Source organism: Musca autumnalis, unplaced genomic scaffold (genome assembly GCF_047663935.1).
Source record: "Musca autumnalis isolate F117 unplaced genomic scaffold, ASM4766393v1 scaffold_4, whole genome shotgun sequence".
Classification (NCBI taxonomy): domain Eukaryota; kingdom Metazoa; phylum Arthropoda; class Insecta; order Diptera; family Muscidae; genus Musca; species Musca autumnalis.
Genome location: NW_027411977.1, coordinates 180,648,393 through 180,720,481, shown reverse-complemented (window position 1 = coordinate 180,720,481; position 72,089 = coordinate 180,648,393).

The window sequence follows — 72,089 nt, the reverse complement described above, 5'->3', positions numbered from 1 at the left end:
TGGCATCCCTTTCAATTGTTCATCCAAAATCGCAAAGGAAGACAAATCAAATGTAGTTTATAAGATAGGATGTAACGGTGACAAGTCCAACGTATGCCCGAAGGTATACGTTGGCACTACAAAGACGAAACTCAAAACCAGACTTAGTGGTCATAAGTCTGATTTAAAGCTCAAAAACAAACCTTTGGAACAAAAGACAGCTCTTGCTGCGCACTGCTATCAGACAGGCCATACTCCAAACCTAAAGGACGTAAAAATTATGGCACAAGAAACTAATTATAAGCGCAGATATATGTTGGAAATGCTTCATATTATTAACGTACCAAATGAAAGTCGCATGAATTACAAAACTGACACAGAACACTGTGCACAAATATATAGGAACATTGTCCAAAAGACCAAACAATTAAGAGAGTAAGAACATAAGTTTCAGTAGCAAATCACCTGTGCAATAGAAAGAAAGTGAAGTTGTTATAAAATGTAATTATTATTTAATGTAGTTTTGTTGACATTGATGTAATTTATGTTTTTATGTTCTATTTAAAATCAGAATTCCCTGATGATGATCGTCAAAGACGATCGAAATATCGGAAGTTAAATAAAATAATAAAGCAAAATTATCATTGTTTTATTAATGACCTCGAGCCAAACAAACTATTGAAGAATTACCAGATCAAAGGTCAACTATCAACATTAAAGTATTAAATCACACGGAAGGCACGCCGAGATAAAGAACTTTTAAACATGCATTTATACAAAACAATTAAACAAAAATACAGCGATGAAACTCAAAATATCATCAAACGATACACAAAATGTACCAGGCAATCAGGACGCCTAAAATCCACAACAACCTTTCTGATAAAATGCAGAGAAACAGGTATAATACCAAATTTTATTCATAATACAACAAAGAATTTAAACAGTGTATTCAATACCAACAAAACTTTGCCGCCAAAAATTAAGTCAACTTTAGACACACACCTGTACAATTTTCATATGAAAATTCTCAAACTTCTCCTAAAGCATAAACACCAACAACTACACAGCAAAACAGAAATCTTGAGAGTCATGAAAACTCAACTTTCTAACAGATTAGAAAGAGACGATTTTGCCACACTAATTGAGAGCGAAAATATCATTCTCGCAACACAAAACAGCAAACATAAAACAACCCATAAGAAGAAATTTAACAATTTAAAACAACAACAACTTACTGAGCTGAACTTACAACAAAATAAAGGGTGGTTTGTAAACACAACCAACACAGACATCCCTACTAATGTAGAATGGCTTCTTTCTCTTGGTCCGAAGTTCTCGCTACCAACAACAAGGACAACGTTTCCTTTATTTAACATCATTGCAGAAGGAGAGGATTGCATACAGACGATAGAGAATAGAGAACAACAAGAGAACGCTAGAATCAATTTAGTTTCTCTTATTGACGACTATATGAAGAAAACAAAATTGGGTAGGAGAGACCGGTTAACGTTAGACATAGTGGCTCAAACAACGAAATTTCTAAAAGAAAATAATGATATATTTGTATTGAATGCTGATAAACGGTCATGATATTGAAATCCGAATATGAGTCTAAAATGTACAAAATACTGAATGACATGTGCACCTATAGAAGATTGAGAAAGGATCCTACAACGGGATTACAAGATAAGAACAATAGAATGGTAACCAGATTATTTGACCTAAATTTGATTAATGACTTTGAGAAAAAGAAATTGACAAACAAAACGTCTATGGCTCCCAGGATTTATGGACTTCCCAAAATCCATAAGGAAGGAATACCCTTAAGACCAATATGCTCCTGCACAAATTCGCCAACATATGAGTTGTCAAAGCATATGGCATCTATTTTAAAAGCTCTTACCAAAGAATCAAAATATAATATAAAAGATGCGATTGAATTTAAATCAAGACTGAAAAACGAATATATTGACGACGATGAACTTCTGATTTCTTTCGATGTCATATCGCTATTTCCTAGTGTACCAGTAAACCTGGCAATCAACACTATAAAGGAAAAATGGTCTCTCATCAAGGAATATACGGACATCCCCATGAATTTATTTATAAAAATCGTCACTATATGTATAAAAGACTCAAGATACTTTGTCTATAATGATAAAATTTATGAACAATTGAAAGGGATGCCAATGGGGTCGCCAATTTCACCTATCATTGCTGATATTGTGATGGAAAAATTACTTGACGAATCGATGCAAAAATTAAGAGTAAAACCCAGAATTATAACAAAATATGTAGACGACATATTTTGTGTCATAAAGAAAAATGAAGTTGATAACACATTAGAGATATTGAACCAATTTAATAAACAGATAAAATTCACAATGGAATGTGAAAAAAAAATGGACAATTACCATATCTTGACGCTGTAATACATAGACAAGGCAATATTCTCCTCTTAGACTGGTATCAAAAAACCACTGCATCGGGAAGACTTATAAATTTTTACTCTAAACATCCTAGAAGGATTAAGATAAATACTGCGACCAATTTTATAAATAGAGTTCTCAATATCAGTGATATAAAATTTCACTCTGAAAATAAGAAGAAAATTCGTAAAATACTGAGGATGAATGATTTTCCTAATAAAACGATCACGGAGCTAATAAAATATGTTCAAGCACAAAAACCTGAAGTAAAAGAAAGAGAAGCCAAAATATATAAAAGATCGACGTATATTCCAGGATTCTCGGAGCGATTTTCCAGTTCTAGTTTATATAATAAGGACCAATTTCGACTGGCATTCAGGAGCAACAACACCAATAACAATTTTTTCGGCAAAACCAAATCCAAAATCGCAAAGGAAGACAAATCAAATGTAGTTTATAAGATAGGATGTAACGGTGACAAGTCCAACGTATGCCCGAAGGTATACATACGTTGGCACTACAAAGACGAAACTCAAAACCAGACTTAGTGGTCATAAGTCTGATTTAAAGCTCAAAAACAAACCTTTGGAACAAAAGACAGCTCTTGCTGCGCACTGCTATCAGACAGGCCATACTCCAAACCTAAAGGACGTAAAAATTATGGCACAAGAAACTAATTATAAGCGCAGATATATGTTGGAAATGCTTCATATTATTAACGTACCAAATGAAAGTCGCATGAATTACAAAACTGACACAGAACACTGTGCACAAATATATAGGAACATTGTCCAAAAGACCAAACAATTAAGAGAGTAAGAACATAAGTTTCAGTAGCAAATCACCTGTGCAATAGAAAGAAAGTGAAGTTGTTATAAAATGTAATTATTATTTAATGTATTTTTGTTGACATTGATGTAATTTATGTTTTTATGTTCTATTTAAAATCAGAATTCCCTGATGATGATCGTCAAAGACGATCGAAATATCGGAAGTTAAATAAAATAATAAAGCAAAATTATCATTGTTTTATTACTGACCTCGAGCCAAACAAACTATTGAAGAATTACCAGATCAAAGGTCAACTATCAACATTAAAGTATTATATTTTTTAAATATATTTAAACTTTATAAAAACTGTCCAAATATGTCCACCGCCAAATCGATTTTGGAAGCTAGCAGGGGATGTATGCTAATAAATTCAGAAGTAAATTCTTGCTCAAATTTGCCACAGCTAAAATAAAGTGGATTTTGGTATTTTAAGATGGGTGAATTTTTTATAAAAATCGTTTGTAACTGTATGAAGTATCCAATTGAAATATAACTGTAATACCCACATTTATCAACCGATTTTCCTTAAAATGCATATTACTGCGTTTGAGAGTGCAGAAAAAAATTCTGTGTAATTTTTTGAATGTAAGTCCGCATTTTGTCATAGCCCGCATACAACGGTACCGCTCAATTTACGATATTTTGGAGGTTTTAGCGACAATTTACAAACCGATTCGGCTATAATTTGGTATTTCGACGTTTTGGAAGGTAAGAATCCTTCGTACCAAAAATTATTAAAATATGTCAGTGTTTTGGTTTAGACCCCATACAACGGGACCACCCTATTTAACGAATTTTCACCATTTTTGGTAAGTGTGGGCGAAAAAACTTAAGAATTGCTGTTTTCAGACATTTATTATATATAACAAACTTTTCAATTCAAAATGGACGTTGAAATGGTTTTGGCCCGAAAATTTTGATTTGAGACCATAGTGCATTGTTAGCAAATTTTCACTACTAATTTTTTTGGCCTATTTGGAACTTTTTATAGATTAAAAAGCTATATAGTGCGTTTAATACGTTTACACTATTGATTAAGGCTGGCTAAACATTTTAACATTTAAAAAATGACAAAATCGCTTTCATCCTGATCATCACCTTTTTTATTTTTGGGCATAAGACTTGGTGCGACTTGTCTGCTATAAATATTTCTTCTTCTGCTGCAGTTAACGTTTTATCAGGCGATTCGCCTGAAAAGAATAAAAATGTATAAATAAACATAAATAAACAAAATATCCTTAAATGTGCTTACCTATTACAGCGGTATAAACATTGGAAAAATCTGGCAATAGATTTTTGCCAAATACCCCCATTATTACAAGTCTTCTTTTTGTTATATTTTGGATTTACCGAACAGATTTAGAGCGTTCCGCTTAACATAAAGTTAAAAGTGATGATTTAATTTCAATGAGGAGCTTCTTGGCATTAACTTTCAATGTAAAAATTATATTTTTAATGCCTCCAATTTGGTTTATTTTGCGTTTTCTAATCCATCAGATAGTAAAAGAACACATATAATAACGGCATATAATCTTTCAACGTTGTACTCATTATTATGCCGTGTCCAAATATCAGATGTAAGTTGCGTTCAGCATTTCCAGCGAGACGGGACAATATGTTTGTCAGGCTCCACAATTTTCTCTAAAGGTTCCACAAAATGTCTAATTGTCGAAGTTTCACTACAAATGTTGTCAGCCGCCTCAGAATTTCCATTTTGATATAGAATTACCTATTTTTAACTTGTCTTTCTAATTTCTTTTGCTTTTAAGATTACTCACTCGTTAAATTCAGGATATTTTATTGATTTTTCACAAAAACACTTTTTGCTCGAACCACCAAAATTATTTTAGTTTTATTATTTAATAGTACGGTTAAAACGGATTTTATTGTCTAATTTTCTTTTGTTATTTTTAATAAAATACCTATAAAATTTTTTGTTGCTTTGGTTTCTTTAAAGGCGGGCAAATTGTTCTGTTTTAGCAAACGGGCTGATTCCTTGCAAGTTTTGGCAGGGAGGGTGTATCTTTACTTTTTACATTTATCTTGCAAAATAGAATAAAAACTCCTTACTCACTGAGAAAGTTCTTGCTGGGCAATTCTTGCTAGGAAATGTAACCAGACAGAAACCCATCCACGACGAATAATAAGCAAAATGAAGAACAGCCAATGATTAGTGCGATATGACATCACTTAAAAACCACACAATAGCATGGTAAAAGTTAAAGTTAAAGATCTTGGAATAGTCTTCGTTGGGGGTACAAAACTTTCCCCCAGAATTTTTCGGTGTGGGTCCACGCCTTCATATAGCCCCCATAGAACGGTACCTCCCGATTTTCGGTATTTTGAAGGTTGCGGCCTCAATATTCCTCCGACATGGATGAAATTTTCGCATTTAGTCCTCATTTGGGATACAAAAATTTCCATATGAAATTTGTCTGTATAGGTTCACGCCTTCATATAGCCCCCATAGAACAATACCTCCCGTTTTCCGGTATTTTGCAAGTTGTGGCCGCAATATTCCTCTTAAATGACTGAAATTTGGTATTTAGTCTTCGTTGGGATTAAAAAACTTTCCCCCAGAAATTTTTCGGCACCAGTTTACGCCTTAATATAGCCTCCATAGAATTGTACCTCACGATTTTCGGTATTTTCATGTTTATGACCACAATAATCCATCGAAATGGCTGAAATTTGGTATTTAGTCACTAAATATGTCGGTATAGATCCATGCCTTCATATAGCCTCATAGAAAGGTACATTGCAATTTTCGATATTTTGAAGGTTGTGGCCTCAGTATTCTATCGAAAGGGCTGAAATTAGGTATTAAGTCTTCGTTGGGGGTACAAAATTTTCCACCTGAAATTTTTAGGTATAGGTCGACCCCTTCATAATGCCCTTATCGAACGGTACAACGCAATATTCGATATTTTGAAGGTTGCGGCTTAATATTCTACCGAAATTGCTGAAATTTCGTATTTAGTCTTCATTTTGGTATAAAACTTTCCATATGAAATTTGTCGGTATAGGTCCACGCCTTCATATAGCCCCTTATAGAACAATACCTCCCGATTTTCGTTGTGGCCACAATATTCCTCCGAAATGGCTAAAATTTTAGTCTTCCATGGTGTTATAAAATAATCCAGAAGATAATTATCAGTATAGGTCTACGTCTTCGTATATCCGCCATAGAAGTGTACCTCTTGATTTTCGGTATTTTGAAGGTTTTAACCACATTATCTTACCCAAATATCAGAAATTTGGTATTTAGCCTTCTTTGAGTCTGCAAAATTTTTGTCAGAAATTTGTCGTTATAGATCGACGTTTTGATATAGCTCCCATAGAACGGTACCTTCCGAATTTCAGTATTTTGAAGGTGGAGGGTATAACAAGTCCGGCCCGGCAGAACTTAACGCAGTTCTTACTTGTTATACATTATTAAGTTTGTCTGATTACTCTAAAATTTGTTACAATTTGTACCAATTGTTAACACAAAACTCCAGCAAAAGAGAGCGATTCGAGAGGGACTTTTTAACAGTTCGTTTACTGAGAGTTTGCAAATTCTTGCTGGACAAATTTCTTCTGGCAAACACTTGCAACTCTTCTTCTTCTTCCTCAAAACAATCAATCATCTGTTTTTAACTATTCGGTGATTTATGTTTTTGAAAATTGAAAACAATTTCGTTGTGGAAATAGCAAGCTAATTGTTTTGTTTTAATGGAAAACAAATTCAACGCTCACTGCGGGTACTTTTTGTTAAACAAAACAAAGAACAGTTGGTGGTGCACATGTAAGCAATTAAACAACCCTTACGCGTGGCCTAGTGTGTGGTGTGTTCAGACACAAATCAGAAGCTCGCAAGATCAAATCCAGCAGACAGTGGAGTAAAATATAATAAAAATATGAAGTGTGTTGAATTTTAAAACAAATTCCACCTCAAATATTCTAAAAATAGAACACGTGTTTTTTAGCTTATTTTTCCACATCTAGTGGCCATAGAATAACTAGTTATTCTAGTGGTCGTAGATTAAATACTCAGCAAACCAATCATACGGACATCGTAACGAAATCGGAACAAAATTCGGACGCTTCATACGATGTTGGATGCGAAATCGTAATTATATCTTAACCAAAGTTGTATGTAATTTCGGAACGAAATGTGTGATCGAAATCGGATTTCGGTCAGAATTCGGAACGAAATCGGAAGATAATCCTTGGGAATTGCGGAAGGCGAATTTTTCTTTCCATTTTTCGTACAGACTTCTGAACGATTTCTGAATAATGTCTTATGAAAATCGGAGGTACATTTCGAATCTTTATAAAGATTTCTGGGCTGTTTTGGAATAATGTTGTATGATTATTGCACCTCTTGTTTATTGTTCAATTTTTCTTTGTTATGGTTTTTATTGGATGATTGTAATTTCTAAAGCGGTATACACACGATCAGTTTTGACTGTCGATTTTTCGGAATTATCGATTACTGTCAAACAGTCCAGCACCCACAAAATATTTTGTGGTTGCCTGAAGACTGACAAAAGTGAAAGGCCACACTGGCAAGCAACCGATTATTTGAGCAAAACTGATCGTGTGTACCCCGCTTATTGATTTTCACTGTTGTTATCAGTTTGTAGTTATAGTAGAGCATTGCAAAATTTGTATACAAATATGTTGAGGCTAGTGCTGATTCAATTATTACATGCTGCATTTATATTTAAAAATTGTGTATGCGACTTTCATAACCAACCATTTTGGTTTTCGACAACAAACTAAAATGAAACCAACCTCTTGCTGTTAGATACATATATACAAAAGGTGGATGTTGTGTGAAGGGAAATTTGTTTTCGATATATCGGTCCGAATTCGTACCGAAATCGGAAGGAAAACATTGGTATATTCGAAGGGATATTTACTTTCGACAATCTTTCCGAAAACAGAACGAATTCCACCAAGAAAAATCGTATAAAAATTGGAACGAAATATGAACGAATTTGCTTCCGAAATTGTTCAGATGTGTCGGACATCCCACATTTGGTTTGCTGGGTAGTTATTTAGCGCGACATGCCCTTGTTAATATAATGGGTTAGTAGGGGGTTTTGTAAGTAGTTACGACTACAAAAAAGCGTTATAAAAACCCATTATTTTGGGAGGATTTTTTTGCTGGGGTGTGTCTTTTGGCCGTCAGTGTGGGACACAGACAGAGGTGGTGCTCGATTGTTTCAATTTCTTCCACATCCTCTCATTTACTTGTCAAAGGTCTAATGTTGCAATGACCAGTGATGACGCCTACAGCAATTCTGATCTCTGATTTGGGTAGTAAGAGAAGAGAAGCAGATCTACACCCTGAGATTGCATTACAACCAGTCACGTCTTGCTAGATCATTGCGGTTTTCTCTCGGTATTTTTAGTATTAGCCTCGAAGTGCAATCTGGTATTAAGTTTTCGTTGTGTTTATAAAACATTTCTGCACAATATCAGAAAGGTACCCCCGATTTTGGGAATTTGTATTAATTATACCCTCAGCATTTATGTTAACGAGGGCATATGACGAAAACCAAAAATGTTATACAATCGATGAATCCGAGTTTCACCCATTCAGAATTCGCGAACTGTTAACATATTTTATATGGTATGATTGAAGTTCTTTAAAATGAAGTGGTTTAGGAGGGATCCCATAATATCGAACATTAAAATTAATTTACGTGGAAGCTGTGTTGGCATCAATGTAGAAAAATAGGTAAAAATGGGTGGAAGCCAACAAGTTTTTTTATGCTCCCTTCCGATTTTTGGCTTATCCTTACATTTTACAGGCATATGCCCAAAGAAAGACTCAAAGAATACTTCATGGGCAATATGATACTAGTGTATCATTTTTCGATATATCCACTGCATCCACTTAAAATTGATGCAGACATTTTGAAACCTCATGAGTGTGCTCCTTACAGCATCCTATTAATTGGAGTCTAAAGGCCAATATTTGATGCGTGAATTTTTTTAAAAAACCTATTTTTTGCGTCAATTTCCTTTCTACCCCGCCTGAATTTAGTTTTTTTACGCGACGATTCTAATGAGTCCATCCGCGATCGAATCCATCCACTAAAACCGCGGATATAGATACCCTGAAAATAGGAAAATCAGCATTTTGACAAATCCGCGTACTAATCCTTTATACGCGATTATAATATTTGCGAAAAACGGGTGTCATAAATTACAGAGATTCGCGAGTAATATGGTTTTTTTTACCAAAAATAGAATGTGGAGGCACATCCGCGGTTCTTGAAGAATCTGTTTGAAATATGTGTATATAGACGTATTTTTGATGGGTGCTACTGAAACCGGATGCGCATCAAAATCGTATGCAAATTGCGCGATTTTTACCCACTTTAATGTTTTTTGTATTGTGTGATGCAACTGGCGGCACACTTTGACCGCTGAGTGAAACATCGAAATATGCATAAATATTGAAAGATATTGATTCGCTGTATCCAAAAACGGATGCGCATCAACTGATTTTAACTAATTCGCGAATAATAGGCTTTTTCATTTCCACATTTTTTGAATGATTGTAATTTCATTCTTACTCTTAATTTCCTATCCTTATAAGTTATCACAGTAAGCAGTTAAGCTTTCGCGATGGTAAACCATATTTCTTGATGAAGTTTTAGCAGTACACATTAATTATTGTATGGGATTTTAGCGAAATAGTTGGTGAACTCCCAAATATTTTTTCCAATTTTTCGAATCCAACCAAAAAATATATTTGCAACAATATTTTCCAACAACAAGTTTTTCTTTTTTGTTGTTGCTATAATATGGAATTTATGTACCCAATCTCTATAAATTTGGTATCATATTTTTCTACGCATTGCCTAGATTCCGCATATATTTTTTTAATTTATTTTTGAGGGTTTGTACGGACTCTGGGACAGGATAATTTGGATTTTCTTAAATTTTTTTTATTATTTGTTGATTTTCCGCGAAAATAATAATAAATTTAATAACTATTTAAACATCTACGAATAGATATGGAATGCTGTTAACGATGTATGCATACATTTGCTCATAACAACAAATAAGATATTTTTAAATATTTTTTCTTTATATGAGAATAAAAACCGCTATAACATTTGCGCGCATCGTCCAATTTTGTGAACGTGAATAGATTTGAAACCAGAATTTTTTTCTTAACCTCTATGCCAAAAATTGTAGATGTGCTCGCAAAAAATTTTTTTAATTTTTTTCAAATGGTATTGCAAAAGATTTTTGGTTTTCGCCATATCAAGCTTTTTGTAGAAAATTAACTTATGTTGAAACTGAGGTATGGGGTATTGCAACTCGCGATCAGTTTTACTATACCATAACTTTTGACCGCATTTCGGTAAAATAAACTGTTTTAGCCCGATTCACCGAGGGGTTTCTTTAAATAATAATTTGAGCGGAAGCTGTGGTCGTACTAATGTAAAAAAATCGGAAAAAATCGTTGAATTAAACGAGTTTCATTATGTTATTTTCAAATTAGTGGTTTTTGAACACAATATAGAGCTTAATGCTCAAAGGAGAAGTTAAAGAGTACACTTCAGAGTTGAAGTTTCTAATGTATGATTTTTTAATATATCCACTGTATCTACCTCAAACGGATGCTGACATTTTGAAACCTGAAAAATGGGGTTTTTTGAATTTTTGCTCTAATCGGGACGCGCAGCTGGATTTCCCTAAAAGATTATTATTCGATTGTAGTACTCGCGATTTCACATTTTTTAATGTATAACATGAGGGTGTAGCCCTCACACGATCACAGTAATTTGCGCCCAAAGACGAAATTTTTGTGCGTAAATTTTTCTCAAAAACCTATTGTTTTGGTTTAAAATTTACAAACGTCATTCGATTTCCGCCATATCCGCCACTAGATCGGCGGATATGATACCCCTCAAATTTCGAAAATTTGCAAAAAATTATTTTGAAAATATCGCATATTAAAACGCGTTTTGGATGTGTCAGTTCTACTTAAATAAATAGATCGATACGCATGTTTAAACTCTGCGAAAACAGATATTTAAAAACTCTCGTAAATCCAGAGATATACTAGATTTTTTCTAAAAATTGAGTGCGATGCTACATCCACGGTTCTTGATGGATCGCATTGTAACGGCATAGAACGATGTATTTTTTAATGCTGATTATTGAAATCGGATGCGCATAAAATGTAAATGAACTTCGCGGAAATTATGACCATTTTACAGTATTTTGCACCCTAAAATGCAACAGATGCTACATCGTGGCCGCCAAATAAAATTTACAATTTGTACATCAAATAAGAGGGATTGATTCGCTGTATTGGAAAATCGGATGCGCATCATGTCATTTCCATCATTACGCGGTTTATATGCGTCTCAAATGTTATAATATTCAATATAACATTATTTTAACGTTATGCCACAATTGGAATTCCTTGTGATTTAATATAAGGTTCTAATAATATTATCCAATAGGAAATCTATAAGCGAAAAATTTGTTACAACGGAATATCATCATTATTGCGTGAAATTTTGACGAAAATGCCGAAGAACTCAATCATTTTTTCTCCAGCTTTTCCTATAAAACCATAAAAAAATAAAATTAGAATAATATGATTTTAATTTTTTCGTAATATTTTCTTCGTATTTTTGCAAATAACATGAATACTATAGCTCCAACCTTCACAACTTAGGTTTCATTTTATTCCTCAAAATGTCTGGATGCTGTTATAATTTTTTATATATTTTTCGTAACTATGAGCGCTATTGTTTCAAAAATATGTTTGTAAATACGTGAAATTATTTAACAAATTTGATTTTTCGCGAATCCATTGAGACTTCGCGATTATTTTTTGCATCCTCGCAAAGGTTACGAATTCAGTTAACGATAATAGGATATAACAGCTAACTATATTAAGCCGCGATTTTTTTAGATTTTTTTCTAATTATCATAATTTAAAACGGTCATATCTTTTGCGCGCAACGATCAAAGTTAGTAACGAAAACAGATTTGGAATGCAGATTTTTTTCCTAATCTATGTACCAAAAATCATTGATGTAGTATCAAAAAATTTTTTTGATTTTGTTGAAATGGAAAAGACAATTTTAGACATTTTTCCTGATAAACACTTTCAAACGGGCAAAATGTGCCTCATCGAAATAATGGCTTTAGACCCCAAGTATGCTTGGACGAAATCCCTTACATTTTACAGGCATATGCCCAAAGAAAGACTCAAAGAATACTTCATGGGCAATATGATACTAGTGTATCATTTTTCGATATATCCACTGCATCCACTTAAAATTGATGCTGACATTTTGAAACCTCATGAGTGTGCTCCTTACAGCATCCTATTAATTGGAGTCTAAAGGCCAATATTTGATGCGTGAATTTTTTTAAAAAACCTATTTTTTGCGTCAATTTCCTTTGTACCCCGCCTGAATTTAGTTTTTTTACGCGACGATTCTAATGAGTCCATCCGCGATCGAATCCATCCACTAAAACCGCGGATATAGATACCCTGAAAATAGGAAAATCAGCATTTTGACAAATCCGCGTACTAATCCTTTATACGCGATTATAATATTTGCGAAAAACGGGTGTCATAAATTACAGAGATTCGCGAGTAATATGGTTTTTTTTACCAAAAATAGAATGTGGAGGCACATCCGCGGTTCTTGAAGAATCTATTTGAAATATGTGTATATAGACGTATTTTTGATGGGTGCTACTGAAACCGGATGCGCATCAAAATCGTATGCAAATTGCGCGATTTTTACCCACTTTAATGTTTTTTGTATTGTGTGATGCAACTGGCGGCACACTTTGACCGCTGAGTGAAACATCGAAATATGCATAAATATTGAAAGATATTGATTCGCTGTATCCAAAAACGCTGTATCCTAATATTTTCTTCGTGTTTTTGCAAATAACATGAATACTATAGCTCCAACCTTCACAACATAGGTTTCATTTTATTCCTCAAAATGTCTGGATGCTGTTATAATTTTTTTTATATATTTTTCGTAAGTATGAGCGCTTTTGTTTCAAAAATATGTTTGTAAATACGTAAAATTATTTAACAAATTTGATTCTTCGCGAATCCATTGAGACTTTGCGATTATTTTTTGCATCCTCGCAAAGGTTACGAATTCAGTTAACGATAATAGGATATAACAGCTAACTATATTAAGCCGCGATTTTTTTAGATTTTTTTCTAATTATCATAATTTAAAACGGTCATATCTTTTGCGCGCAACGATCAAAGTTAGTAACGAAAACAGATTTGGAATGCAGATTTTTTTCCTAATCTATGTACCAAAAATCATTGATGTAGTATCAAAAAATTTTTTTGATTTTGTTGAAATGGAAAAGACAATTTTAGACATTTTTCCTGATAAACACTTTCAAACGGGCAAAATGTGCCTCATCGAAATAATGGCTTTAGACCCCAAGTATGCTTGGACGAAATCCCTTTCAGACAATTTTGAGTTGATTTAGCCATGTCCGTCCGTCTGTCTTGCTGACTGGAGCGTACGATAACTCCCGAATGGATCAATCGATTCGGTCCAAAATTTGGCTTTCGTAATATTTTGTCCAAACTTAGTATAAGTTCTAAGATGGGCTATATCGGTCCACTCCTTCCGGTACCTCCCCCACAAAAGTTCGAAAATGTTCGGAAAATTTGAGCGCACGATAACTCTAGAAGGGAGTAACCGATTTGGTCCATACTTTGCACATCGTGAAATTTCAACAGACTTAGATGAAGCTCCAATATAAACTCAATCGATCCACTTCTTCGAGTACCTCCCACTTCGGAATTTCGGAAAAGTTCAGTTTAGGACCTGATATCGAATCTTTTTGTTTTTTGTTGCAACAACTTGTATTCACTGCCCCCATACGACGGTACAAGTTTCATCAGGGGCAGGTCAATACTTCCTGAGAAAATAGCCTGAAAGTTGCAAGAAACTCCTATGACACCGTGTTTAGTGGTTGGAATCGAACGGATCTGCCTATTCCGTCCAAACTATGGCCTTCGTAATATTTTGTCCAAACTTAGTTAAACTTCGGAGATAAGCCATGTCGGTCCACTACTTCAGGTACCTCTCCACGACCCACTGAAATGACTAGTGGGCGCCCAAAATAAGATCCACTTTCATAATGGACTATGTCGGTCCATTCCTTCGAGTACTTCCTCCAACATCTTTAAATTTCTTTAAATTTCAATTCTAATTTACATTTTTGTCGGCAAGTTCATATGTCCAAAAAGGGACACAAAATTCTTCAGAATACTGATGTGTTCATAAACCAACAAAGAATTGCTGTTGTTTCTAGTGCTAAAAACTTGGGCGTCATTTTTAACAGCTCGTTAAGTTGGACTGACCATGTCAATACTGTGGCTGGACTAACATTTGCAAAATTGCGTGCACTATGGGCGACACATCCATTTACGCCTTTTAAAGTTCGTTTACTACTGGCTAAAACTTATCTAGTGCCAGGTCTAATTTATGGGTGTGAACTTTTTGCCAACTGCGACTCGTTGAGTCAAGGTAAATTAAACGTTACGTTTAATGATATTACTCGTTATGTTTATGGCTTGAGAAGATCCCAACACATTTCTATCTTTGCAAAATCAATCTACGGCTGCACTTTTAACACATATCTGCGAATTCGAACCTTAATTTTCTTACATAAAATTGTAATAAAGCAAAACCCAAAAACCCTTTTCGATAAATTAAGTTTCTACCGTTCTTTAAGAGGTAGACGACTAACCCCCCACATACGGCAGAGCTTAGTTTCTGATTGGCATTTCTACATCTTTGCGATACGTCTTTGGAATACTCTTTCATATGACATTCAAAACATCAGCAACGCTTTCCTCTTTAAAAAACGGATTTTCAGTCTTTTATCATAATTAAATATTTCAAAAATGTTTTATTATATTTTTTAATCTTTTATTTCTCTAAATTTGTAATAATCTTTCATATTTATATTTGTAATTACATTTTTTTTATAATTTTCCTACGCCTAAATTTGGATACTGTAACTTTGGATATTGTATTCCTTAAATAATCCTGCACTGTAATTATAAGATTTTTATGTCTTGTTGTGTAGGTATTCAACAATAAATAAATAAAATAAATAAATAAAAAACCCCAAATACATTCGATCTATCCGTAGATGAATGTTTCAATTCATATAAGCTGAGGGTATATCTCCGGCGGCAAAGCCGACTGAGGGCAAATTATCTTTACATATCATTTTTCAAGTTTTTACTAAATAAATTAAATAGGTAGAAGAAGCGCCTTATTAACATTTTTCGACAAGGGTCTACGTTTCGGTATAGCCTCAAATATAAGGGTACTAACAGCCGTTGTAACCATGACAAAATGAAAGATGTAGCAACATAAATTCTGACTTCACTGTGTTAATTCACTATTCACTATTGAAAAATATGTTGTTGTCTAGCTGGGGTTTAGATCCCCCGACTTCTTGTATGTAATTTTATCATTGTCCCACTATAAGCAATCCAAAATTATATGTTTATAGCCCAGTTGTAAAGCTAAACTTCTCTTGCACATTAATGTCTTCACATAATCGCTCTTATACAATGACGACTAAAACACAACCTAGTACCGGACGGATGTTGTATGAAAAGCGGCGGATGTGTAGAATAAAAATTGCATAGAAAGCATAACTTAGCATGACACTTAAACAACTGTTTACAAAAGTAAAACGCTAGAAAATAATCATGAAAACATAGCGCCAAAAAAAAAACAAAATGTATAGAAATATACAACCGAAAGACCGCAAACAGGAAAAATAAATGGAATATGAAGAAAAAAATAAATCAAGGGTTGGATTAATGAACTGTCCAGGTTTGAAATAAAACGTTATTCACATTCATAAGAAAAGACGCCCCCATCATATTGCTTTAACCACAGAAACTGCGCATGGATTTATCTATACGTTTTGGCAAACTCCAGCCGTTTCGCTCTTTACGCATTCCAGTTTTCGGAAACTACCAAGGGTAGTATTCTAACTCCCGACTAGAAACTTTGGACCTCCAATAGGGAGTTAACTTCCCGGAATGAATGGATGCTGATGGTAATCTAAAATTTATGCGTCACAGTCTGCCTCCTACTGAGGAGGAGGAAAATCTGGTAGGTAGGGCACGTTGCAAGTCAATTGAAACTGGTCGGGTACATTGAGAGCTCAAACATTACTTTGACAGGTTTTTTTCTACCATCTTTGCCTGCCTTGATGTAGGGTGCTTTAGTATAACTATCTGGCTGGGCCCAAGACAATGATTTCGTAGTGGACGCTGTTTATTGGGGCTCTCTCTCTCTCTCTGGAAGGGTGACTCTCTCTGGAAGCTTGGAAAGAAACATTGAGATGTATGTGCCAAACTTCAAAAGTCTATCTATCTTGATTTTAAAACTACACTGACGCCGGTCCCAAGCCCGTTTGAGAAATGAGTACGGCTCGTGTCGCGAACCAACAAGATGTTCTGAATATCTTACGTGTATATCTTTGGGATGAGCGACATATATCTAGCAGCGATCTCCTACCTAAAAAAGAGGCCACTAACACCAGGGTTTTATGCGATCACATGTGTTTCAAGTTTACAGTTAGGGTACCGACTGTAATAGAATGCTTAGTTGTCGGCCCTAATCATGTTAGTGGAGGGTTATGCCACCATGATCGTCCTCAGTTCCCCCAGTGATAACTCTCTCTATGGATGATATTCGTATAAATACAAAAAAAAAAAACAACTCAATGAAAACAAAACACCCTGAATAAAGAACACTGCTACGACTGCGGATAATGTTGCAATTTTGGCGGGACGCCGTGACACTATAAAGACGCAGAGCAGAGAAATGCCAATCTCCTTAGTGCGTCTCTAGATCTGAGTGGGGAGAGTTCTCATATGTGCAGCTGGGAGAACAATCCTCTGTCGGATGATGAGATGGACACTTCGGTCATCCCATCTCAATCAAACAGAAAGGTGTCCTCCTCAGGTTGAAACTTTGAAGGTAGTACCCTCACGGCGAGAAGCTTTCGCTACCTGTCGAACAGATTCCGCTGGCCCAGAGGCAGTCCAAACACTCACTGCGCTGCCTACACTGGAGCCAATCAAGATAAAAAACCGGACATCGAAGATGTCTGCGGCAGGGCCAGCCATCTTGACTTCATCGGCCCCAACGAAAAGGTCGGACTCCACCAAGGTGGTTCCCCTCCCGAAGTCGGAGAAACCGAAGGTGTAAGCACAGACGAAGCAGCCATACAAGGCCCCAGCTAGTGTGGCAGCTCCGACTGTGAATGCTCTTAAAGTTGCCCCCCAGGAGCGGAAAGGGTTCCGTAGCATCGAATTTGCAGAAATGTGGCAAACAGTTATTTTTGAACCCGGTGGCAACATCGAACAACGGGAACACTAGTTCGGGCTTGAGGAGGAAGAACGGTGCTGTGGGAAGTAGGGTGATTTATCACGGTGTGCCTTAACCAAATTTAAATGGAAGGTGCTTACACCTGGGAAGTTTTTGCAGATTCTGAAACTACAATGTTCACTGATGAGAAATATCAAGAAAGAAAAAAAATCGCCGGAGTGATTTTCAAATAAATCGCGATTTAAGTTCACATTTTTAGGGGTTCTTTAGGTTTTCACGATTTTGCTTGGAAACCGCGAGTCCTATGTAAGTGGGCCTAAAGAAAATGTTTTAGCTGTGAAAACTCTCCACAAGATTGACCTTTATGATATTTTCGTAGGTTTTACCGTTTTTGAGATATATAAGTTCAAATCGACACAATGCACTAACTGTATCGCCTCCTTATAAAACAATATCATGCTCAGTGCGCCTTAACTAACTTTTGATGAAAACCGCTAACACATGGGAAGATTTCGCGGATTCTGAAAAAGCAATGTTCATAGATAAGAAAAATAAAAAAAAAACAGAAAAAATCGCCGGAGGAATTTTTAAATAAATCGCGATCAAAATTTACAATTTTAGGGTTTTTTTAGTTTTCACGATTTTGCTTGGAAACAGCAAGTCGTATCAAAATGAGTCTAAAGAAAATGTTGTAGCTGTGAAAATTCTCTACAAGGCTGATCTTTAGGTTTTTTCGTAGGTTTTACAATTTTCGAGATATAGAGGTTCAGTTCAAATTTTTAGGTTTTTATCTTAAGTCTTCAAGATTTTGCTCGGAAACCGCAAGTCATATTACTATGGGACTAAATAAAATGTTGAAGCTGTGAAAATTCTCTTCAAGATTGTATGATGATTTCCTAGGTCGTACCATTTTCAAGATATATAAGTTTAATTTGGGAAATTGCAGTAATGACATTGTTTTATAAGGATGCGATACAGTCAGTGCATTGTCTCAATTTGAACTTATATATCTCAAAAACGGTAAAACCTACGGAAATATCATAAAGGTCAATCTTGTGGAGAATTTTTACAGCTACAACATTTTCTTTAGGCCCATTTACATAGGACTCGCGGTTTCCAAGCAAAATCGTGAAAACCCTATGAGCATTGTAGTTTCAGAATCTGCAAAAACTTCCCAGGTGTAAGCACCTTCCATTTAAATTTGGTTAAGGCACACCGTGTTATACGACCTCAAACCTGGCTAGTGGTCGGAAGGCAACATCTTCGCAACAGACATGCGTGAATAAAGTAATGTCTTCTGATGGTCCACAGACAGGCGCTAATGGATGGTGGAACGCCATTCGAGTGGTCAACCGGATTCGTATGTTGCTGGTGGAACGTCGTCTAAAGAAGGTCATAACTTCTGACTAGGTGGACAGCTGTTTTCAAGGTCATTAATTGGCAGGATAATAAAACTAAGCAACGTTTATTTTTAATTATTAGAGGAGGGTGTAAATTATATTATATATATACATAGTTATATAGCAATAAATTTTCAAAAATTATTCTTTTTATTGTGTTTTTTTAGTGTAATATACTTTTGTTAAATGGAGCGTAACTACAAAAGTTCTGTAATGTCCAGTCCAACTCTTTTTCGATAAATTAAATTGGACTTCCTAGATTCCGAATAATCAACATTTGGCTGCAAATAGCCGCAAATCTTGATGATAAATGCATGGAAAATTTAGCTAAAATCCTCAAAATAACAAAAATTGGGTGGTACAGTTATATGGGGCTATATCAAAACGTTGACCTATATTCTCAATTTTGGTGGAGAAGATGTATAACCATAGAGAATCTCCAATGCCAAAATTCAGCTTATTTGGTCTGAAAATGTGGACAAAATCCTAAAAATACCAAATATTGGGGTAATATCAAAAAGTAGACCTTTGTCCACAACTTTTGGTGGAGGATGTTTGTGGTCACTGGGAACCCCAAATACCAAATTGCACCTAATTTGGGCGGAAAATGTAGCTTGAATCCCCCAAGATACTGAAATCGGGAGGTACCTAAAAAGGGGCCTATACACAAACGTGAACCTATGTCCACAATTTATGGTGGAAAAGTTCAGTGACCACTAGAAACCCTAAGTATCAAAATGCAACCCTAGGTAATGGAACCTGCTACGTTTGTGCAAAAACTTTTAGTTATTAATTTCGTGCCGCTAGATCAGTAATTTCGACCACTGTGCGGCAGTTAGAAGTTGGTGAACTCCATCCAGGGGGGGGGGGGGGGGGTATAGTCATGAAGTTCATGATGAATAGCGAGGGCCTCAACTGCATAAAAAAATGTTGCAGTTTGATAATGGGCTGAGATGGAAATGCTCATCACTTCCACTATTTTGACTACTAATCTAGTAAGTACGACGTTACCATCCTTCACTGTTACATGAGAAATATGGCAACCTTCCAGAATACGGTAAGCGAAGTAAAGAGGAAGGGTTGCTCGACTTGGAGATTAGTTTTGTTTCTTCTTTTTTTTTTTTGCTTCCAGTGGCGAATGGGATACTCAAGGAATTTGACAGACTAGGAACTAGGTTAGTCGCCTATACAAATGGCGTAATCATTCTAATAAGTGGGACATTTTTGTCAACGCTGTCTGAACTGATGTAAGATGCATTAGTGAAACCCTCTCGGGCTCTGGATTCACCATAATGACCTTGGTGGGAATCCAGCAAAGACGGAGTTGGTATTATTCGCCAGGAAAAGATATATTGCTGATTTTGTGCCGCCAAAATTGGATGGCGTGCAATTGAATCTCACTACGGAGGTTTAATACCTGGAAGTGGTCCTTGACCATCGGCTAAAATTGACCTTGAATACTGAGAATCGTACCAAGAGGGACCTAATTGCACAATATTTCTATAAGAACGTAGGCAAAAGTTATGGTCCCAGACCACATGTAATACAATAGGACAATGGTCCTCTCTATCCTGACCTACGGCTAAGTCGATCTAGCTATGTCCGTCTGTTGTAATCACTGTAGCGTCCGCAAAAACTGATCTAGAGCGCTAGATTTTTGCACCCAAGTATCTTTTTTCCATAGGCAGATCAAGTTCGAAGATGGGTTCTTAGGTGCAAAAACACTACTCCATTAACAACTGTCAACATAGGTCCATCTTTAGGTGTAGCCCCCATATAACAGTACCTCCAGATTTTTGGTATTTTGAGGGTTTTAGCTACAATTTTTAACCGAACTAGATATAATTTAACATACCCAGCAAAAATTCGGATCCATTAGTCATTACGTAACCCATTACAAAGTAAACAAGCTTCTTTTCCTATTACAAGTAATCTGAAAAGTAATGGGATACTTCTTAAAAAAATTACAAGGCAAACCTACTTACTTTGCTCCTCACTAAGTAATGGGGACGGTGGCACAGTGAGAGTGTGTCCGACTATAAATCGTAGGGTTGTGTGTTCAACGCTCACTGTCGGCACGCGAGTTTTTTTAATTAAAAAATAACAGTTCGTGGTGCACATGTGCACTGCACAATTAAGTTCTTAAGCAACCCTTAATGTTCGTGTGCGTGGCATAGTATGTAGTGTCTTTGGCTAGAAATCAGAGGGTTCGTGTGTTCAACTCCCACAGCGAGCGAAATAAAATATAGTAAAATAAAAGTTAGAAGTGTGATGAAATTAAAAAAAAATCTCTACATTAACTGTTCTAAATACAGATTTTTTTTCAACTTACTTTTCAACTTCTAGTGGCCACAGAATAACTAGTTACTCTAGTGGTCATAAAATAACAACAAACTGAGTGCGGCATGCCCTTGTAAAAATAATGGGGAAGAAAGGGGGTTTGCGAGTAGTTACTGATGCCGAAAATCCCTTACAAAACCCATGATTTTGGGAGGACTATTTTTGCTGGGATAAAAGTTTCTTAGGGGTCACAACAATACTCCACCAAAAACTGTCAACATAGGCCCATGTTTAGGTATAGCCCCCATATAATGGTAAGTTCCGATTTTCGGTATTTTAAGGATTTTAGCTATAATTTTTAACCGAAATTGCTGTTAATTCACATTTGAGGTACTCAGTGGTCATAAAAGTTCTTCACGAAAAATCGTCAATAGCCTCTATATAACGGTACGTTCCGATTTTCGGTAATTTGAGGATTTTAGCTACAATTTTGAACCTAACTTAGTGTAACTTGACAATTGAGGTTCTCAGTGGTCACGAAAGTTCTCCATCAAAAATCGCCAACATAGGTCATTGATTTAATATGGCATCCAAATAACGATTCCTCCCGATTTTCGGTATTTTGAGGGTTTTAGCTACATTGCACGACGGAACTACCCGTAATTAAACATTTGAGATTCACAGTAATCATAAAACGTTCTCGCTTAACATTTTGAATATAGTTCTTTTCGATTTTCGGTATGTTGAGAATTTTAGCTTTCTTTCTTGACCGAACTTGCTGTAATTTGACATTTGAAGCTTCTATTGCGCACAACATTTCTCTACCAAAAGTTATAAGTATAGGTCCACGTTTTGGTGTAGGACCTATATGGGGGTAACTCCAGATTTTCGGCATTTAATGGAGAACCATTATCTGCAAAAAACCGTTATTTAACAAAAAGCACACTTGGACACTTCAGTTACTTTCACCCACAAAACAGGATGTATTAGGTGACATATACATAAATGGGAACACACACATACACTCACAGCGTTATCCATATACCATTTTGAAGTACGCTGATGCTTATGTAACGAACACACCACTTTGCCGGTCCGTTTTATTTGTCGTTCATATTTACCCTGCATTTTTTGTTGCGTTTTTGTTTTTTTGGTATGTTTTGTTGTTGCCACTGTTGTTCTTCCGTTTCTTACACAAAGGACATTTTGCCGCTTAATAAAGGATTGTATAGTACCATTACTACCATAATCATCGTAGTCAGCACCATCGTCGTCATCATCATCATCGTCTTTCGACTGTGTGTTTATTCAAGGAGACTTGTGACCCACTTGGAACGTCATTGCCCAGATGATATTCTCGGATTTCTACCAGATTTAATTTCATATCTGCAGGATCAAGTCATCTTGTTGGTCCTCTTGTTTACTCAAAGGATAGGCTGATGCTGTTGTTAGGACAAAACAAAGGAGAGCAAGTGTCGTTGCATATTTTCCTTAGTCATCGATCCATCCACATTCACTTACATACAACCATTGTTACATATGTACATACAAACAGTATTTACCCAGATGTGACAACGACGTTACTGTCATCATAACATCAGCAGCAGCACCACCACCAAGACATCCCCTTCTGTGTGTATGGAGCCAAAGAGACCCAACGAAACAATATTTATGCATTGCAGGTGAGCATGAGTATGTTTTCTTAGCACTTGTGTCACCATCAAAATGTAAAGTATTTCATATCTTCATTTAAAGCAGAAAGGTAGAGCGAGCACTTACTACCACCATCACGTTGACACAGTATGCAGATTATCATCTACACCCCAGCTAGCATTTGGAAGTGACTTACTCACTTCCTCTACCAAAAGCAATCGCTTTCTGAACTTCCTTTCTATAAAAGAGCGATACTTTATCATTTTACAATAACAAATGTATTACTGTTCAAATTAGATCGATCTGCAAGAACTACCTAGTGTCACAGAAGAAGATGAAAATTCTGCATTTGATTGTTTACACAAACAATTTACATTGTTTTACTATTTCTTCTCGTGAGAGAGATAAGGTGAGAGTTTTACAGCTACTCCAAGTATTTGAAATATCAACAATAAGAAAAATATCAGTCAGTTTGATATTGTAAGTGCGAAAGGTTCGTGGAAAAGTGAAATTGAAAAAATTAAATTAATAATTTAATATTTAAACATTTATAAATTGAAATGCAAAAAAGTGCAGTGACTAAATAATTGTGAATGATAAAAAGCAGAAAAAATAATAATATGTATTGTGTATAATGTGAGTGATATTTAGATAAGAAAAAATAAATTTCATTTTCTTTATCATGGAGTGAATTTGAATATTAGAAAAAAAAACAAAAAATCGAAAAAATTCCAAAAAGTCAAAAGTGCCAACAGTACTTATTACACTCATTCGACAAAGAAAATTAAAACAAATAAGTTTGCAGAAATAATGATAATATAATTTGACTGTTAAAATGTACACATTTTCGATTTTAATTTTTGTTTTATTTATTTATTTATTTATTTATTTTTTTATTTATTTATTTATTTATTAATTAATTTATTTATTTATTTATTTATTTATTTATTTATTTATTTATTTATTTATTTATTTATTTATTTATTTATTTATTTATTTATTTATTTATTTATTTATTTAGTTATTTATTTATTCATTTATTTATTTATTTATTTATTTATTTATTTATTTATTTATTTATTTATTTATTTATTTATTTATTTATTTATTTATTTATTTATTTATTTATTTATTTATTTATTTATTTATTTATTTATTTATTTATTTATTTATTTATTTATTTATTTATTTATTTATTTATTTATTTATTTATTTATTTATTTATTTATTTATTTATTTATTTATTTATTTATTTATTTATTTATTTATTTATTTATTTATTTATTTATTTATTTATTTATTTATTTATTTATTTATTTATTTATTTATTTATTTATTTATTTATTTATTTATTTATTTATTTATTTATTTATTTATTTATTTATTTATTTATTTATTTATTTATTTATTTATTTATTTATTTATTTATTTATTTATTTATTTATTTATTTATTTATTTATTTATTTATTTATTTATTTATTTATTTATTTATTTATTTATTTATTTATTTATTTATTTATTTATTTATTTACTAGCAAAATGCCCGCTACTTCGTATGCGGAAAGGATATAAAAAAACAAATAAACAATATATAATATGGAAATTACAAACACTGAAAATTTGGTCGCTCTAATACAAATTTTAGTCAATATTTATTTTTATCTTAGTACTGTACGTACCCCTTAAGTTCGATTTTTAAAAAGCCGTATTTCACCCTTACACATTAACAGCGAGATCAACGTTGCACACCAATACACACCCTAACTCCAAAAAATAAAAATTCCAGCACTGTCCCTACACCCAAAAACAAATTGAGTACCATTAAGTAATTTTCGTATACTTATGGTACGTATTTCGACGACATATTTCAGCCATACACGGACATTAATAAAAAATAATTACAGTAAATTCCATAATAATTACAGTAATTCCAAATCTCAAGATTCCAGCTGTATCCGTTCGTCCAATTCCAAATTGTACCAAACTTAGTATCAATTCGAACTCTTCGTACCTTCCTTCACTTTAGTAGTAATCTCACTTCCAAATTTCATGATTCAAACTCTATCCGTTAAACCAAATTAAAATTGTACTAAATTTAGAATAATTTTGAATTTTCGTACCAATTTTCAAAACTTCCTCATCGGCTACAATAATCATACTTTCAAATTGCAGGATTCCACCGCTATCCGCTCACCTACATACAAATTGTACTAAATTTAGTACCATTTAGTGCTTTTCGTAACCAAAAGTTCGCTTTTTCAAAACAACCTGAATCCTACTCTTCCAAATTGTATAAAATTTACTACCATTTCTTTCCAAACAAAAATTTCAGGATTCCAGCTCTACCCGTTCACCCAAATCCAGCCAAATCCAGCTCTATTAATTCACCCGAATCCAAATTGTATCAAATTTAGTACCATTTCTTTCCAAACAAAAATTTCAGGATTCCAGCTCTACCCGTTCACCCAAATCCATATTGTACCATATGTAGTACCATTTAGTACTTCTCGTACCCATACGTACGACTTTTCAAAATTTCCTCAATACTACACTCCTACAGTAATCTTAATTCCTTAATTCCTAATTCCAACACTATCCGTTTACTAAAACTCAAATTGTACCAAATTTAGTGCTTTCTGTACCCATAAGTACGAATTTCCAAAACTACCTCGATTCTACTGTCCGGCAGTAATCTTAGTTCCAAATTTCAGAATTCCAGCTCTATCCGTTCATCCAACTCCAAATTGTACCAAATTTAGTACCATTTAGTACTTTTCGTACCCAAAGGTGCGAATTTCCTAAACTATCTCAATCCTACACCCCTACAGTAATCTTAATTCAAAACTTTAGGATTCCAGCTCTATCCGTTCACCCAAATCCAAATTTATTACTGCTCGTAATGATAAATACGAACTTCCAAAACCATTTCCTTATTTCAACGCCATTTCCCAACCTTGATTCCCATACCAAATTTGAAGATTCTAGCTTTATCCATTAAAAATATGCAATTTGTACCAAATTTAGAAACTTTTAGTACTTTTCGTACACTTATAGATCGAGTTTCTAAATACCCTTTGGTACATCTTCCTAACTCTCCATCAATGACCACTCGTTCAAAAATTTAGAATTCTAGCTCTTCGCGTTTGCCTAATAAAATGGATTCCATATTTAGTACACTTTAGCACTTTTCGTACCTTTCTACGACGAAGTTCCAAAAACCCCTTTACACAAAAACAAATTGTACCAAATTCTGTACAATTCGATTTTCCAAAACAACCTTAATCCTTCACTTCAACAGTAACCATAATTCCAAATAACAGGATTCCAGCGCTATCCGTGCACTCAAATCCAAGTTGTACAATTTGGTACATTTCGTACCCATAAGTACGAATTTCAAAAACTACTTCCATCTCAATCTTATACTCCAACAGCAGTCTGACCGAATTCCAGGATTCCAGCTCCGTTCCCCCAAATCCAAATTGTATCACAGGTAGTACCATACACTCCAATAGTTATCCAATAGTTATCCTAATTTCAAATTTCAGGACTTAAACACTATCCGTCACCCAAATCCAAATTCTACCTCTATAGCCTACCGCGAACGGGTTGCAAATTCTAACTCTTTCCGTTTACTAAAATTCATACTTTAAATTAAAATAAATAAAATTAAAATACTTAAAATTCAGGATTCCAGTTCCAGTTCACCCAAATCCAAATTGTAATAAATTTAGTACCATTTAGTACTATTCGTACACATAAATACGAATTTCCAAAATTTCCCCAATCCTATGCTCCAACAATAATCTCAATTTCAAATTTCAGGATTCCAGCTCTGTCCGTTCACTCGAATCCTTATTGTACCAAATTTAGTACTTTTCGAACACATAAGTACGAATTTCCAAACCCACCCTCATATCTCAGTCCTACACTTCACAGTAATCTTAATTCCAAATTTCAGGTTTCCAGCTACATACATACGTTCACCCAAATCCAAATTGCACTAAATTTAGTACCATTTAGTACTTTTCGTACCCATAAGTACGAATTTTCAAAACTACCTCAATTCTACACCCCACCAGTAATCTCAATTCCAAATTTCGAGATTCCAACTATATCCGTTCACCCAAATCCCCATTGTCCCAAATTTAGTACCATTTAGTACTTTTCATTCACATAAGTAAGAATTTCCAAAACTTCCCCAGTCCTACACTCCAACAGTAATATCAATTCCAAATTTCAGGAATCCAGCTCTATCCGTTCACCCAAATCCAAATTGTACTAAATTTAGTACCATTTAGTACTTTTCGTACACTCAAGTTTCCAAAAACCCTTTGGTGCATCTTTCTTACTCTTCATCAGTGATCCTCAGTCCAAATTTGAGGAATCAAACTCTATCCGTTCACCCAAATCGAAACTGTACCAAATTTAGTGCTATTTAGTATTTTTCGTACCCTATGTACGAATTTCCAAAACTTCCACAATACTAAACTCCACCAGTAATCTCAGTTCCAAATTTCGAGATTCCAGAGCTATCCGTTCACCCAAATACCCATTATACAAAATTTAGTTCCATTTAGTACTTTCCGTACACATAAGTACTAATTTCCAAAACCACCCTCATATCTCAATCCTACACTTCAACAGTAATATTAATTCCAAATTTCAGATTTCCAGCTCTTTCCGTTCATTCAAATCCAAATGGTACTAAATTTAGTACCATTTAGTGCTTTTCGTACGCATAAGTACGAATTTTCAAAACTACTTCAATCCTACACCCCACCAGTAATCTCAATTCCAAATTTCGAGATTCCAGCTTTTATCCGTTCACCCAAATCCCCATTGTATCAAATTTAGTACCATTTAGTACTTTTCATACACATAAGTACGAATTTCCAAAAGTTCTTCAATCCTACACTCCAACAGTAATCTCAATTCCAAATATCAGCATTCCAGCTCTATCTGTTCACCCAAATCCCTATTGTACCAAATTTAGTACTATTTAGTACTTTTCGTACACATAAGCACGAATTTCCAAAACTACCCTCATATCTCAATCCTACACTACAACAGTAACCTTAATTCCGAATTTCAGGTTTCCAGCTCTTTACGTTCACCCAAATCTAAATTGTAATAAATTTAGTACCATTTAGTACTTTTCGTATACATGATTGGTAATTTTCTAAACCATTTTCTTTTAGATGCACCACTTCCCAACCTTGATTTCCATACCAAATTCCTATATTCCTGGGGCCTATTATTGATTTCATTAATTATTTAGCGATTTCTTCAAATTACAGATTTTGAAATTGAATAGTTATGACTGTACATCTCCATATACGATAAAATTCTTAATTGCAAATAAATCGTGGTAATATGCACAATTTTATTGCACTTTCATTGATTTGCAAACATTTAGTTATTACCAAAAAGTGAGGTCCATACAGTTTTTAGTTGTTGTTATTTCTGGCCGATTTCTGAATTTATTACCCTAATGTTGTCTTCAAAAGCAACTCACTTATTTGTTCAACAAACCCAACATTATTTATTGAAAGAATTTTTGTTTTAATTTTAAATTGAAAATCAAAATTTGTACAAATGCATCCTTTGTAATCATTTTTCTAACTGGATTTTAACGAATGAAAATCTTCTGTGCGACACCTGTTATGTGAAAACAAAATCAATATCGGTTTGTATTTTTCGCGTAATTAATGTTTGTACCATTATCACCAACTGCGACATCTGTTGCAATGGAAGATAACAAATGTCTTGTCTTTCTATTATTTAGTGGTTTACGATAAAAATAAGTGCGCCTAGAAGTAAACTACAAAATTTGAAATTATGTGTGATCGTTTACGGTATCATGAAGTTATAGCATTGTAAATTCGACACATGTCATGCAGAGGGCCAACTAAATGAATAAGTACGTAATAGTAATGAAAAATAAGGATTTTTGTTGTTGTTATTTTTTGTGGTTCCAGGACGAATTTTCTAAAACCCGGCCTTATCTCGCACATTTGCATCAACAGTGACCCACTGGTAAAATTTCAAGCTCCTAGCTTTAGCCGTTTTGGCTGGGCGTTGATGATGAGTCAGTCAGTCAGTCAATCACTTATCACCAAGCTCATTTATATATATAGATTTATTTATTTATTTATTTATTTATTTATTTATTTATTTATTTATTTATTTATTTATTTATTTATTTATTTATTTATTTATTTATTTATTTATTTATTTATTTATTTATTTATTTATTTATTTATTTATTTATTTATTTATTTATTTATTTATTTATTTATTTATTTATTTATTTATTTATTTATTTATTTATTTATTTATTTATTTATTTATTTATTTATTTATTTATTTATTTATTTATTTATTTATTTATTTATTTATTTATTTATTTATTTATTTATTTATTTATTTATTTATTGGTCATTGCCACTATTTTATGGTAAAAAATGCAATATCTTTCAAACAATGTACTTATTTGTCGCCTAAAGGTACTATATCCAACAAGCATTTTCTATCGCCCATTACCCGAAGCAGTCACTCCCGGGCGATAGAAACACACATCCCCGATATCGCATTCTAATTGATGTAGGCACACTGTTCGGGAAGAAATGAACCACGCACTCGTTTCCTCATAAATGTGTCTCATGCGTTGTCTTTGAAAGAATCGCTTTAGTCCAGAGTCGAGAGTCACGATGGCGATATTTTTATGAGGAAACGAATGCGTGGTTCATTTCTTCCCGTACGGTGTGCCTAAATCAATTAGAATGCGATATCGCGGATGTGTGTTTCTATCGCCCGGGAGTGACTGCTTCGGGTAATGGGCGATAGAAAATGCTTGCTGGGACGTGTCTGTCCTCACTCTAAGCCTCATATCCATCCATAGATGTGAATGTTGTATGCATGTAGTAATGTATATGAAGATGAACATGTAAATAAAGGCCTCATGAAATATTGCGAAAAATATTTAAAATTTAAACAGAGAAATTTTACATATTTGAAATTGGTTACGATTTCATATAACTTGCCACCTGTCATTTAGAGGATTTTAGAGGTTTCAATTTTGGAGTTTCAATGACTTTGGCAATAAACTAGGGTTCAATATTTTCAAATCACCTACCAAAAATATAATTTATTAATTCCATCTAATGTTTTTCCATTTGAAGAACCTTAAATATTAAATAATTTGGCGATTGGTTAACCAAAACTCGTTATCGTTACGGGCACATGAACAATATTTATTTCTATAGTTTTTTTTTGTGGGTCCCATGGTAAATTTTCACAAAATTATTATGCAGCTCGCATTTATTGACCAATCCATTCCTACTAAAATGTGTGTCGGCTCCGACTTGATATACATATGTACAAAAAACCCAAAAAAATTTTTATTTTTTGGGTATACTTACCCCCTAAATATTTTCCATTTGATCCAAAAACCTTATATATGAAGTTTTATGGCGTACGTTTAACGTTAACCCGTGCCAACCTAACAATCTTTGTTTTCATAGTAATTTGTATGTGCACGCAGAAAAATGTATGTTAGAAATATGATTGGATCTAACCAAATTTATTTTCGGGAATGGTTGCAAACAAATATATGTTTGGATTCAAACATAATATGTTTGGGTCCAAACAAATATATGTTTGCAACATTTTGTAACATATCTAAATCTTATTTGATGGTGGGTGGAGAGAGGGTTTTTGTCAAAGAGAGTAACAACGGGGCTCTCGCGGCTGCGGAATGCCGCGTATTTTAAGGATTTTAGCTATAATTTTTAACCGAAATTGCTGTTAATTCACATTTGAGGTACTCAGTGGTCATAAAAGTTCTTCACGAAAAATCGTCAATAGCCTCTATATACCGGTACGTTCCGATTTTCGGTAATTTGAGGATTTTAGCTAGAATTTTGAACCTAACTTAGTGTAACTTGACAATTGAGGGTTTTTGTCAAAGAGAGTAACAACGGGGCTCTCGCGGCTGCGGAATGCCGTTTTATAATAAAGAGCTGTGTGTATGGTGTAATAGAAGACGCAGAAGCGAAGACGGGAGGGTAAAAAGTTTGTATTTGCTTTGGTGGTGGCGGCCAAACGCTTGTGTTTCGTGCTTTGTTTTTGCGATTTTGTCTTCCACAAGCTGCCATTTTTTTCTGTAACTCACAGTTAACGAACCTAGCAAGCGACGAGGAATAGAAAAAAAAGGTATGAATTATTTTTGTTCTTTTTCAGTTTCCCCAGGGCAGTCGTTGAGTAAAGACGGTAAAGTGTGTGAATAAATCAGTGTTTTGTGTTCCCTTAAAAAATAGTGTTTTATAGTAAATTAAATGCCCAACACATTTTATAATTGAAAGTTTTTTAATTGAATCAAAAAGGCGAATGAAAATATTTTATAGCACAAAGAAGAAATCGCTTTTAAAATTGGTAATAACAGTAATACAATTTGCATATACATACATGCATATATTTGAAATATGAATGTACCTATTTATTACATTATATAATAATTTGATTCCCGATGCAGATTTCCCGTTGATGATATCAATTTTGAGGAGAAGGTGTTTTAGTTTATTTCTATTACTTATATGTAGGTCTGTAGTTGATTTTGTGTTTGGTATTTCTAATAAAAGAAAAGCAACCACCATTTATAAATGTGTGTGTATTTTTTGTGGCTTTTGGGTTTGTATTTATATTTCATCAAAACAAATATTTGTTTGCACCCAAACAAATATTAGTTTGCAGGACCCAAACATATGTTATGTTTGGGACGGTTGCAAACATATATATGCTTGCTGCAAAATATGATTGGGACATATGTTAGACAGGCGGTTTTTTTCTTCCGTGTGGTCAAAGGTGCAATTCTTTAAAGGACGTAATTATGGTCCTATCGATGAAAAAAATTTACGAGTTCATTGTTTTCTTTTTTCAATTCATTTTATTTATTTAGTGATATATACAAATTGTTTCAATCTGTTATATAGATAATTACGAGTTTAAGGATATGGCCCTTTTTCAGCTTAAATATTAGACTTGATAATTTATATAATACAATGGAATATAATATTGAAATTGGAGGAAAAAAAATAACCAGTTCATTGTTGTGGCTAAAAACCGAATCCTAAAAAAAATTTATGTTGATCGGCTAACGATTACCCGTGCCCCCTACCGGTCTATTATTTCCAAAGGCGAATTTTCAGAAAATCGCTCTGCAGACCATAATTATTTTCTAATCGATGAAAAACAAATTGGCTAAAAACGAATCCGAGAAAAATTTATCAAAATCAGCTCTGATTTTAATATTAGGTATATTATAGGGCCTATAGTTGGCCATATGTACATACATACATATATGCATATTGGAGGAATATCAAAATCTAGCCCGATTTTCGTTTTTTAGCCACAACAAGGAACTTGTAATTTTTAATTGAGAAGTTCCAAATAGGAAACATTTTGTTGTTTGGGTCACCCTAATGTACATACTAACATACAAAGTTCAAAGTGGTCCCAACGGGATGGAAAGGTACAATATGAGATTTTATATATGTATGTACAGCCCATCAATCTGAATTCTTCAGCAGAGTAAACCTCTGGTGACATTCAACTAATGAAGGAATAAATTGTATAAATATAGAACAACATTTAGGTATGGTACCTATATAACTGTACCCAGCAAAATGTTCGATGCCAAAGATGCCATTCAATCATGAGTGCAAGTGATCTAGCATGTCATCTTTTTAGCATCTTCATCGATGAATTTTATATGAGCGTGGACCCCAAAAGATGCTATTCATTTTTGGATCCAAAGCACCAATGCTTTGACATGTCATTTTCACCAATGCTTTGGCATGTCATTTCCACCAATACTTTGGCATGTCATTTTCACCAACCCTATGCAATGACATTATCATTACGACGAGAGTTTTAACAACGTTGGTTGTGATTTCGAGTCTCTGAAAACATCAAGGATATAGTAAATAATTAATCTTATATATTTAGAAAAATGTGTATAAATAAAAACACTAAATTCATCTCTATTGGATCGATGGAATGGGTTCAAATTCTAATGAAAAAATCGGATTTTTCACGAGTTCCTTTGCATTGGTTAAAATGCTAATGAAAAGATCAGATCTTTCACGACTTCGTTTGAACCAATACAAAAGATGCCATGAAATCGCGTCATCGCATGGAAACCCTTCCTTCAAATTTTGCTGGGGTAACTCCGACTTGCAGGAATTTGAAGGTTCTAGGCCACACATCCTATGCTCATGGACATTGGTAAGACGAACGGAACGGTTGAAGTATTTGTTGTATTGCAAAAAAAATGTCATTCAGGATACACATTAGGATAAAGTCCCCCTCTTGGCCGTGCCAGTAAGTCCACAATTTTTGGGGGATCATTTTGATCACAACGAAGATATCGCAATAGTCGCTAATAGAACTCAACTTTTAATTTTTGCGATTTTAATAATAATGACAAATGTCACAGCTGTGGTTGGAGACTTTCAAAAAACAAAGCCTGGCTTTGAAAGTAGAAAATCCCGTCTTTACAATGGTGCAAAGTAGGTTAGCGTAGGCGGCCAAATAACGGAGACATGGCAATAGTCGGTAATACATCCCATTTTTCCACGTTTTAGGAAATCACGCAACAGATCGTAATTTTGATCGGATCGTCACGAAATTTTGGGGGTCCGGGAGAGGAAAGAGACTACTGATTTCCGACCATCACCAACATCAATAGGCTTCTTTCTCTGTTAGACCCCCAATTCCAACTTGTAGTGTGATTGCACAAAAAATGGAAAAGGGACGCACTGCCGACTATTACAACCTATGTTACATCGTTGTAAAGGTGATATTTTCTACTTTCATTAGCAGGTTTTGCTTTTGATATACCCCTTATAGAAGCGGAGATATTCGCTTTTAAATAAAACGTTGACTTTTCCTCCAAATAAGTTTTTTGCCCTTTCCGACCCCTGAGTATTATCCGACCATCACCAAAATCAATATGCTTCTACCCCTCCGTGACTCTCATCAACAGCCAAAATTTGGTGACGATCGGATTAAAATTGTGGCCTGCAGCGTGATTACAAGGTTTAGATGGGTCTACGACCAATATTTCGATGCTTTACAAACTTTTTGGCCAAAACCAACTTATAATACCCTCCCCACATAGTGGTCCTTCGTTTCGATGCAGCCCGAAATTTTTAATAACATTCTAATTTGGTATAGAAGTTTCTCTTACTCCTAGGATGTTCGGTATTGCAAATGGGCTATAACGGTCTACGTTTTGATATAGTCCCCATAGAACGGTACCATCCGATATTTTGAAGGTTTTAGCTTCATTATCACACCGAAATGGCTGAAATTTGGTAATTAGTCTTCTTTGGGGGTATAAAACTTTCCTCCAGAATTTTGTCGATATAGTTCCACGCCTTTATATATACTCCATTAAACGGTTCCTCAGGATTTCCGGCATTTTGAAGTTTGTGGAATCAATATTCCACCGAAATTGTTGAAATTTGGTATTTAGTCTTCATTTATGGTATAAAATTTTCCGTATGAACATAGAACAATACCTCCCGATTTTCTGTATGTTGAAGGTTGTGGCCACAATAATCCTCCGAAATGGCTGAAATTTGGTACCTAGTCTTCTTTGGGGGTATACAACTTTCCCCCAACGGTATAGGTCCACGCCTTCATATAGCCCTCATAGAACGGTACTTCCGGATTCCCGACATTTTAAGTTTGTGGCATCAATATTCCACCGAAATTGTTGAAATTTGGTATTTAGCCTTCATTTGGGTACAAAACGTTCCATTCCTTCATATAGCCGCTATAGAACAATACCTCCTGATTTTCGGTATTTTGCAGGTTGTGGCTGATATTTAGTCTTCGTTGGAGGTAAAAACCTTTCCGACTGAAATTAGTCGGTTTAGGTACACGTTTCGATATAGCCCCCATAGAACGGTGCCTTCCGATTTTCGTAATTCTGATGGATGTGACGTCAATATCCCACCGAAATGACTGAAATTTGTTATTTAGTCTTCCATGGGGTTATAAAATATTCCAGAAGAAAATTATCAGTATATGTCCACGTCTTCATATATCCCCCATAGGAGCGTACCTCTTGTCTTTCGATACTTTTGAAATTGCTGAAATTTGGTGTTTAATCATCTTCATAAACGAAAGGAAAACAAGTGTTCCATTGCACTTCAATGCAACTCGTGGTGGAGGGTGTAACAAGTTCGGCCCGGCCGAACATAACGGCGCGCCGTTCGTACTTGTTGTGCATAAAAATCGAAAAATTGTGAAATCGGATCAGATTTCGATATAGCCCAAAGTACCCAAAATCGGCTTATCGGAGCTATATCAAAATCCGATTCGATTTTCACAATTTTTTGTAGGATTCGTTTTTTAGCCACAACAATGAACTGTTCAAAAAATGTTTATCGATTGGGCCATAAATGCGGCTTTCAGAGAATTTTCGTGAAAATGTACCTTTGGCCCCATACAAATTGTGTACTATGGAAACAAAGATTGCCCTGGTGGACCGCCCGGACCTTAACCGATTGTCATAAAATTTCATAAATAAGGTTTTTGTGTCAAATGGAAAAATTTAGGGGGTAGGAGTTCCAACCAAAAACATTTTTCTGTTGTTTCGGTCTAATGCACACGTACATATTTCTATAGACGCTTTGTCCTACTTCTGTACCTACTTCACTATTTGTTAGAGTCACTATAAAATTATTCTTCTTTTGTTAATGTGGATTCATTTCAATTTTATTTATGTTTACTATTGAGGCAACTTCATTCGTATATAGTTACATATTTGTATTTGTTTAAGGGATTTGCATTTCTGCCTATTGAATCGTTCTTTTCAACGTACTTCGTTAAATCCCAATTATCTTCGTTTTGTTTCTTATTTTTAATACCTAAGTAATTGCAACAATATGGTGACAAATTATTGTGCCGAGCACTTTTATTCTTATTTCTATGAAAAGTTGTCAAATTTAATCTCAAATCCAAACAACAACTTCTGTCAATTACTTTCAAACAACTTGAGCGCTCGAGGCAACCAATGTTCGTTCCTCCACTTGGTCCATCTGTCTAACAAAAACACATCAAACTAATTCCTTTAGTATTCTCTAGACGCAAATAAACCAATTAACATTCACCGAAATCCAATTTCACAGTGTTGTGAGTACGCAGCAGGATGTCGCGTCGTTAGTAAAACACCTTTTGCCAACCAACCTGAACTCATCGTGCAACTCGAAGGCAACTACATTTTCTCTACCATTGAATTTTACTACCTACCTATGTTAGGTAGGTAGGTGACTTGTCCTTTGTTTCACCGCTTCGCCCTGCTTCCCTTTCCAACGTTTGTGTGCGACATCCAGTCTTTGGCATTAAGCATTGCATTATTATGCAAATTTCAGCACAAAAGAAGCCAATAAAAATAAAAGAAATGAACAAAATGATGTGAAATAGAATGGAAATGTCAATTCGTGTGATTAACTAAGACTACAGAAAAGAAACAACAAAAAACGATGACAAGGAAATGTTACAGCTACGCGTTGATGTGATGATGTCCTTGAATTATCTCTGAAACTAAGAAAAAGAAACGTTAACATTGTAACACAGCTTTCATTTAATTTTTCCATTTGAGTTCGGAGCATTAATGTTTAAGCCAAATTTAAAGTTTCACTTTGAAATTATGTATATAAAAATTGAAAAACAAGTATTAAAGTAAGTTTGTTCTGCAACTAAATTTTATAGTCCGCTGGATAAAGTAATTTTTAGAAAAGAAATTACATTAATCTGTGCCGAAGATTTCAACCTGCAACATCTTAAACATTGAAAATATGCCAAGCATAGTTATAAGTAGACATCGGACATGTTTTTTATTTCTTATCCGATTGGAATCAAATTTTGGTTCTAGGCGTTTTGGGGGTCAATTTTTCGATATTTGGGGTCATATCAAAAATATGCAAAATACTTGTTGTGTATTTATTTCAGCTATAGTCCATATTTTGTTGCTTCAAAATTTGAAGAAACAAAATGTTTAACAGTGGATAATGAAATTGATTACTACGAGCGGAGGCAGAGAATACTATAGTTTCGGAAGCAGCCAAACTTCCTCATCAGTTCTCTTAACCGCTGACTCGGTGTCGATAAACAGGTCAATAAGAGTGACCAGAAAATTAAACAGAACGAGAAATTTTCTGTATCCTCCTAAATCTGTTGACCGCACAATTGAGTCAGAATAATCAAAATCATATACCCACTACTGTTTTTTATGCTGTCTTTGCATCGCAAAGAAGACAAGCATAAGTAGTGTTGTTTGCAGTAAGCAGAGATCACAACAAAATGTTGTTTTTGCTTTATGCGTAGTCAACAAGTAAGGCCGTGCTGATTGCCTGTTATTGTTGTTGGCTTTGTATTGTTGGACTGCAAAATAATACTTGTTGTGTATTTATTTCAGCTATAGTCCATATTTTGTTGCTTCAAAATTTGAAGAAACAAAATGTTTAACAGTGGATAATGAAATTGATTACTACGAGCGGAGGCAGAGAATACTATAGTTTCGGAAGCAGCCAAACTTCCTCATCAGTTCTCTTAACCGCTGACTCGGTGTCGATAAACAGGTCAATAAGAGTGACCAGAAAATTAAACAGAACGAGAAATTTTCTGTATCCTCCTAAATCTGTTGACCGCACAATTGAGTCAGAATAATCAAAATCATATACCCACTACTGTTTTTTATGCTGTCTTTGCATCGCAAAGAAGACAAGCATAAGTAGTGTTGTTTGCAGTAAGCAGAGATCACAACAAAATGTTGTTTTTGCTTTATGCGTAGTCAACAAGTAAGGCCGTGCTGATTGCCTGTTATTGTTGTTGGCTTTGTATTGTTGGACTGCAAAATAATACTTGTTGTGTATTTATTTCAGCTATAGTCCATATTTTGTTGCTTCAAAATTTGAAGAAACAAAATGTTTAACAGTGGATAATGAAATTGATTACTACGAGCGGAGGCAGAGAATACTATAGTTTCGGAAGCAGCCAAACTTCCTCATCAGTTCTCTTAACCGCTGACTCGGTGTCGATAAACAGGTCAATAAGAGTGACCAGAAAATTAAACAGAACGAGAAATTTTCTGTATCCTCCTAAATCTGTTGACCGCACAATTGAGTCAGAATAATCAAAATCATATACCCACTACTGTTTTTTCATTATCCACTGTTAAACATTTTGTTTCTTCAAATTTTGAAGCAACAAAATATGGACTATAGCTGAAATAAATACACAACAAGTATTATTTTGCAGTCCAACAATACAAAGCCAACAACAATAACAGGCAATCAGCACGGCCTTACTTGTTGACTACGCATAAAGCAAAAACAACATTTTGTTGTGATCTCTGCTTACTGCAAACAACACTACTTATGCTTGTCTTCTTTGCGATGCAAAGACAGCATAAAAAACAGTAGTGGGTATATGATTTTGATTATTCTGACTCAATTGTGCGGTCAACAGATTTAGGAGGATACAGAAAATTTCTCGTTCTGTTTAATTTTCTGGTCACTCTTATTGACCTGTTTATCGACACCGAGTCAGCGGTTAAGAGAACTGATGAGGAAGTTTGGCTGCTTCCGAAACTATAGTATTCTCTGCCTCCGCTCGTAGTAATCAATTTCATTATCCACTGTTAAACATTTTGTTTCTTCAAATTTTGAAGCAACAAAATATGGACTATAGCTGAAATAAATACACAACAAGTATTATTTTGCAGTCCAACAATACAAAGCCAACAACAAATATGCAAAATATATGCAAAAAATATGCAAAAAATATGCAAAATATGTAACAAATATGCTAAATATGCAATCGTTCTTTTTTTGACGAAATCGTCAATTAAATTTGGAATATCATCAAAAAGCGTTCTATATTAAGTATTTTTGCCGTTTAACATATTTTTGCAGATTATTATATTATTGAGACTCTCCAGATATTCCGCCACAGCAATAAATCTGAACTAATAAGACTTAAATCAGTTTTCACAATGTGAGAAAATGTCGAATAACCTATTTCAACATAAGTTGTTTTCCTATACAAATGTCGGAAAAAATTAAAAAAAATCAATCAGAAATGTCAAAATCAACGTATCCAAATATGGTGATAGTTTCTAATCGGCCAAACATGTCTAGGAGAAAAACAAAGAAGCTGGAGATAATCACCGCAACTTTTGTTTAGATAAAAGCGCAATTTTTTATAGTTTTTGGGATAAGGGTATGTTCCTTAGCACAAAAAGAAAATAGTAATAGAGTACCATTTAGGGTTCCAGGTTCTGGAATACAACAATAATTAGAAGAATACGTTTTGAATAGCCACATATTATATTTGAATATATTTTATAGCATTGATTGATTTCCACTAACTCAGAAATGAATGCTGCTCTTCTGTATAATTTTCCTGAATATTTTATATTTTATAATAATTTTTATTTTGCTACGCGTCCTTTCGCTTTCAGCAACACGAAAATAATAAAAAAAGTGCATCCGAATACATACGATTACAAATTGACCACGAGCCGTGCTCGATTCGAGCACATCGGTGCTCAAGTTGAGCACAGTCGTTGTCAGATACTAAAAATTGGCCAAGTATCGTTGTCAATTTGTACATGTTTGTGATCAATTTGAAACCGCCGTGTTGAAAAAAACCACGCGTGTTACAAAATTCACAACATACGTGGTCGATTTCGCAACGTGTTTTTCCCTCAGTGCGATACATCTCGGACGGATTAGCCTATTCAGTCCAAAATTTTCTCAATATTTTGTACAAACTTAGTTTAAGTTCGACGATGTGCCAGTTCGGTCCACTCTTTCGGGTACCTGCCCCTGAAAAGTTCAAAACTTTTCGCTAGATTAGTTTCGAATATGGACTATATATGTCCACTCCTACGGGTACCTCCCCCACAAAATGTCGCTGCTCTCCAATCGCTTTTATTCTTTTTGCAACCACTTGTATTCGTTGTCCCCATTCCCGAACGTTGTAAAAAGGTAAAATTCTGAGTCGATCTATGCATGTCCGTCCGTCCATAAGTGTTAACCATTCTTGCGTCCACAAAATGATACTTCTTTTGTTTACAGGTAGGTCAAGTTCGAAGATGGCCTATATTTTGGAATAGCCTTCATATAACGGTACCATCCGATTTCAGGTATTTAGAAGTTTTTAGCTATATTTTCAGACCGAATTAGCTATAATTTCATAGTGGTCATGAAACTTCTCGACCAAAAATTTTGGACATAGGTCCAAGTTATGGTATAGGCCGCTTATGATGGTGCCGCCCGATTTGAATTATTTGAATGTCTTGATTTACATATTTGGCCTAAGTTGGCATTTATGGTTTCCAGTTTTCAACAAACTTCTCCATTAACAAGTGGGGAAGTATCAGTCAGCTGTGCTGATGGAGATATACCCTCGGCCTCTCACCAAATAAAATATATTGATTTTGTAATACGAGTTTGCTTTAAAATATTTGGAATCCGCAGGTACCGTAATGTGGGACTATACCAAATCATTTACGTATACCAAACATTTTTAATAAGCAAACTTCTGATTCATAGATAACTCAAAATCTTAAATTAGGTTAAACTAAGTTTGCTTTTGGGTCGTTATATCAGGAAGTATGGAATTAATCCGGGAAAAAATGTACCGTTGTAATTGGGACCGCGACCTCCTGCAAAAAAAAACTTCAAATAAATCCAACACTAGCCCTAAAGTGCACTTTTCCCGAATTATGTGTGGGAGGAAAACGAAGGACGGGACCGATAAACTCCATAGTATAACCTGATACATGACTGGATGAAATAATACGATGCGAAAAGTTTGGACCACTCAGAAACTCCTTGCGAAAGTTATTTTGCGGATTTGCCATTTTAGTTGGTGTCGTCGGGGTTTCTTGGAGCTTTTAGGTCATTATGTCAGGAAGTATGGACTTTCCCCCCGTCGTAAAGGGAACCGCAAGGTCAGCCTCCGAGAGGAGCTCCTTATTCCTACGCTCAAAGATATTCCAAATCATGTCTGAATTTGGTATCACTCCTTCCGGTACATCCTCCACAAAAGTTTGAAAATGTTCGGAAAATTTGAGCGCACGATAACTCTGGAAGGGAGTAACCGATTACGTCCAGACTTAGATGAGATACCAATATGGACTCATTGGGTTCACTCCTTCGGGTACCTCCCACACAAAAGTTAAGAAAAGTTCAGTTTAGGACCTGCTCTCGAATCGCTTTGATTTTTGTTGTAGCAACCTACATTCACTGCCCCCCATACAACGGTACAAATTTCATTAGGGGCAAGTCCATACTTCCTGAGAAAATATCATGAAAGGTGCAAAAAAAACCTATGACACCGTGTGTACAAATTGTGGACATTGGTACTATCGTAACAAAAAAAAACTATTCCTTATTTATTCAGAATATTTAATGGTGGAAGGAATAAAAAGAGGACTTAAAAACTTTTTACTTGTTTGTACAACGCACCATAGGTAATTTGCCTAGTTTTTGAGGCAAAACGTCGATTTTACAACTATTAATAATAATAACTTTTTAGTTGGTATTGAAAAAAGAACATGTCAAAATTTATGAATATACATTATTTTTTTTTTTTTTGTTTCAAAGTGAATGTCGTTTTGTGGGACAAAACTTAATAAACTCAGATAAAGTACAACATTAACCCTAAAACGTGATTTTACTTTTTGCAGATTCCTGGCGTTTAGGTACGATTTGGAGTTTTGGTGTTTTCGGGGACCTATGGTAAAATTGTATGACAAATAATTTTGTACAAAATTTTGATCTGATACGATCACATTTTAAAGGAGTTTTTAAACGTTTTTGAAAAAAGGGACCAAAAAGACACGTTTAGTGACTCGCATGAGGGTTAATTTTTTCATAAAAAGATACCCCGCATTGTTGTCAGTAATATTGCCAAAGACAATTTATACCTAAAATGAAAAGATTCCAAGGAATTTGATGTCTAATATTTCAAAACCTGTTGAAATGGACGGAACTTGCCACGCCTGTTAAGGTTACTTCCCGACGTAAACTTACAAAACGCCGATACACGTGTCTTTTTTTCGGTCTTCTTTCATAATCTGCCCGAATTATCTTGTAATTATTTTTTGTGTTGTACAATGTTATTTATTTCCCCAATCCAAACTTCCACAAATTTATGTGTTTTTCTTCGTATACCTATGGCGAATATATATAGGGGAATAATTAATAACCCAGATCGGACTTTGTAAAATTACGTATTTTAGTGCTATAAACGTAAAAAAACGTCATCAGGATAAGTCATAGGTTTCTGATATTGTATGGGAAAATGTGGCTACGGCTATTGTCCAGTAAATATACAATAGCCGTAGATTATCCTCGCATTTTCACATACAATATCAGAAACCTATGACTTATCCTGATGACGTTATTTTAGTTTATAGCACTAAAATACGTCATTTTACAAAGTCCTATCTGGTTTATCAATATTTTCCCTATATATATTCACCATAGATATTCCAAAAACAGTTTGGATCGAGCACACATCATCTTCTGAAATAATTTATTATGAAGAACATCAATAACATATTTTTTGTGACCGCAGAAACGAAAATGTGAATAAAAAGGTAGAATATCGTCCTAAATCATATTCTGGGGGCCTATTCTGTAAATTTTTAACAACGCAGCAAAATAAATTGGAAGTAGTGCAACGTGGACTAGTTCTTTCGCGGCATGTTTTGATGCAGTTCAAACGGAGTCGTGAAAAAGGCACTCCATTCCTCACATTTTAACTGCATTTGGATGCAATCCAAAGAATCACATCCACTTGTCCATTTTAACAACATACGGATGCAGTTCAATGGAGTCGTGAAAAAGACACTCCAATTCCTCACAATTTAACAGCATCCGGATGAAGTCCAAACGGAGTCGTGAAAAAGGCACTTCGTTCGCTACATTTTTTTAGTACTTGTTAGAGATCCCTACAAGTACATACATAAATCAGTTTGTACATCTCTACAGGCAGCGGCATACATTTTCCAAAAAGAGATAAGCGTGTTAAAATTTCCAAAAATTGTTAATACAAACTAAAAAATATTTAATTTGTGAACATTTTTCCGGTAACACACGAGAAGAAAATTTCCCAATAGAGTGCTGTTGGAGTTCATGTCGAAATCGTAACTGGTGATGGGAAGACAATATCAAACCCATATAGCAGATGAAGCAAAAACAATTCAGCTTGGATTAAATAGAGAAAATAGAGAGCGGAGGAAACACGCATGTTTGCGATTGAATTCAATGAAGAAATTTTATAATTTGTGTTAATGTAATAACTTACTTACTTACTTTACTTACTTAGCGGGCCTTTTACAGAACATTTGTTCCATAAGCCGAACTAAGAAAAAATCTACAATCCTCTCTGTTTGCTGCTGTATTTTCCCAATCTGGGATATGTAGCTTACTGATATCGCACCAACGAAGCTTTGGCATTCCAGATCTGCGAGAACCTCCATGCGGCCCGTATTTATACGCCTTTTTAGCGGGTTCATCATCACTCATTCTTATAATATGGCCTAGCCATCGCAATCGTTGTATCTCGATTTGTTCAACTACATTGATGTCATTGTATAGTTGGTACAGCTCGTTGTTCATACGACGCCGATATTCGCCGTCAACACAGATTGGCCCGTAGATCTTTCGAAGAATTTTTCTCTCGAACACACCAAGCACTGCCTTATCTGCTTGAGCAAGTACCCATGCTTCGGAACCATACATTAGCAAGGGTAGTATCAGTGTTTTGTAAAGTGTTACTTTTGTTTGACGAGAGGTGGCTTTATTCCTAAACTGCTTACTCTGCCCAAAGTAGCATCTGTTAGCCAACACTATTCTTCTTCGTATTTGTGTTATTTGTTGTGTTTATGGCGGTGCCGAGGTAGACGAAGTCCTTTACTACCTCAAAATTGTAGGTACCAACATTCACAAATGGTGCGGGGTTTGTGGAAATATTACGCGTCGATACCATCAACTCGGTTTTTTCGCCGTTTATGTAATAAAGTTCTTAATATTTTGGTTTTAAACAAATAAATGCATTTTATTTGTTCTGGGATATTTTGTAATGGCTTGCACAAAAACACGTGCTTTGGACTGCATCCTATTCTACCCCAAAGGGTTAGTTAAAATGCAATGCCAAAGGGTCAGTTAAAATGCAGTACCAGAGGGTCAGTTTAAATGCAGTGCCAAAGGGTTAGTTAAAATGCAGTGCAATGGAGTGCCTCCTTCAGTAGTCACGCTCTTGTAAAAATCATGAGTGAAAATGCATAATTTGATGCACTTCCAGATCACTTGTAAATGTGATTTAACTGCCTCTTTGGAGGCAAACTTTTTGCTGGGAGTCTAAAGTTTAAAAGTTTAACAAATAAAAGCTTAACAAATAATTTCTATCTATAATATATAGTTTGTACTGGGACTTACAGTGCAATTTTGTGTTGAATATTTCTTCTTTTAACACCTTTCGTCTAAAACTAAATTTTATGTTAATTTCATGCAACTCGAATAAACAACCAAACAAATTTATTCAAAAAATATTTGGGTGTTTTGTTGGCAAACTTGATGTATACATTTTCTGATATATATTACAAATACTTTTATTTTGCGACTTATAGGCCGTTTACATATAACAGGGTTAACCCACTGGGTCTGGGTTTCAAATGTCATTTCCATTGTGTATACTTCAAATAAATCCTCATAAAGAAGGTTAACCCTGCAAAAAACTTTAATATAAACGCCGTATAATATTGAAATTTGATGGAGAATATTTTTGTCTTTGACGTCTTCTATCTAGAATGAAGTTTTGTGAGACAAAACTTAATAAACTTAGATAAAGTACAACATTAACCATAAAACGTGATTTTACTTTTGGCAGATTCCTGGCGTTTAGGTAAGATTTAGAGTTTTGGTGTATTCGGGGACCTATAGTAAAATTTTATGACAAATAATTTTGTAGAATATTTTGATCTGACACGATCACATTTTAAAGGAGTTTTTAAACGTTTTGGAATTTGCCACGCCTATTTAGGTTACTTCCCGACGTAAACTTTTAAACACGATACACGTGTCTTCTTTTTTTCGGTTCTCTTTCATAATCTGTGCGGGGTTTCTTGTAATTTTAAAAAAGTTTAATTTTGTTGTACTGTGTAATAAATATAAAATGTTCGTGTTTACAATTTCATTGCAATTAAATAAGTAATGGTAAAAAATTGTTCGTTATATCCGTGGTTTGCTATAAACGGTTCGGCACTGGAAACCTTTATTTTATCTACCTTTTACATATTAATCATTGATACGGATTAAAAGGGTAAGAAAATCGTCTTTATTAACGTACGAGTATATTTCCCAAATATACAAAATTGTAATAACAATTCGTATGAAAATCTACTCGCGGGGTCAACATTTTTGCTACTTACTACCGTGATCGTATTCAGCAATTTGGTGTGTATCAGAAAACTAATGAAAATGCCATTGGAAGAAATAGCTTCGTAGTTGCTTATAACCGTTCTTAGTTATATCCGAATTTGTCTGTAGAAATCTTTGTTTTATCTCACTTTTACATACAAATCATTTAAAAATATATAAAAAATATTTTAATTCCGCCGTTGTTAATGTTTGCCTCAAAAATAGGGTAAATTATCTATAGTGCAACGTACGTATTATGTTGTTCATTTCTTAACCTTTAAATATCTGGCTGAAAGAACGGTTTAAACTAACCCCTTCGAATATAAAAGACAATTGGATTTTCATGCGTTTTATCTTGTCAACCACAATTGACATGGTTTGACATTTTTACAATTGACTTGTCAAGATGTTACACTTTCAATATCCTTTGTGGTTTATAGACAAATAATACAATTTCAAAGGAAATTCTGTTCGTTGCTAACGGCGATTGGCATAATCTACAAAAAAAAAAAAAAACACACAGGGAACATCAAAGTTGATATTTTTTATTGAGCCAGGGGTATGAATGAATGATAAGAGCAGGTAGATATAGTGAGAGCTACATATGCACTTAATATTTATTTGTTTTTGTAAGACTACAAAAAGAAGACGAACATAGGTTGATAACGAAAAATCCGGCTTCGTTGTTCTTGATATCTTTTCAGCGTATGTACAATGATTTCTACATATAAAGGGCAGGATAATATATTCTACTTTGTTGTTGTTGTCATTTACAATAATTTTGTAACATGTTAAAGTGCGCATCCTTACAAATTAATAACTACTTGACCGCGGAATCCTATGCAAATGCATACATATATGCTTAGGATGGTTGTAGAGAAAAACTGATTAGACAGAAACTCGTTTTATCACAAAATAAAACGAATTACGCATAGAATTTCTTGCATATTTTGGCATATTTGCATAAAATAAGCATATGCCGAACCATATGCAAAAATGTTCTTCAAGTTTTTTCGAGAATTTAATTTTTTATGAAAATTTAATTTAATAAAATTAATTTCCAAGCATTTTTCCACATAACCTTTTCCTCGAAAACGTATAGTCGTCCCAGAATCGGGACTTTCTATAAAAATTCCTGCATTTTTAAGAATATAATGAATATAATATTAAAAATGTCCCCCAAATCAAATTAAAATAAAAGTATCTAAACCCGGAACAATACAAAATTTTTCAAACATATCGGTGATTTTCGCACACACCTTTAAAAAGGACGCCTTTAATTCATAAAAGTTTTTTGCTTCGATAACAATTTTTATACCTTCAGCATTTATGCTAACGAGGGTAAAATGTGCCATACGACCAAAATGTGCCTCATCGAAATATTGGTTTTAGACCCCAAGTATGTTTGGACGAAATCCGTTTCAGACAATTTGGAGTTGATTTAGCCATGTCCGTCCGTCCGTCTGTCTGTCTGGCAAGAGCGCACCACGATAACTCTCGAACAGATCAACAGATTCGGTCCAAATTTTGGATTTCGTAATATATTGTCCAAACTTAGTTTAAGTTCGAAGATGGGGGAGGTACAAAAGTTCAATATGGACTTAATCGGTCCTCTCCTTCGGATACCTCCCACACAACATTTCGGAAAAGTTTAGTTTAGGACCTGCTCTCGAATCGCCTTGATTTTTGTATTAACAACATGCATTCACTGCCCCCCATACGACGGTACAATTTTCATCAGCGGCAAGTCCATACTTCCTGAGAAGATAACATTAAAGGTGCAAAAACCCCTTCAGGTACCTCCCCCATAAAAATTCAAAAATGGGCGGAGAAATTGAGATCACGACAACTCTTGAAGGGAGTGACTGGTTTGGTCCTACACATCCTAATGTATCTGCCAGATATATGTAGATGAGGTTCGAATATCGACTATATTTGTCCACACCTTCGGATACCTTCCTCACAAAGTTTCGGATAAGTTAGCTTTAGACATGCTCTCGAAAATTTGATTGTTGTTGAAGCAACTTGCATTCGCTGCCTCAACTACGATGGCAAAAAGTCTTTCAAGCCCAAGTCCATACTTGAGAAAACATCCCGAAAGGTGTAAAATACCCCTACGCCATCATGTGTAGTGGCTGGAGAGCACGAAAACTCTCGAACTGATCAACCGATTTGGTTCAAAATTTGGCCTTCGTCGTATTTTATCCAAACTTAATAATAATAATTCTTTATTTACAAAATCATGTTTTACAAAAATATGTTTACAAAGAATCCATGGTAATGGTTTTGCAAAAAAGAAGATTGGGTAATAATTGACAATGGTTTGTGATAAAAACGTTTGCCATAATTAGTGAGTATATACTTTAATTGTATTCGTTAATTATGAAAGATATATAATTTAAACATGTTTTCAAGTATTGTACGAGTAGCTTCCAATTGTTTGCTTCACGGCCATCTAGTATACTTATCATTTCTTCATCTGATAGGGCCGATTTTTGGAATATGCAGGTTCTGAACTCCCTGAAGACTGGACATTCTCCTAAGAAGTGCAGTATTGTCTCTTCCTTATAGATTGCACAAAGTACACATTTTCTCATCGTTTTCTCTATTATAAGATGTAGCATTTAAATTTAACAAACCACATCTCGCTCTAAATATCTAGGAAATTTGGTCACTTGTAAAGGTATCAGTACATTTCTCCCCTGGTATGATCTAAATGTTTGTATATTCTGGATTGGCTTTGAACTTTTAGTTCTAAGTTTTTGTGAAGTATGTGAAGTTTTTCACGTTCAATGATGATTGTATTAAATAGTTTCCACTCGAATTCGTTTGCAATGTTCGGCCACTGAACATTCAAAAGGTGAGCTTTGGTTTTAACGTCCGCTACCCAGTATACATCTTCATCCAGTAATATATTTGTTAATTGCTTTGGTAATCGATTTTATCCAAACTTGGCTTCAGTTCGAAGATGGGCACACAACTTCCGGTATTTCCCCCAATATTTAAAAATTCACTAAAATGGTATCCACGATATCTCTTTTACGGCGCAACCAATTTGGTGCAAACTTTGGATCTCCTAATTTTTTTTTCAAATTTAGTTTAACTTCTAAAATGGCCCATAATGGTCCTCTCCTTAGGGTACCTCCACCACAAGAGTTCAACACTTGTGTCTAAGTGCAGTTTATGGTCTGTTCGAAGACCCTTTGGAAATATATACCGATGCTATTCGTTGTGGTCCTGTTTACAGCGATAATATCCCAGCAAAATGTTTGCCTCCAAAGATGCAGTTAAATGATATGTACAAGTGATCTGGATGTGCATCAAATTATGCATTTTCACTGATGATTTTTACAAGAGCGTGACTACTGAAAGATGCACTCCAAAGCACTGCATTTTAACTAACCCTTTGGCACTGCATTTTAACTGACCCTTTGGCATTGCATTTTAACTAACCCTTTTGCACTGCATTTTAACTGACCCTCTGGCACTGCATTTTAACTGACCCTTTGGCATTGCATTTTAACTAACCCTTTGGGGTAGAATAGGAGGCAGTCCAAAGCACGTGTTGGTACAGGCATTCTGCGGAAATTGTGCAAGCCATTACAAAATATGCCAGAACAAATAAAATGCATTTATTATTTGTGCAAAACAAAAATATTAACAACTTTATTACATTAACACAAATTATGAAAATTCTCCATTGAATTCAATCGCAAACATGCGTGTTTCCTCCGCTTGCATTTGTTCCAAGCTGAACTGTTTTTGCTTCATTTGCTAAATGGGTTGTCTTCCCATCACCAGTTAAGATTTCGACACGTACTCCAACAGCACTCCATTCGGAAATTTTCTTCTGGTGAGTTGCCGGAAAAATGTTCACAAATTAAATATTATTTAAATATTAAATATTATTTAGTTTGTATTAACAAATGTTTGGACATGTTAACACGCTTATCTCTTTTTGGAAAATGAAAGCCACTGCCTGTAGAGATGTACAATCTGATTTATGTACATATAGGGATCTCTAACAACTGCTAATAAAATGTAGCGAACGGAGTGCCTTTTTCACGACTCCGTTTGGACTGCATCCGGATGCTGTTAAATTGTGAGGAATTGGAGTGCCTTTTTCACGACTCCGTTGAACTGCATCCGGATGTTGTTAAAATGTGACGAGTGGATGTGATTCTTTGGATTGCATCCAAATGCGGTTAAAATGTGAGGACTGGAGTGCCTTTTTCACGACTCCAGTTGAACTGCATCAAAACATGCCGTGACAGAACTAGTCGACATTGCACTACTTCCAATTTATTTTGCTGGGTATGTTATCCGTGGACAAGTCCATGCTTCCTGGCTTACTGGTCCAAAAGATATACGATGACCCACTAAAATGACTCTCAAAATAGGATCCACTTCCATAATGGACTATGTCGGTCTATTCCATTAAGTACCTCCTCCGCAACATTTTTGAACTTTAATCCTAATCCACATTTTTGTCGGCAAGTTCAAATGTCCAAAAAAGGCCCAAAATTCTAAAAAGGCCCTGAATACATTCAATCTGCCCGTAGTTGAAAGTTTCAATTCACATAGGCTGAGGGTATATCTCAGTCGTCAAATCCGACTGATACTTTTTTACTTGTTTCCTTTATGTTATCCGAAACAGAATGTAAAATTAGTAGATTATTGCAGGTTTTGAAACAGAACAATTGTTGTTAACTAATTTTCAAACAAGAACAAGTTTTTGGTTTATTTCAGACATTGAATTGTTTATGTAATTAACTTGTTGTAACAATAATTAATATACATAATTAACACGTTCGCGGACGCAAGCAAATTCAGAGATGTGAAAAAAATGACACCCAATTATTTTCGAAATTAGTTTTTTTGTTTTTATTTATTAATTATTGATTATTGATTATTATTATTATTATTTTTTATTTATTATAGAATGTATCTTGTTGAAATAAATCGTATTATGTATATTAATCCCCAAAACTTAAGATTATATACAAGTAAATGAACAAAAATTGGCTGACAATGTGAATGCTATAGCATTCACGTCATTTTGCATCGGAATGCTATAGCATTCACGTCCGCGAACGTGTTAAAGTCGTATGATAATAAAGTGTTTACTTCATGTCATTAATTTATATTTCTACCTCTACGAATTTGTCAATGGAACCTTTCATATATTTGAAAATTTTTTGGAGCTTCTGTATATAAAGATCTGATCATCTAAAGTCTCTTAATTTTACACAACATAATCATTTACACCAATGCTGAGCAAAATAATAAAATAGAGTATTTAAGTGCAAGAATAATATAATTGAGTGTTTCTGTTAGTGTTGTATGTATATGTAAATGGTAATGAGAGTGAATGAAAAAAAATGGGTTGAGGGAATTGATTAAGAAAACGTACGTATGTAAATCAATGCTGAGCAAGGAACGCTAAGTAAGTAAGGCAAAAAAATTGTAACACCTCCATAGTAGGAATGGTATAATAAGAGCTTCTTCACCTAAAATTGTGGACAGGACAGAAATCTAATTATTCTATTATCGTTCAGAATACAAGGGGTACTACTGATAAATTTCATACCTAATATTGAAAACGCAAATATTTAGCATCAAGAATAGTTATACCCTACACCACTATGTGAGGAGGGTATTATAAGTTGGTTTTGGTCAAAAAGTTTGTAACACATCGAAATAATGGTCGTAGACCCATACTTTATATATACCAAAATGACTGTCTCGACGAGCTGAGTCGATCTGGCTATGTGTGTCCGTCCGTCTGCCCGTCTGTCCATCTAAACCTTGTAATCACGCTACAGGTCGCAATTTTGATCGGATCGTCACGAAATTTTGGACGTTGATGGGGGTCCCGGAGGGAAAGAAGCCTATTTATTTTGGTGATGGTCGGCTAATATTCAGGGGTCGGAGTGGGCAAAAAACTTATGTGGATAAAAAGGCAACGTTTTTTTTTCAAAGCGAATATCTCAACTTCTGCATGGGTTATACCAAAAGCAAAACCTGACAATGAAAGTAGAAAATATAACCTTTCTAATGATGTAAAGTAGGTTCTCGTAGGTGATCAAACAACGAAGATATCTCAATAGTCGCAAATAAAACCCAACTTTTCATTTTTGCGATTTTAATTATAATGACGAATATCACAGCTTTGGTTGGATACTTTCCAAAAACAAAGCCTGACTATGAAAGTAGACGATCCCATCTTTACAATGATGCAAACTAGGTCGGCGTAGGTGACCAAATAACGGAGAAATCGCAATAGTCGGTAGTACATCCCATTTTTCAATTTTTTGGAAATTGCGCGTCACGAGGGTTTTGAGGGTTAATGGGCTTCTCACAGATGAAGAAGCCTATTGATTTTGGTGATGGTCGGATAATATTTAGAGGTCGTAATGGGCAAAAAACTTATTTGGATAAAAAGACAAAGTTTTGTTCCAACGCGAATATCTCAGCTTCTATATGGGGTATACCAAAAGCAAAACCTGACAATGAAAGCAGAAAATATCACCTATCTAATGATGTAAAGTAGGTTTTCGTAGGTGATCAAACAACGAAGATATCGCAATAGTTGCTAATAGAACCCAACATTTCATTTTTGCGATTTTAATAATAATGACGAATATCACACCTTTGGTTTGGCGACCATCTAAAAGCAAAGCCTGAGTAAGAAAATAGAAAATTCCATTTTTAAAATTATGCAAAGTAGGTTGGCGTAGGTGGTCAAATAATAGAGATATCTCAATTGTCGGTTATACATCCCTTTTCCACTTTTTCTGCAACCACACTACAGGTGGGAATTTTGATCGGATCATCACGAAATTTTCTCACAGAGATAGAAGCATATTGATGTAAGTGATGTCGATAGTAGTCAAATATAAAATTAAATATTAATTATTTTGGTTCGGTTCGCCTTAAGGCATTTGGTATAAAAGCCAGATAGCTGAAAACTTTCGTATCTCCCTAAAAGAAATGTTTATGAGTGAAAAGATTATGCACAGAGGTAGTGGTGTAGGGTTTCACATAGTCGGCCCCGTACCGACTATAGCCTGTTCTCACATGTTTTATTATTTTTTAAAGTTTACACTTTTGCTTGCGCACAAACCAATTGTTAAAGCACTTTTTCCATTCCCATTGAAACACCTCCAAAAGGTGGTTTTTGAACGCTGTAACAGCATGTTCTGGAGAGTGAAATCGTTGGCCACGCTTATTTTTCTTCATTTCGAGTGGGGCTGACTATGATACCCTATACCACCACGATTTCAATATAATTTGGCGTAATTTTTCTGGATCAAATTCGGCCGAAAATATATATGGGACTAGATCCAAATCGAACCGTTTTCAAAACAATATATTTATTTCTAGACTAAATTTCGTTACATTTTCCAAATTTTATCAAAATTGGACAGAATTTGCGTGTTTGGTGCACCAAATGCCTTAAATAGACCGAACTTACATGTGACAGCTATATCAAAATATGAACCGATTTCAATACACTGAAAGAAAATTACGTTGTATCAATGACATTTTTCATTGATTTTGAACCAACGTAAGACTTTAATGTATCCATTGAAATTTTTAATAGCCCATAAACGTATTTAGGAGCCCTGTAGTGCGATTCTCCAATTCATGTTTTGAGTTACTGACAAAAATCGGTAAAATTAAAACGCAGAATTATGAATGAATAATTCAAATAAATGTTGACAGCACTCTTCCTATCGGTAGAACTTTACAACTACTTTTTATTGGTCGCTAACTTGCCGAGAAGTATCGTTAATTACCGAAATTATAATCATTTTAATTTCACCGACGCACAGTGGTTCAGAATCGTTTTTTCCTGGTCAAAATTCTGTAACTTTTGAACGGATAGGTATATATTCATAATTCTTTTTTTGTAAGACAGATAACACAATCAGCTTTCAGACGAATTATAAGCGGTCAATTTCGGGGTGGTAGTTTCAGAGAAATTCAAGGTCAAAGTTAAACTTTTGAGTTTTTTAACTAGTTTTCATCAAAATATGAGCGTTTTTGTGGTTTTTATATCTTCCTATGTATTAAAGATGGTCAAACACCAACAAATAAACAAAATAATTACCAAAAAAACTAAAAAAAAATCGAAAAAATGTCGAAAAAAATTTTTTTTTCAAAAATTTGTAAAAAAAATTTTACAAAAAAAAAAAAATTAAATTTTTTCAAAAATTAAAAAAATTCTCCTTGGGTTTTAATAAAAATTATATAAATCGTATAAAAACTCATATACTCAAAAACGTTGTAATTTGTGTCAAAAAACTGTAATTCATATGGAAACAGTATAGAAAAACACACATTTTTACCCATGTAATTTCAATAAATTGAAAAAAGTGTTAAACGGACGGAACGGGACGGGTACAAAAGTATATATGGGCTGGAAGAGGAGACTTTATGTTGTGTAAACGCTACGGTAATTTACTAAAACGATTTTTAAGGGCCACAATCCTACCTACCTTATAGAAAAACAATGAACACAATAACAGTTATAGTTTCAGAGAAATAGCTTCGTCTTTCTCCAGAAATTTGCAAAAATTACGTATTTCCCAAAAATGGGGAAAATGCTCGTCTTTAGGGGCACGCCACGCCCACACCTTCCAATATTTGGGCCTAATTTTTTGGTTTCCTTAGTTTCAATATGTTTACTATCGAATCCCATATAGAAATTAAATATCTTTGACAAAACAAAATTTTTATTTTTGGCCAGGAAAATCGATTCCTGAACCATTGTGCGACGTTTGTCGGTAACTCAAAAATGAGGTGGGGAATCGCACTGCTGGTATCTCATGGTGGAGGGTATAAAAAGTTCGGCCCGACCGATCTTAACGCTTTTCTACTTTTTTAGAAGTAATTTATTTTATTCCAGCTACTTTCGTACCGGAAATTGTAACTAATTCAACATATTGCTATTAAAACTAAAAAGAATTGGTAGAACGTTCAAGAACAGATATTGAATATCTATATATTACATACTACATTTATTAATCATTTCAACATTGATATATGTTAAGACTTTATAGGAGCCAACATTCCATAGAGGGCCTTAATAACAAATTATTTATATAAATTTTAAATGAACCTCTTAAACTATTTAATGATGTACTGCGTACAAAATTTAGTCAAATATTGAAAAAAATCCCGATATTCAGACGATGCTGCATTTGCTGATTTCGATGATGTACAAAGGAAAATATTATGAAATACACATTTGCGCCAATGACTTCTTGTGAAGTTGAACGAAGCTTCTCGGCTTACAGAGAAAATGCATAATTTAACAGTAGATAGTTTGGAAATGACCCTCGTTACATTTTGTAATATTAATTATATTTCATAGTGTTTACCTACAATTAATGAAATAAAAATAGGTAAAAAAACTTTTTAAGTTAAACGGTTTTATGTTAAACATACATTGCAATGTTTAAGATAAATGTACTAAAAACCACGTGCCCCACGGTTTTATTTTAGTCTAGTCTATGCATATGTTTATAATTCCCACGACTGTATCTATTTTATTATTTTTTGGTTTTTAGTACATTTATCTTAAACATTGCAATGTATATTTAACATAAAACCGTTTAACTTAAAAAGTTTTTTTACCTATTTTTATTTTCTAGATTTTAGTTTTTATTTCGCATTCTGTTTAATTCATTTAGTGCTTCATTATTGCAAGGTTTCTTGCCCGTTAGTTTATTGCAGTCCAACTCCTCTATACGTAGTCCCTGCAAAGATCTTACTCTACTAAGAGCCACGTAGGCTTGACCTTCTTTAAACAGTTTCGCACCTAAGTATACGACTGCGTGATCCACAGTGCTGCCCTGCATTTTATGTAAAGTAGAAGCCCATGATAGTATTAAAGGCAACATTCTTCTTTCAGCCGTCCCGTAATTGTACTTAGCTGGAAACTGTATAGCTTTCGGGTGTATAAGATGTACTGTATAGTGCACTGTATTCTTCTTGTCAAGCCCTTTTATTTGATACCCATATTGGTGGGATTGATAAAAAATTGTTATCAGCCATTTGGTAGCGGCGGCCATCTTAGATTTCAATTTTGCATAGTAAATTGTATTCTACTTGTTGAGACCTTTCATTTGATACCCATTTTGAGGGGATTGATAAAACCTACGTTATCCGCCATTTTGTAGCGGCCGCTATCTTGGATTTCAATTTTTTATAGTATATTGTATTCTGCTTGTTGAGCCCTTTCATTTGATACCCATATTGATGGGATTGATAAAACCTACGTTATCCGCCATTTTGTAGCGGCCGCCATCTTGGATTTAAATTTTTTATAGTATATTGTATTCTGCTTGTTGAGCCCTTTCATTTGATACCCATATTGATGTGATTGATAAAACCTACGTTATCCGCCATTTTGTAGCGGCCGCCATCCTGGATTTCAATTTTTTATAGTATATTGTATTCTGCTTGTTGAGCCCTTTCATTTGATACCCATATTGATGGGGTTGATAAAACCTACGTTGTCCGCCATCTTGGATTTCAATTTTTTATAGTATATTGTGTTCTGCTTGTTGAGCCCTTTCATTTGATACCCATATTGATGGGATTGATAAAACCTACGTTATCCGCCATCTTGGATTTCAATTTTTTATAGTATATTGTATTCTGCTTGTTGAGCCCTTTCATTTGATACCCATATTGATGGGATTGATAAAACCTACGTTATCCGCCATTTTGTAGCGGCCGCCATCTTGGAATTCAATTTTTTATAGTATATTGTTGTTGAGCTTGTTGAGCCCTTTCATTTGATACCCATATTGATGGGATTGATAAAACCTACGTTATCCGCCATTTTGTAGCGGCCGCCATCTTGGATTTAAATTTTTTATAGTATATTGTTGTTGAGCTTGTTGAGCCCTTTCATTTGATACCCATATTGATGGGATTGATAAAACCTACGTTATCCGCCATTTTGTAGCGGCCGCCATCTTGAATTTATAATGATAATGAATAAATATAATTGTATTGTCACCAAAATCCAAAGTGTATACAAAATTTCAGATTAATCGGTTGACAGGAAGAGGGTGAAATTTGAATTACTAAATTTGACCCAAGAATAAATAATAAATAATAAATAAAACAAACGGGATGAGCTAAATAAAACCATTTAAAAAACCATTTAAAAATAACTGCCTTTTTTTAAATTGGATTGGAACTAGGTGAGGTTTTAAAATTGAATCAAGTTTGTAAGTACAACACAGATAGTTGAAATTCTTTAGTTTTAATTTTTTCGCCATATTATTTGGATTTGAAACTAATTATCAGTTAAATCACACATTTCTGTATTGTATACACAAACATTTTTTTTACCTATTATTTAAATATTTATTTCATTCGGAAATATGTAAAATGTATAAATTTTGCATTAGCAAATGCATACATTTGACACATGTGATATATTGCAATTTAATCAGAAGCCAAAAATATGCCCAGTTCCAAAATTTGTCATGAATCGGGCCAAAAATAAGGGTTGCATAAAATTCCGCTTTCTAATAATTATTAGTTGACGACCCACGCAAGTGTTTGACGACCATGCTCTGCGAATCTGCACCTGGAATGTTCGGACCCTTTAAGCAGAAGGTGCAGTTCACGCACTGGCAGATGTACTTACAAAGAACAAGGCTGGATAAGGCGTCAACGCTGTATTATAGCTGGCATAACACAAATCATGAGTTCGGTTGCGGATATGTAGCTAAACGGAGTCTAAAACATCTGGTCTGCTGCTTCACCCCGGTGAATAAAATACTTGTTATAATACGGATAAAAGCTAAAATTTGTTTTATTTACGCTCATGCTCCATCTAAAGACAAGGACGATCAGATCAAACATATATTTTTCAAGCGCTTAGAAGAAACATATGACCATTGTCCCGCCCATGACATTAAAATTATTCTAGCCGATTTTAATGTCAATGTTGGAAAGGAGAATGAATATGTATGGCTCAAAAGTCGTGAATTTCAGTCTCCATAGTGAAACGTCAGAAAATGGTCAATACCACGGCAGCGGTTTCTTTCGTACCGGATTGATCCGGAACCACACAACATCAGCGGAACCACATATCATCACCTCTGAACGCCGCGCATACGTCAATCATAGAAAAGCTGATAGGCCGAGTTTCAGAGAGTACATCAATCACCGCTTCAGAGAACTGCCAAATCCTTCTGATATTCGGGTAGCGGAAAGGACGTTCCGAGACATCATCACTGCTGCAGCCGCTCGCCATATCGCTGCTAGTCGAATACCCGAAGTAAGACCAAACTTCCCAGCAGAGGTGACGGAATTAGCAAATGAGCGTGACGAGCTTCGTCGAGCCAACCTCAATGACCCCAGGGTCATGAACTGACATTGGAAATAACCAGGCTGGTAGGCGAGCATAAGCGGAACAAGTTGTTATACCATCTGAAGGGTTGCAACATTGGAGCCCGTATAAGTGAATTGTGGGCAATAGTTAACTCACTCTCGAACCCTGGAAGGACGGAAGATAAGACCTCAGTCACACATTACGTTGACTGACCCAAAGAGGTGCGCAAGTTATTTCGATCGACAGTTTGATTTCGTTTCTTTCTCCCTTAGCAAATACCTTTGAGGCCTTAGTCCTCCCTAGCGTCAGAAATAGCCATGTAGTTGCCGATCATCAGCATGGATTCCGTTAGCAGCACAGCACGACAACAGCGCTGCACGCCATCTCCACATATATTTGTCAAGGACTCAACCAGGGACAGCCGTGAGATAGAGCAGTGATGGTGGCGCTTGACTTATCAAAAGCCTTTGATACAGTCAGGCACTCCACGCTGTTTGAGGACATAGAGCCGACAACCCTCCGGCCAAGCTTGAAACGTTGGATACTCAATTATATGTGTGGACGCCAGTCGTACTTGGAATTCATGAACAAGAAGTCCATACACCGTAAAGTGAAACAGGGTGTGGGGTGATATCTCCGGAACAGTTTAACCTCTACCTCTCCTGTATTCCGCCCCATACGAAATCGACATCGTAACGTATGTGGATGATTGCACGATCCTGGAGTCATGTACCTTCCCTGATGACATCTGTGACAGATTTAAGTCATATTTAACCGATCTTACCAACATTTTCCACGCGAGGAATATGCAGGTTTCCACCAGAAAATCTACAACTACTCTGTTCACCACATGGACAGCACAGCTTGGAAGAGAGTTGGCAGAATTCCGACCACAAACTGCACCAAAATTTTAGGGGTCACATTCGACACAACGTTCAAGTCGTGCGCGCACGCCACTGCTATCTGCGACAAACTGAAATGTAGGAACAAAGTCCTCAAGTCCCTAACCGGCAGCACTTGGGGTGCAGATAAAGAAATGTGGTCAAGGTTTCTTTATCTGCACCCCAAGTGCTGCCGGTTAGGGACTTGAGGACCGTGCTGTTACATTTCAGTTTGTCGCAGATAGCTATGGTAACGTTATATTCCCAAAACGAGGACCGATATAACCCATCTTCGAACTTAACCTACAGGCAGACAAATCCGCAATTTCTAGACAATTTCAGCTTGCTATTTCAATTTGGATGGACATTAGCATTTCTGCTTCCTGGAGTTGTACTGAGCAAAAAAGTCCACTAGACCATGAGTCTACGGTGAAAGTCGAGCGTCCCGACTTTGATCTGAAGTTTTTTATGAAGGTTTTGTCACTTTTTTTGGATATTTTGACATATAACTGCCAAAGTATTGAGATTTTCGATTGTAGCCAAGACAATAATTAAGAACTCTCGCAAAAGCATTTTTGAACATTGTCCAAATTGTATTTGTTATTTTATTGTCATATATGTATTTATTTATGAAATTCAAGAATTTCATCCCTACCGGCGTATGAGTTATAAAAATTATTTCTTAATCGAATGGTAGTTATGCGCTAGGGGGTATAACTATAATTATTCACCTTATTTCAGAAGCACTTTCAATGATTTGCTTCTAACTTTTGTAATTTTTCATCGATTTCATTCATCCAAAATTGTTGTTGTCCAAGTCAAAAATCAGAAAGCTCGATTTTCACCGTAGACATATGCTCAGAAACGCGAAGCGCCCATTAAGACTTTTTTCCTTTCACACAAATCGTCCCACCATAATGGACATGCATAGATTGACTAAGAATGTACGAAATCTGTTTAAAAAAAGCAGAACCATTACAGTTTGTTCCACAATTCTGTGCGTTTCTGACGAATTTCTTCGCAAAAACGGGGCATAACTTTAACCGTAATAATAACTCATGATGCGCCACGCTATTGCAGTCGAAGAAAACTGTGAGCAAAACCTTCTACTTTGATAATTTTTTTTCGAATAATAAAAAAATCGAAGTGCACATCAAAACCTTTTTAGCTGTCAAAAACAAACTGACAATCCAAAATGGCTGATATTACCAACATCGGTATATACAAGACACGTATACCAACATAACAGAAACAAGTAAGAACGGCATTAAGTCGGCCGGGCCGAACTTATTATAACGTATGGTGGACGTTTTTTTAAAGTAAAATAGAACAATTAGTTTCCTCTCGTTTATGAAAGTACTAAGCCACGTAAAGGCTTATTTCTAGGAGAAGTGGAATATGCTCACTGGAGTATATCACTTTATTTTATTTATTTATCAGGAGGTACCTGTGTACATACCAAAATATTAACCTATATTGATCATTATTTGCGTGGAGTTTTTCTACCCATTTCTTTGAACCCGTGCCTCTTTACCCACAATTTTTTGTATGCATGTTTAATACCCATGTCGAATAATAGGCGTACAGAAATAAAGCCCCATTAAATAACACCCCAAATTGAAAATGAAAATAGGCCCCAAACAGGTATATGGAAAACAACAACATCACTTTTTGGGCCTATTTTCGTCTTTCTGGGACCTTTTTTCATTCAGCATTTGGGGCCAATTTGTCTTCACAACAAGTAAATGGAACATTTGAAAATCAAATTGGGGTCTAAATAATATTGGGGTCTAATTGCATTTTTCATTTGGGTCCTTTTTGCACATGATTAGGGCCCAAATGCAATCCAGTGTTTAACAGAAACAACAAATTGGGGTGAATTTTCGAAAGTTATTATTAGTGCTATATTTGCAACGTTTAGATTGTTATGTACCTCTGCTGCCACAAGGTAGTGGTTCGATGATTTGTTTGCTACTCGGAACGATCGTACATCCAACACGCTCGATGAATGTCGTTCATCTATCACAACGTGATCAATTTGATTTATTGTTCTTTGATCTGGAGACAGTCAGGTGCCCTTATGAATTTCGAGATGCTTAAATCTGGTACTGCTAACTACCATGTTTTTGCCGCTGCGAAATCTATCAGCCTCATTCCATTGTCAGATGTTTCACTGTGGAGACTGAATTTCCGGACTGTCGCACAGTGCGACATATTTTGCAAATATGGAGGAAGTTTTGGATATCAGTACTTATGAATACGAAAACTACTAATTGGTATAAGTAGGATTTGAGTGAACGGATAGAGCTGGGATTCTGAAATTTGGAATTACGGTAAGGAGGTAGTTTTGGAAATTTGTATTTTTTTGTATTTGCTAAAATATAGAACGGGAATACTGAATTCGATACGAAAAGTCCTAAATTGTACCCAATTTGTTATTGGGTGTAGGGATATAGTTGGAATCTATATATTTTGGGTCAGGGTGAGTGTTGGTGTGTAGCGTTGGTATATGGAGGTGGTTTAAGAAATAAGTACCATAAATATACGAAAAGTACTAAATCGTCATAAATTTGGTATTGAGTGTAGGGACAGGGCGTGAATTCTAAAATTTTGTCTTAGAGTCACTGTTGGTGTGGGGGTTAAGATATGGAGGTGGTTTTGGGTAAACGTGCTATAAAAAGTACTGAATGGTGCCGAATTTTGTATAATTTGCTATTGTGTAAAGGATAAGCAGGAATTTTGGAATACGAGTATTAGGAGGAGGTTTGGGAAATTTGTACTTATGTATTTATGTGTAAAGTACTAAGTATTTGGATTTGGGTGAACATATATAGATCTGGAAATGAAAATCGCGAATTTTATTCCCATGTGTACGAAAAGTACGAAATTCGGTACCATTGGTATTGCATAAATAATTATTTATTATAATAACATAAGGAGTTTTTTGAAATGCGTATAAATTCTGAAATTTGTTATGAATGTGGCTGTGGAGGTGGTATTGGAAATAACTATTATGAAAATACGAAAATTACTAAATTTGTGTCTTGTGTGTATTATATAATTTGGAATAATAATTGTTGTTAAAATGTATGACATATTTCCACAAGTAATGTCATTGTGTTTTGGCGAAAAAGTAAAGCCCTGTAAAGTTTGAGATACAGTCCTCGGTTTGAAAATTATATTGAATATTCTACCATTGGTTTTATGTGAACGAGGGCACCACAGTACATTAAGTTTGTTTTTCCGTACATTAAGTTTGTTTTTCCATTTGTGACCATATGGTAAATTTCAAATTTCCTTTACAATTCCATCGAAAAAAATTAAAAAAATTTTTACAAGCACATTCACAATTTTTGGTAAATCTGTTCGCGTTCACAAAAAAAAAACTAAAAGGGTACCTGAGTCACAGTTGTAAATTTTGAAGCCAAACTATAGGTTTTTAAAGAAAATGTACGCACCAAAAATTCGACTTTGGACTCTTATTACTAGATTATCTGTTTGCGCCCTCCAATTATAAGAAAAATTCAAAAAACCCCGATTTCAAAACTTCAAAATGTCAGCATCGATTTAAGGGGGATGCACTGTATATATCGAGAAGTCATGCATTAGAACCATGCTGCCCAAGGGGTATTCTTCAATTCTTTCTTTGAGCTCAGGTCTGAATTTTCCCTGGTTTGACCAGAAATAAAAAAAAAACACAAAAAAACTTGCTAACTTCAACAAATTTTTACCCATTTTTTTATATTACCACCAACACAGCTTCCACGTAATTTATTTATTATGGTGTATATTATGAGACCCCGGCTAAAACACTTCAATTAATATAAATATATTCATATTATCTCTCTATTATATATTTGAGTTTGGTGATAAGTGACAGACTGACTGACTGACTCATCATCAACGCCCAGCTAAAACGGATAAAGCTAGGAGCTTGAAATTTCACCAGTAGGTCACTGTTGGTGCAAATGTGCGAGATAAGGCCGGGTTTTGCAAAATTCGTCCTGGAACCACAGAAATAACAATAACAAAAATCCTTATTATTCACTGTCATTACTTACTTATGTACTTAGTTGGCAACACATTTGTCAAATTAAATGCTATAACTTCTTAATACCGTAAAATATCACAAACAATTTCAAATTTTGTAGTTTACTTCTAGTTGCGTTTATTTTATCATAAACCAATATATATTGGAAAGACAATGAAGGTTGTTATTTTCCATTGCAACAGATGTCGCAGTTGGTGATAATGGTGTAAACTTCATTCTGATTTACGAATGATTTACGCCTCTTTAATAATTTTGTTTTCACATAACAGTTAGACCAAAAATGATTACACACGATGAATTTGTAAAAATTTAGATTTTCAATTTCAAATTAAAACAAAAAAAAAATTTTTCAATAATGTTTGGTTTGTTTAACATATGCGATGCTGTTGAAGACAAAATTAGGGTATTAAATTCGGAAATCGGTCGGAAATAACAAAAATAATTTCTATTAAAAAAAATAGTTTTAATGTTGAGATTTTCTTTATAATTGTGTCACTTCCGCTAACGAAGTAGCGGGCACATGCTAGTATAAAATATATTGACAGTTCGCGACTTATTAAATGATGAACCTCAACTTCAACGATTGTAAAACATTTTTGAATATTACCATATAAAGTATATGGTAATATTCAAAAAAGTTTTACAATCGTTGAAGTTGAGGTTCACCATTTAATAAGTCGCGAACTGTTAATATATTTTATAAAATATGAATACATTTATATATATTGAAGTGTTTTAGCTACGATCTCATAATATGGACCATAACAAATAATTTTCGTGGAAGCTGCGCTGGTGGTAATATAAAAAAATGGGAAAAATGTGTTGAAGTTTACAAGTTTTTTTGTGTTCTTTCTTGATTTCTGGCCAAACCACGGAAAATTCAAACCTATGCTCAAAGAAAGAACTAAAGAATACCCCTTAGGCAATATGGTTCTAGTGTATGACTTTTCGATATATACACTGTATCCCCCTAAAATCGATGCTGACATTTTGAAGTTTTGATTTCAGTGTTTTTCGAATTTTTCTTATAATTAGATGGTGCAACTAGATAATAATCGAAACTAGTTTATAGGATTGTAGAACTCGCGATTCCACGTCGTTCGATGTATATCTCATGAATGTGCTCCGTACAGCTTCCTAGTAATAGAAGTCCAAAGGCGAAAATTTGGTCCGTAAATTTTCTGAAAAAACCTATTTTTTGGCTTTAAAATTTACAACTGTCGTACAGATACCCCTGAACCCCGCGTGATTTTAGTTTTTTTACGTGCCGGATCTAATGAGCTCTTCCGCGGTCAAATCCATCCACTAAAACGCCGGATATAGATACCTTGAAAGTAGGAAAATCTGCAAAAATATATTTTGACAATTCCGCGAATTGAAACGCGAGTTTCTTGGATTATTTTTGCAAAAATGTAATCCTTTATACGCGATTTTAATATTTGCCAAAAAGGTGTGTCACAAATTACAAAGATTCAGGAGTAATATCCCTATTTATCCCAAAATAGAATGCGGTGGCACATCCGCAGTTCTTGGCGAATCTGTCTAAAATAATTTATATTGACGTATTTTTAATAGGGGGCCATTGAAATCGGATGCACCTTATAATCATATGCACATCGCGTAATTTTTGCCCACTTGAAGGTTTTTTGAATAGTAAGATGCAAATGATGGCACACTTTGGCCGCTGAATGAAACATGGGAAAATCCATGCATATTGATAGACATGGACTCCCTGTATCCGAAAAGCACATGCACCCCAACTGATTTCAACGGATTCGCGAATTACACGCCTTTTAATTTTTGTGTTTTTTCTTTGGTTGTAATTTCAATATTACTCTCTACTTCTTATTTCTATAGCTTATCACAGAAAGCAAATATACTTTCACGATGACTAATTACTTTTCTCGTAGAAGTTTAAGCAAAATACTTCAGGATTTGGATCGAAATTTAGCGAAATAATAGAATAACTCCCAACATTTATTTTTCAAATTTTTCGTATATAACCAAAAATATATTTTTTAAATAATTTCCAACAATAAGTTTCCGTTCTTTGTTGTTGCTGTAATATGCAAGTTATAAACGCGATCTTTATAATTTTGGTCTCACATTTTTCTACGCGTTGTCTAGATTCTGTACGTATTTCTAAATTATTTTTTTAGAGATTTTTTGGACTTTGATTTAGAATAAATAAAATTTATTCCAAGATTTCTTCAATATTTTTTGATTTACCGCGAAAATAAAAATAAATTTAGCAACTATTTTAGCATCTACGGATAGATATCACATTCTGCTAACGATTCATATATACATGTTCTTATTACAACTCAATAGGAATTTTTAAATATTTTTTCTTTACAAGAGAGTAAAACCGCATATAACTTTTGAGTGCAGCATCCAATTTTGTGAACGCGAACAGATTTGAAACCACCATTTTTTTCTTAACCCATGTACCAAAAATGGCGGATGTGCTCGCCAAAAAAGTTTTTAATTTTTTTTCTATGTAATTGTAAAGGAAATTTGAAATTTACCATATATATTCTTGACCAGTCTGTGGTAATCACTCTAGCATCCACAAAAATGGAGATAGGACGCCAAAATTTTGGGAAGATGCGTCTTTTGTTTGCAGGCAGGTCAAGTTTGATGATGGGCTATATCTGTCTACGTTTTGGTACAGCCTCCATATAAAGGTACCGCCCGATTTCAGATATTTTGAAGTTTTTAGTCACATTTTCAGACCGAGTTAGCTATAATTTGACATTTAGGGTTCCTAGTGATTAAATTATATTCCAAAAATTATAGGCATAGGTCCATGTTTTGGTATAGCCCCGATATAACGGTACCTCCCGATTTTCGGTATTTTGATGATTTTAGCTGCAATTTTTAACGGAATTAGCTGTTATTTGACATTTGAGGTTCCCAACGGCCACGAAACTTCTTCGACAAAAGCCGTCAATATAGGTCCATATACCTCCCGATTTTCGATATTTTATGGATGTTAGCTACAATTTTTAACCAACTAGCTGTAATTTGACATTTGAGGTTCTCAGTTGTCACGAAAGTTCTACACCAAAAATAGGTCAAAATAGGCCAATGTTTTGGTATAGCCCCCATATAACGGTACCTCCCGATTTTCAGTATTTTAAGGATTTAAGCTAAAATTTTTAACCGAACTAGCTCCGTGGCCACGTAATATTTCCAGCAAAAATCGTTAACAAAGGTCCATGTTTTGGTATAGCCCCCATATAACGGTACCTCCCGATTTTCGGTATTTTAATAATTTTAGCCACAATTTTTAACCGAACATTTGAGGTTCTCAGTGGTCATGAAAAGTTTTCCTCCAAAAATCGTAAACATAGATCCATGTTTTGGTATAGCCCCTTATAACGGTAACTCCCGATTTTCGGTATTTATAGGATCTTTTCTTAAACCAAACTAGCAGTATTTTAATATTTGAGGTTCTCCGTGTTCACAAAACTTCTTCACTAAAAATCGTCAACATAGGCCCTTGTTTCGGTACAGCTCCCATATAAGGGTATCTCTCGATTCTGAGAATTTTAAGGGTTTTAGCTACATTGTGTGACGGAACTACCCGTAATTTGACTTTTGTGATTCGCTGCAGTTATAAAACCTTTCTACAAATAATTATAAAGTTAGGTCGCCACTTTGATATAGCCCCGTAGGCTGAACACATTTTTCAGATTAGATTAGAAAGATTACGCATTTGGGGTATCCATGGTCGAAAAAGTTTTCCACATAAATTTCCATTTTAATTATGACTACTTTATGGTGGCGAGAACTTAACGACTTTCTAGTTGTGTATGCTGAATGTGTTAGTAAGTTCATTTGGAAACGTAGATCTATGCGACAATTTTTTTACAAAAATATGTATACACCCTGAAGACATAAAGCCCTAAATTGAAAAACCTCAAAAAATGTTGGTAGCTGTGGGGGAGCTGTTGGTAGTTTTTGGAAAATAATATCGGCATTAGTGCAACAAAATTTTCAGTGTTCACCATTTCCACATTCATTATTCTTTATTTGTTTTTTATTCTCTTTCCGCATACATTGCTAGTATTTTATAGGATACCAAATGATTATTTTAGTGCGTTACAAACAGAAAAACAAACTTGATATACCCTCCATACTATGTTGGAGACTAAAAAGGTAGTTGTTATAAAATTCATTGATTTCGGGCCATAAATAATTAAAACGAATATCTACCTATATAAAAACAACTTAAAATAAAGTATAAACTATTTTATTTCTCATAAAGACTCAAGTTGAGTTAAGCTCTCCAAACCCCCCATTAGAATACACATATGTTAACACTTGTTTCAAAAGGTAAATATTATATGATTTTTTTTTCATATTTCTAACAAGCACGTTCATAAGTTATTATTATTTTCTGTTATTCCAATGCTAAACTTGTGATTATATTTTTATTTTAGAAAAAGACTGTAAAGTATATTTCTAACAAAGCATAGCCAACACTCAAAGAAATCCTCATCACACACACACAATATACATTTAACCTTGCTCACAATATTTGCATTGCATAGCAGTGCATGTGAGAATATCCTTGCAATGTAGAATGGATATTTGCTTATGACGTCGCCAGCAAAATGACCTTTAATGCACCGTTGTCCTTTGCAAAGGCATTAGCTTTACGGCATACTTCAAGGCAACCCAACCATTCAATTTTCATGCTGCAGTCATTGTCTCCATAACCCCCTCCCCCCCCCACCTTACGGCTTTATAAGAGAGAAAGCGAGCAATGAAACCAGCATCCATACCAAAGGAGAATTTATGAAATTACTAAAAGTATTGGGGACAGCATAACTTCACACAGCAGCTGGAAGTGAAAATTGCCTTTTCGTAGAATTATTGCTTTTAATTTGCTTTGCCAACCATGTGCGGAAGTTTTTGTTTTGCCTTTCGGTTGATTGTCTCTTCTCTCTCCCCTTCTGTGTTTGGGTGCAAACAGTCTTGGAGGTTTCTGCAAGGCTTTTATGTGGTTCGTCATGGTGTGTTGTAGAATACATAGGTAGAAACGTGGAATGGGTTCATTGAAATGTCCTCGTTGCTTTGGCATTCAATTAATTGGCAATAAATGTTCAACATTTATTCACAAAATAAAAAAAAAATGCAAACAATTTCTGATAACCTATCGACATAAAAATGAATAATTGTTAACGTTCACTGCTAATTTTACAAAGGGTGCTTATAACTGTAAATTGGGATTCCTGAGTAAAATCGGACACTTTTTCAATATGAGGCTTTTGATTTCCTTTATATGTTGTATTGTTAAAATCAATTTTTAACAACAATTGTACTTTTCGATTTTCTTAAATTTCTTTTGTATTAACGATCAATTAAAAAAATTTAAATCCTATTTGGTAGTAGGATTCTAATGAGTACTAATCCTTCTTAATTTTTTAACATTTTTCAAAACTTTTTTTCAAAATAGTCTGGCTTAATCCCATTGTTGTTGTTTTATTAAAACAATAATTTATTAGTGGAAAAACAAAACAATTTTTCCTTTATACCAGTGTGAAACATTTGTTATTTTACCAAAAAAAGAAACTTGCTGGACTTACTCCGTCGTACCGTCGTAAAGGTAGCCGCTAGGATAATCTGCTGAACAAAATTTTAAAACGACCGGCGAGGTGCTCTTAGACTTCTCTGAATTGTGTGTGGGAGGTATCCGAAGGAGTGAACTATATCGGTCTTTATTCGAACCTGATCTATGTCTGAAAGGAATAATATGATGTTTAAAGTATGGACCAAATCGATTGCTCCCTTCGTGAGTTATCGTTCACACTATTTTACAGAAAAAAAATTTTAGAATTTTTATGGGGGAGGTACCCGAAGGAGTGGACCGATATGGCCCATCTAAATTTGGACAAAATATTACGATACCCAAAATTTTGTTCGCATCGGTTATCGCCCGCTCCAGCCAGACATGGCTAAATCGACTCCAAATTGTCTGAAACGAATTTCGTCCAAAAATACTTGGGATCTAAAACCATTATTTTGATGAGGCACATATTTACTCGTATCAAAGTGTATATAACCTTTATTCATAATGGAATCTCTCAAATAAAACGCTTGCCGTTTAACTTTGCCACAATTTTTAATTTAAATGCAAGCGTTTTATTTGAGACAAATTCTTTTCTAGTGCATTTGTGAATAAAACATTATTAAATTGACTGAAATCGAGTGGTACCGTGGGGGAGTTTCTGTACAATTGGTTACTCCAAATGCCAAGTTGCAGCTAATTCGGACAAAAAATGAAGACAAAATCCTCAAAACACTTGAAATCGGGTGGTACTGCTATATGGGGGCTATAGGAAAACATTGACCCATAACGGTTTTGGTTTCATATCTAATAAAAGAAAAAAAAACAGGCATACAATTTACAGTTCCAATTAGTAGTTATAAATTTTTGGAATTTGGAAGTTGCCTGTGGGCAACGCTGGGCCATTGTGGTTATAAAGTGGTTACATTAGGGGAAGTAAAAAATGCTGGTTCGTGGTATTCAATGAAATAGAATGTCATTCGGGATTGTGAAAAATGTTGTATTTATATTATTATTCGAAGATTGCACTTGGGTTAACCCACTTAGCGCCGTGAATTTTTTTTGCGAGAAAATTATATTTTTTAGATTTTTTAAGAACTAACTTGCTCTAAGTTTGGTATTTGGTGTACGGACAGCGCTATTGGGGTAAGGAAAATTTGTAACAAATATGTAACAAATATGATTTGGGAAAATCTGAACCGATTTTGATATAATTATCACATTTATTTCTAGACCAAGTTCCGTCAAACATTCCAAATTCCAGAGGTTTTGGCCTTAATATCGCTCAGAAATGGCTGAAATTTGGTATGTAGTCTTCGTTGGGAGAATAAAACTTTCGAGCAGAAATTGTTCGGTATCGGTTTACGTCTTCATAAAGCCCCCATAGGACGGTCTCTCCGATTTTCGGTATTTTGAAGGTTTCAGCGTCATTATCAAACCACAATGCATGACATTTGGTATTTAGTCTTCTTCTATCACCTCAATACCTAACCGAAATAGCTGATATTTGGCATTTCGCCTTCATTGGGGCTTCCAAACTTTCCCCAGAAATTTGTCAGCACTTCAGAGCAAATGGTCCCTTGTTTCTTCGGCAAAACTGGGCATGTGGCGACTATTCCGTTTTAGCAACGTAGGACGGTCAATTCTTCTGAGTGGTGCATGACAATTTGTTTGCCTGAAGTATACGGAGAAATTCGAAAAACGAACAAGACAAGACGAATCATTATCTGGTTCAAATTTTTAGTATATTCCCAATATGAAGGTACTTCCATATCTAACGTTCTTAGAAGGTTGTACACTAATCCGCAATTGGAATGATTTAGGAATAATCTTAGACTTGGCGGAAGAGCTTAGTATTTCAATACAACACGTAGTGAAGGGTATAAAAAATTCGGCCCAACCGAAATTAACGCTGTTGTTGTTGCAACAGTAGTTATTATTATGTTTGTATGTTCGTTCTTCTGTTCAACCTGGCTCTGGGTCTATTTCCAGTTCAAGGAAAGTGGCTGCTTCGATGGGAAGTAGACACAGATCCACTGGAGTAAGATGAGTAGGTTTGGCGGGACAGTTGAAAAGGTGCTTTGTGTCGTGCGTGATCAATTTCCGTCCAACTGCAATATCCCGAGCGCAGTTGATCCAAAACTACTCTGGTTTGTCGTGACAGTTGACGCTCCTCAGCTGCGATAGATGGGGGATGTACTCCGAGGACTTTATTCACACTATATTTGCTTATGGCCTTAGCAACTGCGTCCGTGTAAATGCTATTTAAACCTAGTTGTATGCCTGTTGATCTTGAGGTTCTCTCCTGTATCGTTGGACATCTCCCTCTAAAACGTGGATATCCTTCCGGATGTTCCTGAATGTGTCGGGCCTACCCACCAGATGGTGACTGGGATGGCTCTCACCCAAGCACTGCAACGAAAGCGTCTCATTGTGTTGCTGTATTGGGAGAATCTTTGCCTCCTCATGTACATAGTCCACTGAAGGCTTGAGGAGGCACCCTGTTGCTGTTCTCAGGCCGGCATTCTGAAAGGTTTGAATCTTTTTCCAATTCGTATCACATAATCCCGGTGACGAAACTGGAGACGTATAGCTTACCACAGATAGACTTATCGCGTTATATGCGGTCTTTTTCTGCACCCCAAGTGCTGCCGACTTGCGACTTGAGGACCTTGTTTCTACTTTTCAGTTTGTCGTAGATAGCTGTGGCGTGTGCGCACGACTTGAATGTAGTATCAAATGTGACACCTAAAATTTTTGGGGCGATTTGTGGTCGGAATTCTGCTACCGTCGACCACGACATTCAACTCTCTTCCAAACTTCGCTGTCCATGTGGCTGTAGACTTTGTGGCGGAAATCTGCATATTCCTCGCGTGGAAAAAGAAGGTAAGATCGGTTAAGTAGGAGTTCAGTGTCTCACAGATGTCATCAGTGAAGGTACCTGACGCCAGGATCGTGCAATCATCCGCATATGTTACGATCTCGATGTCGTCTGGAGGGGGCGGAATACAGGAGAAGTAGAGGTTAAACAGTTCCGGAAATATTACCCCACCTTGGGGAACTCCCTGTTAGTTTTGCAAATTCGTACTTATGTGTACAAAAAGTTCTTAATGGTACTAAATTTGGTATAATTTTGATTTGCGGGTAGAGCTGTAAACCTGAAATTTGGAATTATGATTACTGTTGGAGTATAGAATTGAGGTAGTATTGAAATTCGTACTTATGTGCTCGAAAAGTACTAAGTGGTACTAACTTTGGTACAATTTGGATGTTGGAGAACCGATGGTGCTGGAATACTGACATTTAGGATTAAGATTACTGTTGGAGTATAGGAGTGAGGTAGTTTTGGAAATTTTTTACTTATGTGTATGAAAAGTACTAAGTTTGGTACAATTTGGATTTGGGTGAATGGAGAGAGCAGAATCTAAGTGTAGGGTTGCAGTGTGGAATAATTTTGGAACCTTTTGGTATATGGAATGGACATAACAAATATAGAGCTGGAGCGTAGCGCTGGTATATGGAGGTGGATTAGAAAATATGTACATACGTACCATAAATATACGAAAAGAACTAACTTGCTCTAAGTTTGGTATTTGGTGTACGGACAGCGCTGGATATCTAAAATTTGGTATTAGAATCACTGTTGATATGTAGGTTTAGATATGTTGAAGGTGTAAGGTTGAGATATGGAAGTTTTTGATATATGACCAGTACTAAAGGGGTTGAGCTGGA